The following is a 72,089-nucleotide window of genomic DNA, read 5'->3' on the forward strand; positions in this document are numbered from 1 at the left end:
GGCCATGAAGGCGCAGGAGATAAGGGAGATCTGAGGCCAACTGGACAGGGTCTTATAGGAGAAAGCTCGGCTGCAAGGTTAGGGGCTGGTGATGGGCAGGGGTGCTGCTGCCATTAATGAGGGCGGTGGGGTAGAGTTAGCCTGTCTCAGCTCTGATTGCAGCTTACATGGATTCTTTCTGTTCCTGTAATTCATTCATTCAGCGAACATGTTTTGAGCATCCACTATGGGCCCAGCACTGTGCCAGGCACTGCAGGTAAAGGAGTGAACACGACATCATCTCTGTTTTCCAAAAGCTTATGCAGGGATACCAAATTCAAATGCCTTATGGAGGCTGTGTTGGGGTCACATTAGCTGCTGTTAAAAATAAACCCCAACATTTCAGTGGTTTTCATATAGTAAGAATGTTTTATTCTCTAATGAAACAGTCCCACGTGGCTGTTCCTGGTGGGCAGCAGGTAGATGGGGAAGTTTCTACCCAATCTTTCAGAAACCTATAGGCTTATGGGGGCTTTTCCATCTTTAACATGTGCCTTCCAGGATTTCCCTGGCCATCAATATTCAGCTGACAGATGAGGGAAGAGAGAGAGGACCTTGCATGGAAGTCTTTTATGGGCCAGGACCAGAAGTGATCCTCATTACGTGTTATCAGAATTCATTGGCTAGAACTCAGTCACATGGCCACTCCTAGCTGCAAGGAAGGCTGCAAAATGTAATATAGCTCTGAGCTCAGGGAGAAGAGGAGAAAGGTTTGGTGATGGAATATTAGTCGCTGCCGTAGGAGTGTAATGGAAGGAGTGAGGCAGAGTAGATCAGGAATGTGGCAGGCAGGACAACTGAACTCTCTCTACGAGCAGATGTGTCTCAGCTCAGAGGGTCATTGCCATGTGGGAAATGTTGCCAAATCTTTGGCTTTTTCAAGAGAAGCCAAAAATAATGGATTTTTAAAGTGAAATTTCCCAGTTCTTATACATTGGCAGTTAATTCAAAAATTTAAAGGCATGGTATGGGCAATATTTTGCAGGACAAACTAATCAAACTGCGCACCAAATGTAGCCCAGGGGTTGCCAGTTTTTGGCCTCAGGCTCATGGTAACTGGAGAGATCTGAATAAGTAATTACAATTCAGTGCGATCAGAGCTGGCGCTCTGCCCAGTTATTTGTTTAGTCGCGTGATATTTACTGAGCATCTGCTGTGCTCCAGGTTCTCTTCCAGGTGCTAGAGAGAATGGTGTGAACAAGACAGTCCTTACCTTCAAGGAGCTTACAGTCTCCTGGGGAAAGCAGATATTGAACCAAAACATACAAAAGAGAAGAACAGGTGCTATGGGTATAAATGATAAGGAAACCCAGTCAGGGGAACCAAGGAAGGCTTCCTAAAGGATGAGAAGTTTAAGGTGACATATAAGGTGTGAGGAGAAGCTGTCCAGGTGAAGGGTACTGAGGGGAAGTATGACCCAGGTGAGGGAGCTGCACGTGCAAAGGCCCTGAGGTAAGGAAGGACAGTGCACTTGAGGAACTCAAGGAATTCCATTGAGATTGGAGGTGTAAAGCAGCCCCGATGGCAAAATTTTCAGGACCCAAGGGAGGCCAGTGTAACTTATGCCTATATATTTTCAATTATTTATTTATTAAATTTAACAAGTAAAATATGAATTATAATGAATATCAAAATCAAAATGATTTAAATAAAACAAATCAGTGCTTTAAGAACTTAAATTCAAATCCATTAACTAATTTTAACATTCAAAATTTAGCTAGTTGTCAATGTAAAGATTAGATATCATGCTTTTTGCTTGTCATGAATAGACTCTAGACCTACATATATATAAACCAGAGTAATATAAATCATTTAACATTGCAGAATATTTCTCAGCTACCATGTCCAGCCATTGCAAATACTGTGCTAATCTGTGAGTACCTCTGGACTCATGAATTGAAACATGAAGGGAAGCAAGAAAATGGTTGCTTGGCATTACTAGGAAACACTGCTTCATTTTGTAAGAATGTGTCCCATTTGTGCTATCTGAGAGGAAGGATGTGACAAGTTAATTAATTCCCATTTTCTCTTACCTAAGTGTTTTCAGTGCTGAAATCTCTGCCTTCCAAGGCATCATTTGTTTCCAAAATCAGCAAGGGGCATCAGAGACAATCCTTCATGGCATTTGAAAGCAGTTGCCTTTTGTTTTAAAGATACAGAGCAAAGGATGCAGAGAAACATTTCCCTGGGGCTTGAATGGTGTTAGTCATGAGAGTGGATGTTTAGGGTATAGGTCCCACTGTGCTGGCATTGAATGCCAGATCTCAAGTGATTTTAAGGGTTGCCCTAGTGTTCTTTAATAATTTATTTTTCTGTGTTTGTGGTATGTGGGCTGTGTACATTGTGAGGGCCTAGTATGAGGACCCCTCTTTTTCCAGATCCAAGGGTGGTACTTACTTATAAAGAAGCACCAGAGAATTTGCAAGAAGTAGGCAGGGACTCAATCATGTAGAACCTCACAGGCCATGTTAAGGGGTTCGGAATTTATCTTAAGTGCAATGGGAGGTCATTGAAAGGTTTGAAGCAGAAGAATGACATAATCAGGTTTGGACTTTTAAAAAACATCATTCTGAAAGTTGCGTGGAAGAGCGATCTGACTGAGGCAATGGTAGATGTAAATTCTCAATCAATAGAGAATTGAATGAGAAATTAGGAGGCCATCACCACAGTTTCTTGCATCCAAGATTCTGCTTTTCTGTAGATGCATCAGCTTTGATCAGAGTTCCATACATGGGAGGACATGTTAACATTCATTCTGGATTTGTTTTCATTTGGGAACTAGGCTTAGCAAATACGGTAGTTTTATGTGCTTAGAGAAAAGCCCTTCCTTAATATTCAAATATTTGGTCCAAAGGATTCTTCAACTTCAGAGGAGATAGGGAGTTGAGGTGGGAGGAATTGCCTTATGCCTTGAGAAGGATGGCCAATTCCATGAGAGGAAATGAAAGTAAAGATGGTGAGATGAGAAAAGTGTGTGTGGATATCAGATGAGTAATAGCATGGCAGGTGGAGCAGGGCATGGCTAGGCCTAGGCCTCTCTGGAGGGTAGGGGATGTTGCAGGCTCTCTTGGCCACGTCTTCCCCATGGACAAGGGGTATTTTATTTGGGGGTTGTTGCCTCTGATCTCACTTATCTTCCTTCTGGAAATTACTGCAAGCATTAGGGAGAAGGGCATGAAGGAAGAGGATGCCCTGTGGTTGAACAGGTCAGTATCTTTCTCAAACTCTTGGGAATTCAACCCTAAGCATTTTATTTTGATAAAGACAATGAGTCTCTTGACCATGCTTAACAGTGGTCAACTTTAAATTTCAGAATGACCTGTAACATTGCCTTTGCCTCCCCATCCAAAGAAACACCCAGGCTGGCAGATTCTACTCCTGTGGAGTCTCCTCCATTTATCTCCTTTCTCGTTTCTTATGCTGCTCTCTTAGTTCAGGATTTTCTCATCTTGTGTGCCATATTGGAAAACGGGCTTGGGTTCTGCTACTATACCAGACAGGATCTGAGTCTCAGCTCTCTTTGGGGAATTGATATCACCTCTACAAACCACACTTTACTCCTTTATGTAGTGAGAACAATGACAGAGCCTATTTGAGGAAGAATTGAGATCACGTGGTTCAAGCACCCAGCATGGTTAGTTCCCTTCCTTCCTGTACTACGATAATGGCTGGCGATAGATCAGAACTAGCACTTAGGTGCCCAGACGCTAGCAGAGGGCTCATTCCCTGACTTAGAGCCTCCCTTCTCTCAGACAATGACTACTCTCTCTTGACAGACGTGTTTCTCATTTCATGAGCCTCAGGGGTCTGTGGAAGAATTCTACTCTTGCAGTCCAGCCGTGGCTTACACCATTGGTCTCCCATCCAAGAGCTGTCTCCCTCTTCCTTGATAATAAAACCTGTGGCCCTGTGCTCTGGGAAAGTGAACCGTATCCCTTGCCCCTGGGGATGAACCATAATTGGCCCAGCTCTGTCCCTTACCACATGGATGACCTTGTGCAAGTTGCTTTGAGTCTCAGTGCTGAATCTGGAGAGTGGGGAGATGGACAGATGAGAAAAATATGTGGAAGGTCCTTGGCATGCCAGGGGCCCTTGATAAATGGTAGCTGTCCTGATTCCTTCATAAGTGTATGACAGCTTTGCCTTTAATTAAATTTAGAGTTATATGTTTCCAGCTATGTACATGGGTTCAGAGGCTGTGATTCCCCCCAAACCATGCTTCTCACACTGCAATGTGCGCAGGAATCACCTGGGATCTTGTTAAAATGCAGACTTTGATTCAGCAAGTCTGGGATTGGGCCTGAGATTCTGCATTTCTAACAAGTTCCCAGGTGAACTTCCACTGATGGTCCATGGACCAGGCTTTGAACAACCAAAGTCTATGAGGACAACAAGTGGTAATCCCATTGACAGAAGAGGGAAGAAGACGCATGAGACTCAATCTGTCTTCTCCTGACATTTTGCTTCTCATTCTGGCTTCTCTGGCTCCTAGCCCCAGTGGATGGGGTCTCTGTTGAGTTAATGGAAATGTTGTTAGACTCTGAATCTTGGAGGCCCCATGCCTCAAGGTCATCCAAGCTAAGTAGAGCAACACAGGAGCCACGGGTGATGGCCTTGATTCTTCAAGCCCGGTCACTGCCTTTCTGAGTGATGGCTCCTCAAGAGTGGCAAATTGTTCTCTGAATTTGGGTTTCCATTCAACTGCTTCAGGCAAACCTAACATTTCAAACTCAAGCAGTGTCTGTGTGGGTGTCCCGAGGCACTCAGGGCCCTGGGAGGAGGTTACTCCAATTAAGGGGGTTGCATTTAAGATGCCACTTCTGATTGGTCCCTCCAAATAACATCTCTGCCAAAATGGATGTGGAGGATGTGGCTGGAAATTCAATCTTGTTATGACTTGAGGGAGGTGTGAGCCATCTGATGTCCCTGAGTGAAGTCACCTGGGCTGTACTCGCAGACTTGCTGAAAAATGGCTGTAGGGGTTAGGGCTGCTGGGCCTTGTGTTGGCAGGGGCTGCCTCCTCCATCTACCTGTCTGGGGCTCTCCTCTCCACGGTGTCTAACACATGCTTGGCAAAGAGTGTGTTCCAAGGTTTATGTCTGGGCCTTTTGATGTGCTATCCACCCCGACACCCCTGCCCAATTTGGGGAATATTCTCTGTTCTGATCTTGTGTTCCTCCCTACCTTCACAACCCATCTTAGAAGTCCCTTCTCCCTGGAATCTGCCTCCTCGTCCTCCTTCCTCATCACTGGTATCATCAACAACATTATCGTAGCTGCCATTCTAGTTATTGTTGTTATTAGTATGATTAACACCACTGATTGCCATTCCACCAGGCCCTGTGCACTGAGATGAGGCTGTAACATTTGCCTCTCTCCACAATTTATTGTTTCCTCCATCTTACTGGGTCTCAGAAGGACTAAGTCACTTGCCTGAGATCACAGAGTTAGAAAGTGTTGGAACTGGGATTTGGGGTTAAGTTTCTCTCTCCCCAGAGCTCTTGCTCTTAACCCTCATGTTATCAGCTTCCCAATCTTAGAAAGAAAAAGTGAGGTCCTGGTGCCAATTCCGAGGACTGTTCCTTCACTCTGTATCCCATCCACACACCAGATAGTACACTACTTAAAAACTTAGCCGGTGCAGCCAGACATCTGGAGTTTAAATGTTGGCTTTGCTACTTCCTGGATATGTGACTGGGAGCAAACATCTGAACCTTTCTGGCCTTGGCTTGTTCATCTGTAAAATGGGGACAATGCGTCTCTTAAGGTTGTCTGGGGATTAGATGAGTTTAATTCTAAAGCAGTTTTGGCACATGCCAGCTATTATTGTTACCTAGTTTTGCTATTTCAATTGGACTTTACTGAGAAGGTATCTATTTTGTTCATTCAATCAATTCAACACATATGTATTAAACACCTACTCCGTGTCAGATATGTAGTTGGTGCTATAAATAGTCTTTAATCATTTCTCACTAACTGTGACCCAAAACAATTTGTTGCAACCCTTGTAGCCTCAGTTTCCTCCTCTGTCAAATGGAAGTACTGAGGCCTGTCTCACAGGATGATTTGAACAATTTGGTGCACAGAATATGAATGAAAGTCCTTAGTAAAGCCTTATAATCCTATAAATGACATTCTGGTTCAAGAAATATATTATTATTATTATTACTGAAACAAATCAAATCAATCTCCAAGGCTCATCTGCTTGGTTGATGGAGTTCGGTCTTTCTTCCTTGAGGTTGCTTTTGTGGTTTTCCTAGCTGAGTGTTGGTCCTTCAACCTCTGGGGGAGTTCCTGCTCAGGAATTAGCCATGCTCTTTCCAGGGCTAACCTGGCCTGTCCAGTCTTGCCCAAACAAAGGCCCTGGAAGTTGTTTTTGCTGAGTGCGGTCTTGACTCCTTGGGGCGGGGTGACAACAAGGCCCAGGACTCTTCTCCTGATGAGATCGCCCTGCCCCTTGGGTGCTTCCAGTCCTAGGGTACCTCCCTCTCTGCTCCTGCTGCTACATTCGCTCTCCTTCCACCCCCTCTAAGGTCACTTCAGCTTGATTCCTTGATGGGGCAGCGTTTTTTCCAACAAGACCCCTTTATTCCAGCATGGATGGGGCCAGGGAAATTACCTTTTTTTTCCTTTGCTACGACAGAGTGAAGAACATGATAAATCAACATGCGAAACCCCGGTCCATTGTAAACATAACACAAATGGTAGCTTTGACCTCTCTGTGTATCTTATTTTCTCTCCTAGAAAATCAGCTCCTACTTGTGGGCAGAGAAGGGTTCTAACATTGTTCTTAACTAGGTACCAGATATTTTTCAGGCATTACCTCATTCAATCCTCAAAATCGTGCTGCCAGGTAGGGACGCCTTTCATTTTCCTGATGAGGTTAGATAACCTGCCCAAGGTCACACGTTTAAAAAGTGGTAGAGCTGGGCTTTAAATCCAAGCCCGTCTCTCCATGTCCACACTCTGGTCACTACATTTCCTCATCTTCCATGTCTTCTATTTCTTTTGGGACCCCTACAGCACCTAGTGTAGTAGCTTATAATAAATGCTGATGGAGAGAAGCACTTCACAAGCAAAGGATGTTCAAAACTCACCTGTGTTGAAGTCTTGTATTCCTCAAAGCAAACAGGCTGTGAAACACCCTCTTTTACAGACCCCTTAAACACAGCTCATGTGTTTCTCAACTTTCTCTCCAGTGACCTAACGCCTAAGTCATGGGGGCATTTTCAATAAGGGAATAACATTGAGATTGGACTTTGTGGTGCATCCCAGGGGGTCTGTGCACGGCCCACTCATCTGCCGTTGTGGATGGTGAAGTGCCAATTGTGCCAGGGCAACTTAGCACCTCCAGCTGGCCCAGGCCTGGACTTTGGACCTTTATCCCTATTTCTCAAGTGTTTTAAAAGCTGTTTTTGTTCCTTTTTTCCCCTAAATACACATTACATCGTAGTTATTCATACTTCTTTGGGAGAGGGGCAGGGCTTTAAAATTGAAGAAAATACTTTTCATAAGAATATCAAAAATGGAAAAAAAGTTACTTTTTAACAAATTTGCTATACAAACCAAATGGCAACTGTTGAAAATCTCATTAAAATGAGAATAAAATGCAAAAAACAAAACTATTTTAAAATTATTTGTTACTCTTTGGGAGCCTATCAATTGGGAGCCCTAAACTCAGTGCTAAAACTCTTTGTATCTTCTCAAACTATTCTTCTCTGGGAAGTAGTATTGTTATTATTCCCAGCACATAGATTATGAAACTTAAGTTCAGAGAAGTTAAGAAATATGCTCAGGTTTACTCAGCTAGAAAGTGACAGTGATGGGATGTATACCCAGGTCTATCTGAACCCAAAAGCTGAGTTCTTAATTACTTTGTTATGCTAACCCTAAGGGCTGGATGAAAAGAAAGTTTTATGGTCCCATCCAGCTTGAAAATATCCATCTCACCTCAAATTTCCGATATTTGGTGGTGCAGCCTAGAAATCCCTCCACTCACTTGGGATCCAAACATGAGGAAGTCAGGGGTTTTGAACTTGTGGGATATTTTTCTATAGAGACTCCATTATAAAATGTGTAATATAAGGTCTCAGACTAGCAGACTATTGCTGGACACTTGGAATATAGGGGAAATGGCTTCTGTGATGGTTAATTTTATGTGTCAGCTTGACTGAGCCATGGGGGTGCCCAGACATTTGGTTAAACATTTCTGGGTGTGTCTTTGAAGGTGTTTCTGGATGAGATTGCATTTGAATCAGAAAACTGTAAAGCAGATTGCCCTCCCCAGAGTGGGTGGGTCTCATCTGATCTGTTGAAAGCCTGAATAGGAAAGAATCCATTCTCTCTACTTGACTGTCTTTGAGCTGGGACATCAGTCTTCTCCTGCCTCTGGCCTCAGACTCAGACTGAAAATTATACCATCAACACTCAGACTTGGACCGGAACTTACATCTCTGATTCTTCTGGATCTCCAGTTTGCCAACTGTTTATCTTAAAATTTTCAGCCTTCGTAATCATGTGAGCCAATTCTTTATCATTAATATCTATACCCATATCTATCTCCTATTGGTTCTATTTCTCTGAGAACCCAGACTAATACAGCTACCTCCATGTTTGCAGTATGCATTTCACATCCTGGCCCTCATAGTTGCTATGGTGAGTCCTCATCTGCATGTACATTTAAGGAAACATCCCAGTTTATCACAAGTTATTTAGAAGAACTTTGGCCATGGTGTCTGTTTGCAGTTAATATTGGGCAAGATGGGAAATGGCTTCGTTCTGAGTGGTTTCTAATCAGTGACAACAGATGTTCACAGATGGCAAAATTTTCTTTGAATTGGTGTTTTGATAATAACATTAAACACAGATCCTCAGGTAGAAAGAGGAGCTTTAGTTTGGCCCATAAGTGTTTTTGCAGAGAGATTCTGGGTAAATTGGTGATGGAGTGTTCTACGGTATCTGAAGAATTAGAGCTGGCTACCCTAAGGTCACTGGAGTTGTCTCCTGCTTCTCCCTGAGCTCTGGGGATTAGAGGAAGGACATTTTCTGAGATTATGAGAGACATACTTTTATTTAATAAAATACCAAAAATAAAGGGGATGGGCTTCCCTGGTGGCGCAGTGGTTGAGAATCTGCCTGCCAATGCAGGGGACACGGGTTCGATCCCTGGTCTGGGAAGATCCCACATGCCGCGGAGCAACTAGGCCCGTGAGCCACAATTACTGAGCCTGCGCGTCTGGAGCCTGTGCTCCGCAAGAGGAGAGGTCATGATAGTGAGAGGCCCGCGCACCGCGATGAAGAGTGGCCCCCGCTTGCCACGACTGGAAAAAGCCCTCGCACAGAAACGAAGACCCAACACAGCCATAAATAAAAATAAATAAATAAATAATTAAAAAATAAATAAATAAAGGGGATTAAAAAATCCCTTTCCTCTTATAATACCTTTCTCTGCAAGGGTTCTTCTCTTCTTCCTTTAGAGGATGCAGTGGTGTGATAAAGCCAGGTCTGACTGGCTTATGAGAACACACTGTTAAATATTTGGGAATTTTGGAAGCAGCTATTAAACTGTTGGTAGCTTGAAATTAGCCATGGTCGGATTATTTACATCAATGACATCTTCAAATGTTACAAATCAGGGTCTGTTTGTTTTCTTGAGAGCCAGTTTACCTGCATACTGGTTCATAACAATTACAATTGATATTTGTGGGCTTTGCCTGTCCACCATCAGTTCCTTTGCCTCCTCCAGTAACAGCAGATTTCCTTTGAGGAAATACTCCCCGCTCACCTCAGGCCAGTGGTTTGACCATATTCCCCAGGTCCAAGAGTGAGCATGTGATCTAGTTTGGCCAATCAGAACACTCCATTCCCCTTGCCACAAAGATTGGTTCATAAATGAGCATGTGACTCACTTAAAACCAATCAGAGCTAATTATGGAGTTTTGGTGGCACTTCCGGGGAAGAGAATCTTGTTGCCATGAAGGCTAGAGGTTGTAGGAGCTTAGAGCATAGGAGAAGGAAAAGCTTGGAGAGGACTCAGTAGAACAAGATGCCAAGAGATGGATAGATAACCAGGGCCTGATGACATGGGTTGAACTCCTGAAAGCTACGCTGGAAGCCAAATATCCGTGAACTTTGAAATTGCTGCGCTAGTAATTCTGAGTCCACTTTCGTCTTTGTTTGGCTTAAACCTGGGTATGTTGGGTTTTCCATCCCTTATAAGTTACAAGTTGTAACAGAAAAAGTCCCATTTGTTTCGGGATCCTTACAGCTTTCATGCTCTGGATCAAATTCCGGGGGAGCTGGCAAGAAAATCTAATGGAGGGTAGGGTAGAGGGAAAGGAAGAAGAGCTTTTGTCTCCAATTCTACTTTGGCTTAATGAAACATGCCATGGTTTTCAGCCCCCCTCTCCTCCACACATACACAAACTTTTCTTCAAATACCAGTTTTAACATTTTCTAGCTTTGTGACCTTCGGCAATTGCTAAACTTCTTTGAACGTCAGTTCCTTCATTTGAAAAGCCAATATATTGACGTCAAATTCTCATGGTTGATGTGAAAATTAAATGAGACAATTCCTAAAAATGCACAGTGTTTACAGAATAAATAATATATTACTGTAATTATTAATTAAATAAATTTATGTGTGGGTAGCCTGGGGCCTTATATTTTATGTTTTATAATGGATCTTCTAAGGAAAAATATCTTTCAAGTTACAAGACCCTGACTTTCTCATGTTTGGACCACAAATAGAGGAATCCTAGATTGTGCAACTGAAAATTGGAGATTTGAGGTGACATGGACATTTTAGAGATAGAAGGGATCATGAAGTTCCTCTTGGTCCAGCCCTGAGTGTGGGTTCTATGCCATTTCCTTCACCCCTGTATCCCCGGTGCCAGTCATATTGTGGAGTTCCAGAGCTGTTTGTCAAATGAACAACCCTCCTTATTTTATCACTGGGAAAACAGACTAAGAGAAGATGAACTTTTGTGCTATAGTGTCTTCGCTTTATAGTGTATGAAGGGGATGTAGATATTAAACATCATCTTAAAACTTGGCATTGGAATTTCTCCTGAGGAAACAACTGCCATTGGTGAGCTCAGTGGTTTAGATAAATGCTGTCCAGTAGAAATACAATGTGAGCTACATACGAAGTTTTAAATTTTCTAGTAACCACATTAAAAGTTGGAAAGAAGCAAGTGAAATAATTTAATTTAATATATCCGAATATTATCATATTACAATTACTAATAAGATTTTTACATTCTTTTTGTGTACAAAGTTTTTGAAACTCAGTGCTTATTTTACGTTTATGGCAAATCGCCATTTGGACTAGCCACATTTCAAGTGCTCAATAGCTATATGTGGCTACTGGCTACCATATTGGTTGAGGGATTTGCTAAGCTGTTTTGCAGGAGATAAGGAAGGGGAGTGTGAAGGGCATCTAAATGGAGAATGTTCCAGTAAAATGGCAGAAGGATATGTGCTTCTCCACAACATCTTGAGATACCTCTCTGAGAACCTCCAAACATTATAGGAAAGTCAAACAATCCCCTTTGTATCAGTGAGAGTGGTTTTCTAATGTGACAGTTGGAGAAGAGCTTGAGTTTTCCCATTGGGCACAATGTGGTCTGCCAGAGGAACCCGTGAAGTTCCTCTATTGCCCTGGAATTCACAGAGCCTTTGAAAGGGCTTTGGGCAAGAGTGGAAATCATTGGGAAATGGTGGCTCAATGCAATCTTATTTAGCTCTCACGGCTGGTGATGGGAGCATGCAAAAAACAACATGTGTTGAATTCATGAATATGGAGATTGCAAGAACAAGGGAGAGTTCCTTGAGTCTGAGATGTTTAGGATGAGTTTTGGAGAATAGAAGGGTATAGAGAGGAGGTAGGTCTTGGAGAACAGAAGGATATGGAGAGGAGGGGACAATGTGTGTGAAGGGTCAGAGGCCAGAGAGAGCAGGGAGCACTCTAGAAATTTCAAGGACTTCTCTGTGGTGGGAATGTGAGTTTGAGACGATGGTGGCCAGAGAGGAGGTCAGGAGGGCAGAGAGAAGATCTTGAAGGGCTGGTGGGTCATGGTGAAGAGTTTGGATTCTATCCCAAGGCTACGAAACAGAACGTATATGTTTAAAAGATCACTTAGGTTGTGGGGAATGGTCAGAGGAACTGGGATGGAGGCAAAGTAGTCAATCAGGAAATTGAAGTCATCCACTTGGGAAGTGATGGTGGCCCCATCTCCTGTGGGAGTAATAGAGATGGACAAAGAGGTTCCAGAGATGATTTGGAGGAAGAATGGACAAAACTTGGTGACTGGTTTGTGAATGCATGTGCCTCAGTGGGAAAGTGTGTGGGGTATGGATTAGAGAGGCATGAGACACAGAGAAGAACCCAGGATAATTTCCGAATTTCTAGATTGGACAATGGTGTAGAAGGTGACGCCATTTAGCTAGTAGAGCAAATATCTAACCTGGAATGAACTCTGAGGGACACCAACAATGAGGGCATTTTTCCAGATCCCTAAATCAAGACGCCAGATTTCTGAGGAGGGGAAAGAATAACTGAAATCAAGTTTATCCTAGAAATTCCAGACAGGCCACTGGCTTGCAGAGTTGGAAAAACTGCATTTCCTCTCTCGGTCTCAATTTTTTTTTTCCATTTGCAAAATGAAAATAATAACTCACTTTTATAAGGGTGCTGACAGAATAAAATGCAATGGTAGATGTAAAGGCCTTTTGAAAGTAAAGCATTCAATTATTATTATTGTTATGCTTATTGGAAAGGGTTGGAAAGTCCTCACCACTTGATTATCGAAAATCAAGCTGGAAGTCCTGGACCAGTGGATTATATAGATAATTATTCCAAGAGAAATTTGCATCAGAGACAAAAACCCTGAGCTCTGGAAGCTTAAAACAGTCCCAGACATTCAACCCATTCTTTCATATATTTGTTCTTTCACTCAGTTGTTCAGCATTTCTTGAGCACCTACTGTGTGCCAGTCATTGTGTTGGGTACTGGGGGACTAACAAAGCAAACTCTGCTTCCTGTTAACAAGAAGAATAAAGGTCATGTCCCCAAATAACTCTATTTACATACATTTAAAAGTTTATTACCATCTACAGAATATTTTTATACACTATACAATGCTTAAAAAAAAATCCTCTGCGGTGACCTTCATTATCCCCATGTTGTTGACATAAAGACTAAGGCTTGGACAGATGAGCTGCCCTGGCCGAGGCTGCCACCCGGGAGACCCAGACTCAAACCAGGAACTTCTTCATCCCAGTTCAGTGCTAATGGCGGTTGGCTTGAAATTATAATACCAGCTAGGGTTCTTTGACTGTTGTCTTTGTGCAAGGTGCTGTCCTGACTGGAAATATGTTATTTTAGTCAATTCTCTTGGTACCAAAGGAGTTAATGTTATCTCTGTTTTAGGCAGGTACTCAGCAAATCTGTGCATGCATATACGCACATGCATACACCCAACTGATTGAGCATTTACTATCTGCCAAGTCAAACACTTTACATGTATCACATTGTTTGATCTTTATGACAACCCAAGGGAGTTGGCACTATTATTATCTCTATACTGTGGATGGAACCACTGATGCTCAGAGAGGTTAAGTAACTTGCCTGAGTTCACACAGTGAGAGATACAAATGAAGTGCAATGAGAGTTCAAAAGACAACCATTTAATGGTTGGCTTAAAAAGGTAGGGGAAGGCTTCCAAAACCACAGACGTGAATATGCTTCTGGTGGACACTGGTAATAGACAAATATAATATCTACATCAAGCATGAGACACAGGGCAGGGCTGACCTGGGGTAAATATTTCAAAGTATGAACATTGGTTTTTCCCCGCCATCTGGAAATGGCAGCATTCTCTTCTTTCTGTACTCAGGGACCTGGGGACCCTCCTGTTCCCTGTTGGCTCCCAGAGAACCCCAGGGCACACCTATTCCTCCCCCTTCTCTGGACAAAATGGAACCATCACTGTCTCATGATACAGACCCAGTTCTCTGCTGTGAAAAAGAGAAAATGTTCCTTAATTTCTGTGATGCTCAGTTCCCTCCACTGTAAAATGGGCTTAATAGTATTTATTGCATATGGTTATTATGAGAAGTATCTGAGATAAGGGCTGTGCAACACTTAACACAGTGCCTGGCACAAAGCAAGCTCTCAGAAATGTTGGGTATTATTATGGGCAGTACCTCCTAGGTTAATTCCCCATGAGCTTTTCCTTTATGGCAGTTTTGAAGTTAAGATAATTTATATTTGCTGGTGGAATATCTAGCTCTCAAATCCCTGGAGCAGCCAAGTTCATTTTATTCATTTGGTCCACTTTATAGTGGGAACTTGGAGCGGGATTCTCCAGATGCTGAAACAAACCCCTAAATCCAGTAGCTTAACATTACAAAAGTATATTTCTTGCTTATGTACTAGTCCAACGTAGGTATTCCTGGTCACCGGGGTGGTTGTTCACGGGATGATTCCTGGGCTGAGGTTCTTTCCATCTTCTGGCTCTTCTCCCCCATCTAGGACCTTGGACTCTTCTGCATCCACCCAGGGGATGGGGGAGAGAACATGGAGGAACAGTGAAGGAGGTCTTCAAGGGCAAGGCATCACTTCTGTCCACATCCTTTGCTTGGAGTTCAGTCACCTGGCCACATATAACTTAAAGAGAGGCTGGGAAGTGTGGTCCAATCATGCACCCAAGAAGAAGAGGAAACAGGTGTGGTGACCAACTAGCCAGTCTCTGCCTCAGTGATCATGTCAAAGGATCTTTAAATTTGGTCAAGAAGCCCTAGAGAAATTTATCATTCCTCTTCTGATTAGCCTGGGAAGACTCTCTGGAGAAGAGATTATAGGAACTGCTGGAAAGAATGGAATTCACCTACTTGAGGACCTACTGTGTGCAGTGTGCCTGATACTGTACTTCTGTTACTTTGTTTAATCCTCCTAGCAATGACTTGAAGGCAGTTTTATTATCCCCATGGAGCAAACCCTGGTAAATGTCTAGCTACTATTTATTGAGGGCCTACTGTGTGCTAGGTACCTTGCTTTACATGTGTGATCTTGATTTAGCCTCACAAAATCCTGCCAGGTAGGCATCAGTTTGCACCATTTTATGTTGAGAAAAATGAGGCCTAGATGCGTAAAGTGACTTGCCCAAGGGCACACAGCCAGTATGTGGCTGAACTGAGGCTGGAATTGAGCTGTGTTTTGACCCTGGAGTTCTAGTTCTTTCCACTGGGGTTTGGCTGATACCTTTAAACACAGGATTGATTTCATCTTGGACTCCCTATCCCCTGCCTGCCTCCCCTAAAGTGGGGGCAGCTCTGGAGCAAGCAGAGATCTCCACTGACCAGGGAACGGTCATGGAACGGTTGAGGCCTTTCCCAACAAGCCTCTGCTTCTGGGTTCAGCTCCTCTCCTAATCTGACCTCTGCTACATGCCAAGCAGTGACTAAGCCATTGACTCACTTCTATTATGGCCTGAGAAGTCCAGTTCCGATGAAATGTGCAGCACCTGGAAGTCAGCCATCTGCCAGCATCTGGGCCCAATGTCGGGGTACACCTTTGGGTGTTTGAGGTGGGGATACCCAGGAGCACCATTTGGGGTGATTTTCCATGCCTTGTACGATCAACATTCATTGGTGCCCTTTACAGGTCATTGCATTGGCAGGTTTTTTGTTTGTTTGTTTTTTTCTTATTTCAAACGTCTGTTTAGTCTTTAAACAGTTACTTTAGGTAACAGAAATTCTTATAGTTTTTTCTTTTTCTTTTTTTCAATTTTTGCTGTTAGCCTTATACTACTAATTCTAACAATAATACCACAATAGTCAATGTTTATTAAGTACTTATTATATGTCAGGGTCTTATGCTAGTCATTATTCTGTTTCATCTGTACAACTCTCTGAGGTGGATACTAATATTATCCCCATTTTGAAGAAGAGGAGCCTGAGTCTCAGAGAGTTTATAATATATTCAAGGTCATGCAGTTAGAGTTGGGTTACAGACCTGAACAGACTGGCTCAGATCCCATTCTTGACTGGAAGGTCTAAACTGAGGGACATTCAGGGTTTTAGTGTTGTGTCCTTTTATTGTCTGCTTCTTGAAAAAGATTCATGAGGAAGCTGAGGGTCAGGGAGCCTCAGAGACAGGCTTGACTTGAAGAATAGTCACTAGATGTATTGGTTATCTATTGCTGTGTAACAAGTTACCCCAAAACTTTGCAGCTTAAAACAACAAACATTTATCATCTCACAGTTTCAGTGTGTCAGGAATTGGGGGTCACCTAGTTGGTGGTTCTGGCTCAGGGTCTCTTGTGGTGCTGGGGGCTGCACTCAGCTGGAGGCTTAAGGGGGGAGGCTTTGCTCCCCTGCTCACTCCTGTGGTTGTTGGCAGGCTCAGTTCCCGGCTGGCTGTTGAATGGGGGCCTCACTCCTTTGCCATGTGGGCCTCTCTATAGGGTGCCCAAGTGTCCTCACAATACGGCATCCAGACTCCTCCAGAGTGAGTGACCCAAGAGAAAGAGTAAGCCCAGACAAAAGCCATGGTATGTTTTACAATCTAATCTTGGAAGTGATTAGGTTACCATCACTTACCATCACTTCTATCATTATTCTGTCATTATATAGGTTGCACTGGTACGGTATCAGAGGGGACTGCAGAAGGGTGTGAATACCAGGAGGTGGGGATCATTGGGTGCCATCTTGGAAGTTAGCTACCACCCCAGGAATTGAACTCCTACCATGTGCCAGACACTTTGTGCCAGATACTTTACCAAATGTATTTTCCTTGAAGGTCAGAAGAAAATGGTTTAGGTTCTGAGTCCCTCACTCTGGGTGAGTCATGGCTCATTCTTGGCTCTCTGTAGGGTAGTTCCCAGGGGTGTTGTGGGGATTAAATGAGGTAACGTGGAAAAGATAGTGGATGAAAAGAACATGCTTGTCACAGAGCTTAACATATGAAGGTGTCCATTATAAGTTTAAGCTGTTACATTTTAAATAAGAGTGTTGAACTCAGATCTCTCTGGCCATAACCTGAACCTCATGGTCACCCAGAATTGCTCCATCACTAAAATCATAAATGTGAACACTTTGCACTCAGGTCACACCCTCCTGTCCTTCAAACTTTTCACTCAGTTACTCCCACTAAAGCTGGTCATTGCCTCTTCAATTTTCTTTATGCCAGTCAGCTTCCACATGTCTTCACACCCTCCACTGCCAAGTCTATGAATAATAGTCCATCATTTGAGCTACTTTCTTAGGAATGTCTTCAACTTCCTTGTTTCACTGTCCCACTCTTGTACCACTAGTGAATTCCCCATCTTTCTCACTACCTGCACTTACGTCTGTTCTGGTGAGCTCTCCTGGACTAAATCCTACAGTGCTCTTTGTTGGCACCACTGTAATTCAAGGGATCCATTCTCAATGTAGCCTAGAATTCCTTTTGTGTTACCATAGCCAACACTCTTATTTCCAACTTTCTTAACTTGCCTTAAACCTCCTCCCGTACCATCCTTTCTTTCCTTTTGTCCTTTTTTTCACCAAATACTTATGGAGCATCTAGTATGTGGCAGATATATTTACAGGCATTGAAGAATCAGCAGTGACTAAAACAACAGAGGGTATGGCTCCTGCCCTCTGGAAGCTTCACAGAGAAAATGTAAGCCATCAGATGGGGACTATCTTTACTTACTGTTTTAATGGGAAGTTGTGGTTATACCCACCTTCAGATTTATCATCCTCTTCATCCTCTTCCTTCTCCTCTTCTTCATCATCAATGTCATCTTCACAATCTCTTTTATTAATGCTGATTATGTGCCAGGGACTGTTCTAAGCAATTTACCTACATTAACCCATTTAAGACATTACATATATTAACTCACCGGAACCCTAGGGGGTATGTATTCTTATCATCTCCTTTTTGTACAGGAGGAAATAAAGCCCAGAGAGAGGTTAGGTAACTTGAACAAGTCACACTACATTTAGTATAAATTTCATCCTCTACTCTTACAATGGAAGACATGTTATGTCCCCTGTTGAAGGTTAATTTGTCCATACTTGTGGATCAATGGTTGCCTGATTTAGCAAATAAAAATATAGAATGCCCATTTAAACTTGAATTTCGGATGTCCCATGTAAAATTTGGGACATTATGTATTGCTTATTTGAAATTCAAATTTACCTGGGGTATATTTTATCTGGAAACCCTATCTGGACCCCAGGACCTCTCCTCAAGGGACTTCACTCCATTAATTACTTGTCACTCCCACCCCCTTGGGAGTGTCTTGTTTGCTTTGCACCTCCGTGCAAAGTGGATGATAGTGCTTTTGAAGTGACATGATGGGACCTGAACAAAACCCTCTGAGGCTGCCCTTTGGGGCAGTGCCCCTGAAGAGGGAAGAGTTTAGAGGCAAAGAGATCAGGTATGGTAATGATCTGGGTATCTGGTGTTCCTGTTTTACAGAATCAAGGTTTGCCTACCCAGCAGGACCCCTGGAGCCGGAGGAGAGAGGAGCCTGGAGTCTTCCTTATCAGTAAGGTACAAACAAGCCCTTCCATCTCCTCTGTAGTGCTCCTGGGCAGAAAGCTGTACCTCCAATGAGAAATGAGGTCAGCAGGGTGGAGGGAAGAACTTCCTGGCTCTTTATCGAATCCAATCATTTACATCTCATTGAACCCAATCAAATTAGCCACTTATTACATTAAAATGGCAAAAGAGGGATTGTGTCAAGCATGCTAATTCAATAGGAAAGAGGGGTTGACTGAGAGTGTAGTGTCATAAGACTCTGATATGCACTTTCAAGAGGTAGAAGTCTTATGGCCTCCTCTGCCCACAGCAGTCATGATGACCTTCCTCAGACAGCTTTGCTGGATTCCAGGCATTGGTAAAGGAGAGGAAAATGGAAGTCCTGAGCCCTGCAGAGGCACAGGCTGGGAAGGGTGGGACAGAAGGGGAATGGTGAGATGGTACTTAAGGGAGAAGTAATTTCAAGACAGGGTGTTGCCTGAAATTTGGAGTCAGACTCCAGACCTTACCAACTCTGTGACTTTGGGCCAGTTACTTGACTTTTCTGATGCTTAGTTTCCTTATGCATTAAATGGAGGTTGATAATATTTGCCAAGGCAATGTTTCCCACAAATGGTATTTCAGGGGAAGTCATTCCCTTTTCGAATCTCTTTGAATCCTTTTCATTACATTGAGGAGAAAGACTCAGTTGGGTGCTAGGCTGGCATTAACGCCTTTTTAATACTTGCAACAACTCTCTGATCCTTTCTTCCGAGCTAGGTGTTAGGGTATGGTTGAAACTTAGAATCATCCAGGCTTGCATTTGAATCCCCCTGCCATCCTTAATAGTTGTGTGATCTTGGATAAAGAGGTTTAATCACTCTGTGCATCAATTTCCTCATATGTAAAACAGGAGTAATCATACCCACCTAATAAGTTTGTTATTGAGTATAAATGAGTTCATGAATATAAAATGCTTAGTATAGAGCCTGGCTCATAGGAAACCATGCATGCTGGTGATTATCCTCTTCCTTCTCCTTTTCTTCTTCTCTTCTTCTCCTCCCCCTTCTCCTCCCCCTCCTCCCCCTCCTCCCCCTCCTCCTCCTCCTTCTCTTCTTCATTTCAGTCTCTTCTCTGCCACTTCCTCTCGCAGACCTTAATGCTCTCTGTACTCTACCCATTGCGGCAATTTGTACTTCCCGACTATGCCATGCTTTCTCTTGCCTCAGGGCCTTTGCACATGCTTTCTTTCTGACTGGAACATTCTTCACGCAGGCTCTTTACTGGACAACTCTTACTCAGCTGATACGTTTCTTCTTCCAAGAAGCCTGCACTGCCTTATATTCTCCCTTCCCTGTGGTTCTTTCCTATTGTAATATTTTAGAATTTGCTTCTTTTCTCTCCTGGGAAGCCTGAAAGCCTCGTGAGGGCAGGGTTCAAGACCCTGGTCTGTCTTGTGTTCTCTTGTACTCCCAGCATCTAGCACAGAATCTGACATCTACTAATGTTTGCCTGAGAGAGCTGGCCAGGCATCTAATATAGTTCTATGTACTTTACATGTATCAACTTGTTTAATTCTCACAACATTCTGAGATAAGTTTTACTTTATTCTTAACAGCTTTATTGAAATATAATTGACATTCAATAAAGTACACATATTTAGAGTGTACACTTTGATAAATTTTGACATGTACACACCTGTGAGAAAAAAACCACAATCAAGATAATGAACATGTCCATCAACCCCAAACTTTCCTTGTCCCCCTTGATAATCCTTCCCTCCCACCTCTCCTGATTATCCCCCCTCACTAGGCAAATGCTGTATGCTCTCTGCCACTATAGATATGTCTGCATTTTCTAAAATTTTATGTAAATGGAATCATACAATATGAACTCTTTTTTGGTCTGGCTAATTTACAGAGCATAATTATTTTGAGCTTTATCCATTGTGTTGCATATATCAATGTTTATTCCTTTTTATTACTGAGTAGTATTCCACTGTATGGATACACCACAATTTACCCGCTTACCTGTTGATGGGCATTTGGTTGTTTCTGGTTTTGAGCTATTTCAAAGAAAGCTGCTATGGACAGGTTTTATTTTGTCCCATTTTTACAGATGAGGAAGCTGAGGCGGGAGTATATCAATTGCTTAAGTCCACAAAGCTAATAAATGGGGGAGCCATATGCAGACAGAGGTACTGTAGGTCCAGAGCCCACCTCTGTATTAAGGAGAGTTTCAAACATAAACAAAAGTAGAGAGAATAGAATAACGCACAACCATGGATCCATCACTCAACTCCAGCAATTAAGTCATGGCCATATTATTTAATCCTTCTTCCTACATTTAAAATCTTTTTGTTGGAATATTTTAAAGTGAATCCCAGACATAACGTTATCTCACAAATACATCAGTTTGTATCTCTGACTTATGCGAACATATTAAAAAACTTCCTTGTGGAGATTTTAAACCTAGGCAAAAGTAGAGACCATAATATAACAACTTCCCTTGTACACATCACCAGCTTCGACAGTTATTCTTGGTTGGTCTTGTTGCATTGCGCCCTTATCTATATTCCCCTTTATCTCCCCTGCCAATTATTGTGAAGCAAATCTTGGGCATTTTATTATTTTATCTGTAAACATTTCAGCATGTATCTATAAGAGATAAGGACTCTTGAAAAAACATAGCCATGATACCATTATCACACCTAAACATTTTACAATCATTTCCTTTATACCGTCAAACATTCAGTTGACATTCACATTTCTCGGATCATCTCATACTGTTTTATTGTTTTTCTCCTCTCTCCTTCTCTTTCTTCCTCCTTCTCTCCCTCTCTCTTTGCCTTTTTTCTTTTTACAGTCTGTCTGAGTCAGGTAGCAACAAGAACTGTATGTCACAGTTGGTTGAGATGTCTCTGAAGTGTTTTGTTTTTTTTTTTTTTTAACATTTATCCTCCTACAGTTTCTTTTTTTTTTTTAATTTTTATTTATTTATTTATATTTTTGGCTGTGTTGGGTCTTCGTTTCTGTGCGAGGGCCTTCTCTACTTGCGGCAAGCGGGGGCCACTCTTCATCGCGGTGCGCGGGCCTCTCACTATCGCGGCCTCTCCTGTTGCGGAGCACAGGCTCCAGATGCGCAAGCTCAGCAGTTGCGGCTCACAGGCATAGTTGCTCCGCGGCATGTGAGATCCCCCTGGACCAGGGCCCGAACCCGTGCCCCCTGCATCGGCAGGCGGACTCTCAACCACTGCGCCACCAGGGAAGCCCTCTAAAGTGTTTTAACCTATGGATTCTCCCTTTCTCTCTTTTTCTTCCTTGCAATTTATTTGTTATAGAAACCAGGCCATCAAGGCTATGTTTTACATATCCTTCATGCCATTATCACTTTCACAAAATTAACAATAATCCTGGACTTCCCTGTTGGCACAGTGGTTAAGAATCCTCCTGCCGATGCAGGGGACATGGGTTCAATCCCTGGTCAGGGAAGATCCCACATGCCTCAGAGCAGCTAAGCCCACACTCCACAACTACTGAGCCTGTGCTCTAGAGCCCGCGAGCCCAACTATTGAAGCCCGTGTGCCACAACTACTGAAGTCCACGCACCTAGAGCCCATGCTCCGCAACAAGAGAATCCACCGCAATGAGAAGCCCGCGCACCGCAACGAAGAGTAGCCCCCGCTCACCACAGCTAGAGAAAAGCCTGCGCGCAACAATGAAGACCCAACGCAGACAAAATAAATAAATAAATAAATAAATTTATTAAAAAAAGAAAAGACCTTATAACTATGAGAATTTGGTAAAAAATAAATAAATAATCCGCAATATCATCTAATACCCATCTGTATTCACATTTCCTGATCATCTTGAACATGACTTTGAGTTTTTTCAAATCAAGATCCATTCAAGTCTCCCATTGCATTTGGTGGGGATGGTTCTAAGATCTCTGCCTCAAGACAGAGCCTCTTCCCATTTGTCAGGCTGTTGCTGTGTCCTGCAGAATGTTCCATGCTGGGAGACCCTGGGCTGTGCTCCCTTTCCTGGTAAATACTCTGTGAAAATTGTGGAACGAATGAATGGAAAACTGAATGAATGAGTATCTAGGGAGAAGCAGCTAAGAGCAAGGGGTCCTAACGCTTCTGGAACATTGTCTGAAGTAGTTTCTTCTCTTCTAGACTAGATCAATGATTTGCACGTGTGTTCTTGTGTGAGTGCACATGTGCGTGTGCATACGTGTGCCTTTGAGTGTGTACACACAGATGCAACGAAATGGAATCTCACACAGAAAGCTGCACAAATAAAGACGATGAAGACTGAGCGTTTAAGAGCCTGAGCCCTGACCCCATGCTGCCTGGGTCAGAGTCCTGGCCTTGCTGCTTACAAGCTGGGTGACCTTGGGCCCAGCTTATTACCTAACCTCTCTGAGCCTTGGTTCCCTTTTCTATGGAAGCGGATTTATGATAGCACCCACCCCTGGGAGCTCTTGGAGGATGTAATGCCTCAGCCTGTGCAGTGTCTAGAATTGTGCTCGGCAGAGAGTGAGTCCTTGATAAATGTTGGCCCCGACAATTAATGCTATTAAAAGGGAGGCTGGGGGCCCTGACAGGGCCTGTGGACCCCCTTCCAGAGCTCTGCGAAGTACAGTTTGACAGCCTCTGCTCTTAATGACACCCGAAGTCTTCTCCCTCAGTTCTTACTATATTCGGGGCTCACTGCAGCCGCCAGAGCCCTCCCCCTCCCATCCTGTGGTCTGTGTCTAGGTCACTAGGTGGGCAGGACGCAGAGGGGTCACACTCCTAGGCACGTCCTAATTAAGCCAGAAAATACCGTTCCCCACCTCCCACCCCCAGCCCTGCTCATATCACTCCCAGAGACCGTCTTGCAAACGTGAAACAACCCGGTGCCAATGTCGTGTTTTGAAACGCGAACCCTGAAACTAATCTCCTGCAACTTGGCTGGCAAACCAAGTACATCTGCTTTAAAGCAATTAAGAAATTGCAGCCCAGCGAAGGAAAACATGCTGTTGGAACAGGCTTCTGTGTTTCATTAAATATTCACGGCCCACTGATGGGGTGTGACAACAGACCCGGAGGGAAGTTTGGTAGTGAGTCTAGGGACACAGAGCCATCAATACCCCCAGGCCTTGTTATTAGTAATGACGTGGCTGTAGCCAACCTCTGTTGAGGTCCTACTGTACGCCTGGCACCGTGCTAAGCTGAAGTTGGCTTTCCCTTATTTGATCTCCACAGCTCCTCTAGGAGGTAGAATATAATTGTTCCCATTTTACAGATGAGGAAAATGAAGGCAAAGCGAGGTTAAGTCATTTGTGCAAGATTTCCACAGAGGCAGGATTGGGATTTGAACCCACTTCTGTTTAGAGCTTTCAGCCACGCCACTAAACTTCCTCTTGGCCAGGAAATACGTCAGTTGATAGGATGCCTTATGCATCAAGCTCAGAATTCTTGGTCAGCTGTGGTTAGAGGACATTATTTTTCTTTCTGTGATAGGACATGCCTGTGTCTATCAAAATGCTTTAGTTCCAAAGATAAATTCAATATACTGCAAAAGAGCATTGCAAATCTATAGGGGGAGAAACCTAACTTAATGGTTAATGGGTTAATGTCTAAAGATGTTTCCCTAGAGACAAGTGTTTAATGTATGTGTGTGTGTGTGTGTGTGTGTGTGTGTGTATGTGAGTGTGTGTACACTAGTAGATTTGAGATAGATGTTTTTGTTTGAAATTCCTCTTTCTCAGTACCCAACTGCTTGTTAATTTGCTATCTTAGATCCATAGGTCTAACTTCTCTCATCCCAGCTCTGCTTTTCTTTCTACTTCTTTCTTACTCCCCAGTTTTCTCCTGATTTCAGCATACTCTGAAAAACAGTGTATATTAAAGACTCACAGGCACACATCCACACACACTCCTAGTCGGTAGCACTGGTGTGAGTTAACAGATCTTTGACTAATTGGCTGACAGTATTTAAGCAGTGTATTGGAATTTTGCCTGGGACAGTAAGCCAGAAAAATACGTTTTTACTTGAACTTGGCTCTCAGGAAAATAACGTCTTTGTGTGTCTGGGGCAGGGGCTGGACAAGCAGTGAGAGAAGATCTTATTAGTGGTCTGAAAATACAGAGGGCATCTTTTAGGGAGGAGGTGCACTATTTTTACCTGCAGAGATCCTTTGGGGTTTTAAAGTTATAAACAAATTGGCTTCAAGCTGGCCTTGTTAAAGAAAAAGAAAATATATAACAGGAAAGAAAAATTCCTCTTAAGGCTGCAGGCATGGCCAACTTAGAGGTGACTTGAGCTGCATTCTGTCTCACTTGGAAGTTTTAAAGTTTGGAGGACTCGCTCAGGCCACACCTGGGAGTTGTCTGGATGCTTCTCTTTCTCTTACATCCCACATCAGTTTTGTCACTTCTACCTTTGTGAGGAAGGAAGGTAAATATATCCACCTCCACTGCCACCACCTGGGTTCAGACCACAGCAGCTCCTACTGGATTATTGCGACAGCCTCCTAACTGGTTTCCTGGCTTCCTTGTTGGCTGTCTCTGCTGCACCACAGCCAGAGAGATGCTGTGAAGACATAAGTCAGGTCATGTCACTCTTCTACTGGCTCTGGCCTCACCCACAGTAAAGGTCAAAGTCTTCACCTTGGCCATCAAGGCCCTACAGGACTGGCTCAGGGCTCTCTCACCTCCACTGCTCTGCCTCACCTCTACTCCCCCCAACCCCTGGCCTTCTCACTGTGCCTTGAGCACCCTGTAGTCAGGCTCCTACCTCAGGGCCTTTGCACGTGCTGTTCCTTCTGCCTGGAATGTTATCCCTCAGATAGTGACATACTACTTCACTTCCTTTTGTACTTTATTCAAATGACTCTTCCATGGACCTCCTCCTGCCCAATCTAAAATTTTAACTCCTTGCCTTCAACGTTTTATATTCATCTTCCCTTTTAATTTTTTTCCCCAAAGAGCTCATCATTATCTAATACATCATATATTTACTTGTCTTTCCTGTTTTCTGCCTGTCTCACTGCTCCATGCTGCCTCCAGCATTTTATCCGTTAACTACTCTACTGCCCATGCCTAAAACAGTTCTTAACAGATATTTCTCACATGATCAAATGAGCACCTTAGCCCATTTGGGCTTCTATAACAGAACACTATAAACAGGTAGCTTATAAACAGCAGAAATTTATTTCTCACATTTCTGGAGGCTGGGAAGTCCAAGATCAAGGTGCTGGCAGTTTCAGTGTCTGGTGAGGGCCCACTTCCTGGTTCACAGATTGCCTTCTTGCTGTGCCTCGCATGGAAGAGGGATGAAAGAGCTCTCTGGGATCTCTTTTATAAGGGCACTCATCCCATTCATGAGAGCTCCACCCTCATGACCTAATCACCTCCCAAAGGGCTCACCTCCTTATACTATCACATTGGGGATTAGGTTTCAACATATGAGTTTGTATTTTTCTGATAGTCATAAAAACCCACATTATCTACACTAATTGGTACAAGTTTTATGATGAGGCTTTGTTTGTTTGTCATGATAACTTGACTCCCTTGCATGGGACCGCAGTAGACAGTTTGGCTCTTGAATTCTATTTTGTGGTTAGTGCATGGGCACTGACTTTAAAATCAGGTGGCTCACTAAGAGATAACTGCAGAAGGGAGATACTTAGATGAAACTAGAGAGATAGTCACCTTCATTAGATACTATGGCTACAGGACAGGGGAAGACTCAAGTGCTCCCAGACGCTGGTGAGGCAAGATGGTGTCCAGTTGAAGAGCACAGGCTTCTGCTTTAAACCATCTAGGTTCAAATCCTGGCTCTACCTCTTACCAGTAGGGTGATGAAATTAATGCCTCCAAACCTTAGTTTCTCCATCAGAAAAATGAGGATGAAGACAATAGTGCCCACCACAGGAGGCGTCAAGTATTCAGAAAACAAGACACGTACGATGGGTAGCAGGGTGACGGGCCTGCAGTGAGGACTCTGTAAATGTGCACTGTGGTTGTTAGCTGAAGGAAGAGGGATCAGTAACTGATGTCACTGAGACAAGAGGCCAGGTAGGCTTGTAGAGGACTTAGGGTGTGACCTTTTGAGCTCCACATATTGGGAACTGCAGAAAGGGGTCCATTATGATTCCAGAATGCAAAGCCTCCAGAGTTTGGATCATCATCCAGTTCTCAACTCTGACTCTAGGCAGAGGGTGTCTTTTTGGGGGTGTTGGCTCAGGCAGGTCTCCCTTTCCTTGAGACTTGTTTTCTCTGTTCAGTGGGGAGGCCCTGTGGGCAGGTGTGTATTGCATGATCCTGCCCTTAGGCTAAAGCTGATTATGCTTGACTCAGATTGGAACAATCAGACCAAAGCTTCTGGAAATTTAGAATTGGGACTCCATACCTACTGCACTTGAGCTGGGAGGATGTATGAACTCAGGGACTGTTGGACAGCCATGTTGGGCTGTGTGTACCGAGAAAGTGTAAAGGGGGAGAGAGATATGGGGGCATCTGGCATTTGGAGGGCCGTCTGTTGTCTCACCCTCCTCCCCATGTTTGGGGAATTTCCCTTTCTGTCAGCTTGGTGGGAGCAAAGAAGCCCATTACAGAAGCCCCCGAATCCAAGTCCTTGATTCCTCGACCTCCTGGTTGCTGGTGCAGGGGCAAGTGGTGCTCAGCCAGATGGGAACAGCAGCTCGGGGCTGGAGTCTGGAGCCAGGGTTACCAGGAAGCGGGGACACACTAGAAGGAACTAAGGCTCCTTTGAGAAATGACTGATTCCTGGTCGGGGGCAGGAAATGTACATGGTGAATCTGGAATATTTCTTCATATCAGGAAGCAAGGAAGCTGCCCAAAACTGGAGTCCGCCAAAGGACTCAGGAGCCAACTTGAAGGGGTTCCCACCGGCCAGAGTTGGAACAATTGAGCATCAGAAGGAATATAACTGATATATATTCTTTTCAGCAAGAGACTGAAAACATTTCTATTATGTTTTATTTCATGAATTCAAGATTATACCAATCACAACAAAACTCACAGGTTTCCTTTGGAAGATGCTGCTTTCCGAATGCATTATTTTGAAAACTGATAGATAAAGGAAACAAATCAAGCATTCTACTTTTCCTTTACAAACTGTCAACGTAACCCTACAATTGAAAGGCAAGTTTATCTTTATAAGTATTCCAGCTAATAAATGAAGAAGGAATGATAGAAGTTCACTATTGTTAATACCTAATGAAATAAAGGATTTAGGAAGTGATTGCCAATGACTGCTGGTATCCAACAAAAGAGGCAAACGGGCATCATGGCCTCCTGATGGAAGTATGCTCCATGACCATGAGACAGGGAATAATAGAGCCTGAATTGGATCAAACCTCTAGATCTAACTACTAATTTCCAGGACATACAGGAGACAGAGGAGAATGGTGAGTTAAACCATTGGGAAATAATCAGTAAAATTCAGACTGTGGGAAACTCTACAGGACCTGATGTCTTAGACAAATAAGTTGCAAAGGGAAAAAAAGAGAAGGGGGAAATGGAAGCCTATTATTTAAAGAGGCTTGTGAGACATATTAATCAATTGCAAGCTATGGGCCTTATTGCAATCTAGAATTTAACAAATAAATATTGTAAAAATATTTATGAAACAATCAGACAACTTTGAAGTCTGACTTGACATTTAATGATATTGAGGAATTATTTTAACATTTTAAAGTGTGATAAGTTTTGTGGATATACATATATATTTCTCAATCAGGGGCAATTTTGCTCTCTAGGAGACATTAGGCAATGTCTAGAGACATATTTGGGGGTGAGGAGGGTACTGGTACCTAGTGTATAGAGACCAGGGATAATACTCAACATCCTATTACACAGAGGACAGGCCCGACAACAAAGAATGATCTGGTCGAGGATGTTGATAATGCCGAGGTTGTAAAACCCTCTTCTAGAGATACATGTTGACATAGTTATACTTTGATCCTATAAAGTTATAGGATCAAGGTATTTGCTTCAAGATACTATTAGGAGGAGAGGGTAGGGAGACGTATGTAGGGTGCAGATGAAACAAGATGGGCTACGAGTTGAGAATTATTTAAGTTGGTGAAGGGAATTCATTATATTAGTCTCTACTTGGGAGTATGTCTCTATTTATCTATCTATCTATCTATCATCTATCTATCTATCTATCTCCTATCTATCTATCTATCTATCTATCCATCTATCTATCTCCTATCTATTTATCTATCTATCCATCTATCTATCTCCTATCTATCATCTATTTATGTGCATGTGTATACTACAGATATATATATAGTATGTATATATATGTATGTGTGAGTGTGTGTATATGTATTTTCATAACAAAAGCTTATACACACGATGCAGGCATAGTGGAGATGGTACTCTGGCAGCTGTGCCCCAGCAGTACGCAGCACCCGGGCCAGTGGGGGAGGGGCGCCAGCTGAGACACTTGGTTTTCCGAAATGGCAGCAGTGATGTCATCACCCGACTTGGGCTGTAGCATGATTTTGGCTGGGTCTGGCTGTCTAGCCTTTCCTTGTTCTTGCTTTTCTTTTTGTCTCGTTCTTTGGGCTTCCTGGAGATTCTGAGTCTTCTGATATCCTTTCAATACATCTCTTTCTGTTTAAATCGGCCAGAGTCGGTTTCTGTGCAGCCAGAATTTCTGACTGATACGAGAAAAGAACAAAGCCGATGCAGAGAAGCTGAGGCAACAGACCATGGGAGGAAAGAGACAGAGAGACAGAGAGTGGGAGAGAGAAATTATATATATATAATATTTCCTGTTCTTAATTTCTATATCTCTTGAGACCAAAGTTTAATTCCTGTCACTGGATTCCATGAGACGCCTGTATTATTTTTTGGGGGGTGGGGAATAAATGGTTCTTTCCATTTAAGCAAATACAAATGGTCTCTGTCACCTACAACCCAAAGAATCTCAGTGTCAGTTCATTGATTACATGCTCACCAAACCACCTTTTTGCTATGTCTGCTTCTTGTACCTGGGTGGGCAATGTGACTGCTTTGACTAATAGAGTATGGCAGAAGTGACACTATGTGACATGAGTTAGGTCAATAAAACGCAAAGCTTCTGCCTTGTCATCTTGGGGTGCTTACTCTGGGGGAAGCCAGCTGCCATGTAAGAAATCTAACTGCCCTGAGACTGCCATGCTGGAGAGGCCATGGTAGATATGCCTGGGGATAGCCCCAGCTGAGCTTCTAGCTGCCAGCCAGCATCAGCTGCCAGCCACATGTGCATAATCTGGGAACTGGATCTCCAGCCCCAGTTGAGCCTTCAGATGATTGCAGCCCAGCCAACAACTGATGGCAACCACTTGTGAGACTAGAATTCCTGGCTGGCAAAGTCATGAGAAAAACAAACTGGTTGCTGTGTTAGGTCGTTAAGCTTGGGGGTGGTTTATTTCACAACAAACTACCCAGAGCCAATATCCTGGTTTGGTCTATTTGATAGTCATAGAACTTGCAGTGAGTACACAAGAAGAAGATGTGAGTTCTCCCTTTTCTAATAGCTACAGTGAGAACTAGAGATCAGAGTGCAGTATGGGTTCATTTATTCATTCATCCAGCAAGTATTTATTGAGTATCTACTATGTGCCATGCATTTGGTAAGTGCTGGAATTTTGGCAGTGAAAAAAGTAGACCTAGATCTTTGCCCCCAGGAGTTTACATTCCCCATGAGGAAAGATGATAACAACAAATAAGGAAACATATATTTTATATTAGGTGTGATAAGGGCTGTGGAGAAAAACCAAGCAGGGGAGGGAAACGAGAGGGCTGAGGCACAGATGGGTGTCCTAGGACTCTTACTGGTGGCTACTGGAGTATTTTAAGTATATTCAAGTGTAATAACAACAACAGCAACAATATCAGCCATTGGTTGAGTGTCTACCACACATTGCCTGTCATATGTATACCTCCATTTAAATTTCACAACAATCCTGAGTGGTAGGCAGATTATACCCATTTACAGATGAGGAAGCTGTGGTTTGGAAAGGTTAACATCTCACCAGAAGATGCGTTGCTGGAGAGTTGGTGGAGCGGGGATGGGCACCAGCTGCTTCTCCTACCTTCTGCTTTCCTTGAACATCTTCTTCTCTCTTCTCCACTGTTGGTGTGCTGAATCAGAAATCAAACTGGTGATCTCTGACTCTTCCATGCAGTGCCAGATGAGAAAGAAAAAAAGAAAGAAAAGAGAAAATGATTCCATTCAGAGGATAGTCAGGAAATGAAGGGACACTCTTGAATGATTATGAATTTAATGTTTATGCCACTTCCTCTTGTTTCTCAAGTGCAATTTAGCATCCGACTGTTGAAGCTGACAATTTATGAGAATCTTGCAAAAGACCTGTATGCAGAAAACTATAAGACACTGATGAAAGAAATCAAAGACAATACAAACAGATGGAGAGATATACCATGTTCTTGGATTGGAAGAATCAACATTGTGAAAATGACTATACTACCCAAAGCAATCTACAGATTCAATGCAATCCCTATCAAATTACCAATGGCATTTTTTACAGAAATAGAACAAAAAATTTCACAATTTGTATTGAAACACAAAAGACCCTGAATAGCCAAAGCAATCTTGAGAAAGAAAAACGGAACTGGAGGAATCAGGCTCCTGGACTTCAGACTATACTACAAAGCTGCAGTGATCAAGACAGTATGGTACTGGTGCAAAAACAGAGATACAGATCAATGGAACAGGATAGAAAGCTCAGAGATAGAGAGCCGTACACATATGGTCACTTTATCTTTGACAAAGGAGGCAAGATTATACAATGGAGAAAAGACAGCTACTTCAATAAGTTGTGCTGGGAAAACTGGACAGCCACATGTGAAAGAATGAAATTAGAACACTTCCTAACACCATACACAAAAATAAACTCAAAATGGATTAAAGACCTAAATGTAAGCCCAGACACTATAAAACTCTTAGAGGAAAACATAAGTAGAACACTCTATGACGTAAATCACAGCAAGATCCTTTTTGACCCACCTCCTAGAGTAATGGAAATAAAAACAAAAATAAACAAATGAGACCTAATGTAACTTAAAAGCTTTTGCACAGCAAAGGAAACCATAAACAAGATGAAAAGACAACCCTCAGAATGGGAGAAAGTATTTGCAAATGAAGCAGCTGACAAAGGATTAATCTCCAAAATATACAAGCAGCTCATGCAGCTGAATATCAAAAAAGCAAACAACCCAATCCAAAAATGGGCAGAAGACCTAAATAGACATTTCTCCAAAGAAGACATACAGATGGCCAACAAACACATGAAAAGATGCTCAATATTGCTAATCATCAGAGAAATGCAAATCAAAACCACAGTGAGGTATCACCTCACACTGGTCAGAATGGCCATCATCAAAAAATGTAGAAACAGTAAATGCTGGAGAAGGTTTGGAAAAAAGGGAATTCTTCTGCACTGTTGGTGGGAATGTAAATTGATACAACCACTATGGAGAACGGTATGGAGGTTCCTTAAAAAACTAAAAATAGAACTACCATACGACCCAGCAATCCCACTACTGGGCATATACCCTGAGAAAACCATAATTCAAAAAGAGTCATGTACCACAATGTTCATTACAGCACTATTTACAATAGCCAGGACATGGAAGCAACCTGAATGTCCAGTGACAAATGAATGGATAAAGAAGATGTGGCACATATATACAATGGAATATTACTCAGCCATAAAAAGGAACGAAATTGAGTTATTTGTAATGAGGTGGATGGACCTAGAGTCTGTCATACAGAGTGAAGTAAGTCAGAAAGAGAAAAACAAATACCATATGCTAACTCATATATGTGGAATCTAAGAAAATGGTACTGATGAACCTAGTGACAGGGCAGGAATAAAGATGCAGATGTAGAGAATGGACTTGAGGACACAGCGGGGGAAGGGGAAGCTGTGAAGAAGTGAGAGAGTAGCACGGACATATATACACTACTAAATATAAAATAGTTGGCTAGTGGGAAGCTGCTGCATAGCACAGGGAGATCAGCTCGATGCTTTGTGACCTAGAGGGGCAGGATAGGGAGGGTGAGAGGGGGGCTCAAGAGGGAGGGGATATGGGGATATATATATATATACCTATATATATATGGTATATATAATACCTATAGCTGATTGACTTTGTTGTACAGCAGAAACTAACACAACATTGTAAAGCAATTATACTCCAATAAAGATATACATATAAAAAAAAGAATAAATTGAGTGCAATAAGTTGAAAAAAAAAAACCAATAGAGAGTCTTGGGCAAGTAACTGCTCAAAACCTCCCTGCGGCTCTAGTCACGGCAGGCAATTTATCCAGAAGACTGTTGAGCTTTTAGGGTAAAATACTTCTCTAATATTTTTCCCCTTCTGCTCATGCTTTTCTCAAAGCAAGACAAATGCTAGTAGTTTGACAAGAAATCACTGTCTATGGTCTTGAATGAGACTGCTCGTACGTATCAAGTCATTCTCGAAGAGAAAGGGATGTGATCAGTCCCCTGTTGCCCATCCCCCAGCTTGAGCCTGAGTCTCTAGCGCTCCAGGGACCAGCCCGAAGTTCTCTCCTCCCGGGCTCTCTGTCCCTCCCTCTCCCTTCTCCCTTGGCCACAGGAGAGAAAAAAGTACCACTTTTCTTTGTTTCATGTTAGGTTTTCATCAGTGTTAGGTTTTCTGGGGGAAAATGACTTCAGTTGAGGTAAGGATGGTGCGAGAAGCTTCCTTGGAAAAGTGCGTAATTGCCTAAGGGGATATTGGCAAGGAATAGACTCCTCCCACCATAGCTGGGTGCGATAGCTAATGGCTGCCAGGCCCTGTTCTGGGCATTCTCCCATCTTGTCTTCCTTAATCGTCCTGCCACTTGTGAGGCAGGCATCATTATTAGCTCACTGTAGTGAGGTGTCAGTTGAATTTCAGAGAGGGGAGGTGACTTGCCAAAGGCCACAGTGCTAAGTTGGTATGTTGAGGAAAGGACAGTTCAGGAAACAGCATGAGTAAAAGTGAGGAAGTGAGGACCAGCCTGTGATTGCTGCCAGGAACTGGGCGTGGCTGGAGAGCTGGCTGTGGGTGAGGGAAGGCAGGAGATGAGTTTGGGAAGGACTTTGGATGCTCTGACCCGAAAGACAGTGGGAGCCCCTGAGGGATAGTTAAGCTGAGAGTGACATCATTTAATTTGCACTAATTAATTAATTGCATAAATTAATTAATTTCAGAGGTCATTGCAGAGGGTAAGCTGGAGGAGTCCAGTGCAGACAGAGTGACCACAGAGGAGGATCTTGTCCCAGGGACGCTGATAAGGTCTGGGTCCTCAAGGAAGACACTGCCCAGTGGGGAAGAGGGGCCTACACAGGAGGGAAGATGGTGTGGCACGTGCCATGCCTCATCTGCACGGAGCATCCAGCTGGAGCACCTGGGCACCAAGCATTCGGTGCCAACTCTCACACTGCATGGAGCAGTGATTCATATTAGATCCACAGATCCTTCCAATTCTGCCTTGGTCAACAGCACCACACAAGTTTGCTTCCTAAATTCCTGCTTCATTCATACTGCTCTCTTTTTCCCAAGGAGTGCATGCACGTGTGTGTGCATGTGCGTGTTTGAACAGAACCAGGGAAGAAACCTTGTGTTTATATGTGAGATGCTATCCCCCTCCGATCCCAGCCAGATCCCATCAGCTCTCATAAATCATCTCAGCACAGTCTTCGTCATTAGGCAGATCTGAACTCAAGTTGGAGCCCTGCCACTTCATTGTGTGACCTTGAGCAAACACCTTATCTCTGTGTACCTCAGTTTCCTTATCTGTAAAGTGGGGATTATTATGCTATCTTCTTCCTAGGGTTGTTGTAAGGATGAGAGAATGCATATTTATACATTTGTCTTAGAACACAGCATGGAGCAAGTGCATAATGAGCATTAACCATTGTTTCTTGCCTTGTTTTCTGTAGCCTTATTCCCAGGTATGACAGCTTTGGTTCACATCTTGACATAATTCCAAAGTCTTGAGAGCCATTTGTTTTCTACACAGATCTCAACGAATACAAGAAAGTCCAAGAATATGACCAAACAGACTTGAACTGTCCTCAGTGGTCCAGAGCATTTGATTCCCAAGCATTGTCCAAGGACCCCCTACCCTGTGGGGGTCAGGCCAAGTGGAACCAGCTCAGAAGCCTTGTGGGACTCAGCACCTGATACATAACTCTTCTCATCATCAGAAGCCCACAGCAGAATTTCCCAGCAGGGGTCATCAATCGCGCCAGCCACTGATACCACAAACAATATGGCTGATGCTACTTGCCTGGCATCTAGGACAAATACGGTTCACAGTTCTTGCCTTGGTTCCAACCCACTGGGGGAAAAGGAGAAGCAAACTCCTGCCTTTCTATGGAGCAGTCATTGGTAGAGGCAGACCATGAGTTACCTTCAAAACTCGATTAATTCAGAAGCTCAGTCCTTCCTTGTTTCCATCCACCCTATCCTTCTGCCAAATAGTAGCAAATGCTGACCTGCCGGAAAGTGTTTGATGAGGCTGAGCGGGGGGAAAGGCATATTTCCCACTTCCTCTCACATAGTCACCATCGGTTAATTCCAGGTTTCACCGAATGTTCACAACCACCCTACGGCATAGGTACCATCATTCCCATTCTCACTTTAATTTTAAGTGAAGAAACTAAAGCTCAGTAAGGGAAAGTTAAGTGTCCCAAGACACACAGCTAGTAAGAGACTCAAAGAGACTCAAATGCTGCTATATTGTACTTCTTCCTATTGGTTGTCACAATTGTCCCACAATTCCATTTTAACAGATGGGGAAACTGAGGCTAGAGGTTGTTAGGTAATTTACTCAAGGACCCACAACAAAAAAGTGGTAGAGATGGGTTTTGAATTTAGGTCTGTGATCCTAAGCCTTAGGCTATTTCCACGGTATAATCTACATCCTTGCTACTCAAAGTGTGATCTGTGAACCGCCAGCATCAGCAACCATGTGAAACGTGTTAAAAATGTGGCCTCTTACGAACTGCTTAGCTTTACTGAATCAGAGTCTGCAGGGGATTGTGGGAATCCTGAAGTTTGAGAAGCAATGGTCTGCGTAGCCCATCTTTGCTGTGGAAAGACCCTCTCTAAGGGCAGCTAGTCTCCAAAGATGTCTCCAAGAATCCATCCCCTCCCTCAGTGCACAAGCCACTCCTTCCATCAAGGGGTGGAACTTGTTTCCCTCGAAACTGTGCTGTTCTTACGACTGGCTTTAGCCACTAGAATGCACCAGACATGATGTTCTGGGATTTCCAAGCAGCTTCTACTTCTTGCCTCTTGGAACCTAGCTTGAGCTACATGGAGCTACATGGAGAAGACACATGGGTAAGAATTGAGGCTGTGATTCATAGCCTCATCTGAGCATCTAGCTGACCCCAACTGCCAGCCAAATGAGTAAACCAGCCTGGAGGTCCCATCCCAGTTGAGACAAGTGTATCCCCAGCCAACACACACAGAGCAGAAGAATTGCCTAGCTGAACCCACAGGATCAGGAAAGATAGTAAAACGGTTGTCGATTTAAGTCACTAAATCTCAGGTAGTTATGCAGCAGTACGTAACTGAAAGAGAAGTGGTACCCAGAAGTAGGGCCCTGCTGAACCATAAACCTAAAGCATGTGGTGATGGCCTTGAAACCAGGCAGCAGGTGGAAGCCTGAAGCACCTTGAGGGGACTGTTAATAGAGGCTGGAAGGGCAGTGAGAAAACTACTGGAGGCGGGAGAAAATGAGACTCAAATAATGAACTTCCAGAACAATGAGCGCGATGTTGCCTGCAGTAACACGTAGACAGAAATGGTACCTAACGAAACTGCCGATGTGGCTAAGGAAATTTCCAGGTAGAATGCTGGAAGTGCCAACTGACTTTTATGAGTTCAGAGCTAATTATCTTTATTAATTAAAATTCAATAAAATTAAGAATCCAGCTCCTCAATGCACTAGGTGCATTTCAAGCGCTCACAAGCCACATGTGGCTACCCCGCTGGAGAGTGCAGAATATTATAGAACGTTTCCACGACCGCAGAAACTTCTATTGAACTGACCTCATCAAGTATTGGTAGGGAGCTTTTAGGAAGTAGAGGACACGCCCAAGGCATTAACCAAGAGACTGCCACTCAAAGCACGTTCCCCGGACGACCAGTACATGCATCCCCTGAGAGCTTGTTAGAAATGAAACTTCTCAGCCTTCGCCCCAGACCTACTGAAGCAGACTCTCGGGATGGGAATGGGGGTGGGGAGGATGGGCAAAAATCTGTGTTTTAACAAGCCCTGCAGGGGACTCTTATGCACATTAAACTTTAATAAGTACTAAAAAGAGTTTAATAAAGGAACTAGAGCAACAGAGTTGAGGGCAGGCTTAAGAGAAGCAGCAAAGGACAGTGAAACAGCAGGAATTAGCAGAGGGGAAACCGAACAGTATTCATGGGCCCCAAGGAGCCCTAAGAGAGCCCCCATAGGCCCTCAGGCACCGAGGGACACAGCTGGTCCAGAGCTGGGGCAAGGCCACAGGGGTCAGGGGAAGGGCAGCAAATATCCTCACCCCTCTCTCCTCTGCCCTCTATATTTTAACTGAAGTGCCTGTTGGCCCCAACCAACCCAAAGCCAGAGGACAAAGGAGACTCCTTTGCACAGAGCAGGGCAGAGGCGGGGGGAGAATGGATCCGGGCAAATGAAATTGAACCAGCACATACAGTTTTAATGTGTTAGTTATATTTCAAAAAATACACATTTGATCTATGAAGGCATAACCATTAACGCTAAGAAGACCTTAGTACCCTTGAAGATCATCTTATTTACAACATCTTGGGGGAAATTGTGCTGTTAGCAGTGAGGTCTCTCCTTAACAGTTTTAAGAAGGGAAATAACTACTGCAAATATTTCCTTCCACTTTATTTTTCCCTCCCGGCCCCTCTTATCCCCTCTCCTCCTCTCTCCTCTCTTGCTCCTGGTCTTTCTTTCCTCTCCCCTCCCCCATCCATCTTTATATTATGTAACAGTATTATAGTAAATGAAGTGTCCTGTCTTGTCTTTTTCATTTAAAGTTACATTTTGAGAATTTCCTTGTGCCATTAAGGATTCTCTGAAAACATGTTTTTTTGTTTCTCTGCAGATGGTTTAAAGATGATTGTTATTGTAAAGCTGTCTCAAATCCTTTTGGGAAGTAGGTGGTGTATAATGCATAAATTATAAATGAAAAGCAAGTTGTTCTTAATTTTACCCTGACCTCTAAAGTGCAGTAGCTCTTTGTGGATCTGCTTCTCCAAAGCCACAGAGACTGAAGGGTTAATGACAATAATCAAAAAAGGAGCCATGAGGTGGAAGAGTGTTGAAATGGGGGTTCATGCCCAGGGTCTGTTCAGTTTCTGCCTGTGCAGCCCTGGAGAAATCTCATCTTGGAATCAGGGCTCTTGGACCAGCCATGATGTCAATCTCTCTGTCACTCATCTTTCCATTCCCTCAGGCCACCTCCTAAAGACACCTCCCTGTATCTCCTCCAGCTCTTTGCCTGAGTTCTAATTCTCCTCTTTCTCATCCATGCCCCACCCAGTGGTCTGTGATTCCCTCTGCACCTCACAGACTACAGCAACAACGACTTTTCCTGTTTCCACAGCATTTAATGGCTTATGATGCATTCTACTGCATACCATCTCCTTATTTCCAGTTCCTGGAGGTAGGCGCTAATGTCTTCATTTAGTCATTTGCTCAAGTTGCACAATTTATTGAGCACCCACCCTGATGGGGACTTGGGGAGAGTGATGAACAGGCAGAGATAGTTCCTGCTGTCATCCGTCTCAAAATCCAGCAGGGGAGACAGACAGGAGACACAAAATAGATGAATATTTCCTAAAATTACAATGATCCTAACTGCTATGAAGGGGAAACAGGTACCACTTCTTGAGTACCTCGCATCTTAACAGAGTTAGTCTCACTTTATCCTCACATCAACCCTCTGATGTGAGGGGTATATATGTCTATATCATATGTATATACGATATACATAGAGACATATGGCTTTATACATATCATGTGTATGTATATACATATATAGACATGTACAGTTGTCCTTCGGTATCCTTGAGGGATTGGTTCCAGGACCCCTGCGGATACCAAAATCTATGGATACTTAAGTCCTTTAGTCAGCCCTCTGTACCTGCATCTGCAGACACAGAGGGCCGACTGTATACATATATAAATATACAATTTATATATAATATAAATATTATACATAGTATACTGTATATGTATTATATAATATGTCATATATAAAATATTTGTATATTTATATCTATTATTTCTATATTTCTATACTGATGAGGGTGCGAAAGCTGCACCCCAGGATAATGGGGTAGTTTGCCCAAGGTCTTGTCGCCCGTATGTGAACGAATTGGGGATTAGCGTTCAGGTTTCTGACTCCAGAGATGGTGCTGCTTTTATTCTACTGCAGCTGCGTCCAGCCCTGGCACCCCTAGCCCCTGCCCTCATGTCCAGAAGAGGAGAAAATCCTTCCTAGGATTAATGGGAGAAGAGCTGCCCTGCTCTCTCACCAGGCACCGAAGTGCACACGCTGTCCCAGTGTTACAAGCATTAATTTGTTAATTGAGAAAAACCTGACCCCAGAGCACCTGACCCTCCGGTTGGCATTATTGCGCCCATCACTCAACACACCGTACAGCGCTTGCCTCCTCCCAGATCCCTGCCTGAATGCTGGGCAGGGGGAGGAAGCTCCAGCTGCCCAGTCTGTGCCAACCCCCGCTATTATCTGTGTCTGGTCGGGTCCATGCTCAGCTCTGCTGTCTTCCGTCCACACTGTGGGCTGAGCATGGCATCTCCCTCAGGTCAGAGTGATAGGAATTGCCGGCAGAGTCGATTATTCTGGACTCCACGGAGCCTCCATCAGAAGGCTGTGCTGTGCTGAGGGTGGAATTCAGAACCCGACTGCCAGGCTGGGAACCAGAGAGGAAGGGGCTGGTGTTTTGAGAGTCTACTGTGAATCAGGAAGTAAGAAGGAGCATTGAGCCCAATGAGTCAAGGTGGTAGAAAACATACTTTGATTTTCATACACTCCTCCAAGCACCTAGACATTGGAGGGTGGATTATGTGATTTTATCTTATATTACATACGTATACTATATACACATTTTACTTTTCTTTACACACACATATATAGAGATGTATACATACACGTTTTTTCTAGGGTGATTAAGTTATTAAAGTAAGGTGCACTGAATATGCATAAAGGGCAATGGATAAACTGGCAAGATGATTTAGAGTTTGAAGACCAGTCATAGAATTCTGGCTCTGCCACCTACTCTCTATAGTCAAGACGTTTTAGTGTTGTGGGCCTCTGTTTTCCCTTCTACAAAGTGGGAATTACACAAGCTGTATAATACAGCAACACAAGCTGTTGCTCTTTGGGATGTGTAATTAGATGCAAAGGTTTCTGAGTAACTGGGTCCTCACCCTCACCTCTGCTTTCCTGCATGTGGTCATCATACAGTGTGCCTTTCCACACGCTGAATAAAAGCCAGTTGGGAGGGAGAGAGGTGGGTGGGAGTGGGTCACAGAACACGGCATGGAAGGGAATAGTGGACCTATCTTCCACAGTGGGTGCAGGAACGCTGGCTTTGACTTTGTCTGTTGGCTGTCCACATGGAGGCACAGGGAAAAAGAAAATCAAAAAGGAATAGGAAATGTCTGTGCTTCCCTCCACTGAGGCTAGCATGTAATCCAGCCTACCCTGAGAAGTCAGACCCTTCATCCGCCTTGCAGAGGGAGCAGAAGAAAATGCAAAGAAAGCATCACTAGGACCAGCCGTGCTGCGGCTGTCACACACAGTGGAAGAAAGAGGGTTTTCCATTCAGTGTTGTGATCTGCAGCAAAGCTTGTCCCAGTGAAGGTTAGGTTAGCGATTTCTCCACCCTGTGGGATTGGGTGACAGGCAGATAATGGGATAAAGGACAGGAATTCTCTTCTCCCTTGAGGAAAAGTCTAGAAATGTGAGTAGAGAGGAGGAAACACATCTTCTCTGAAACATTTTCCAGGTTTGGTCTTCTGTACCCTTGGCTGAAAAGGCTTAGCCAATGGTCAACCAGAGTAGAGTTTTCGTCCTTGGGGGAGGAGAAGAAGCCTAAGTAGGCAATTCTGCTTCTACTTTCTGGAGAATTCCCTCCTAACACAACCCGGGCTGTTCTCCTGGAACCTGGGGGACAGATGGTTCAGCTCTTGCCTACGAGAATTCTTTGACATGGATCATAGCAACTCATTCATTAAGTGAGGCCTCCTTGTACCACCAAGGATGAAAATTCACTCTGTGTTCCAATGACCATCTCAGATTATACCCAGTGATGTTGTCCAACACAGCTTCCGAGTGATCATGCCTTGTCCCAAATGGAAACCATATAACTCCTCTCCAGTTAACTCCCCTTCTCCTTCTAAATTAGAGTTCAAAGAAGTTAAAGTCTGCAATTATCCTCTTCCCAATTTTTACTCTGATTTGTCTTAGTCTGAGTAGTTTCATTCAACAGTGTAAATAATGGTAATGATAACAGTAGTAGTAGTCATAGGAATAGTAATCATTACTATCATGTGTTGATCACTTACTATGAGTCAAGAACTGTTCTAAGCACTTGCAATATTAATTTGATACTCACAACCACCCTATGAGGTTAGTGCTCTTATTACCTTACCCACATTATATAGATGAGGAAATTGAGGCACAGAGGGGTGAAGTGATTTAGCCAAGGTCACGTGGCAGGTGTTTCCTGAGTCCACACTCTTGATCACTAAGTTACATGTATCTGTACCTTTGGGGGTCAGTTAAAATCTTAGTGTTATCTGGGGAAGGTGGAGACACAGAAAATCGGAGGAAAAAGAAGACAACTTCCATAGCTTCTGCTTCAATGGGATGCTAGTCACTTGATACCAGTTGTGTGGAATTTAAGAACCATGAATTTAAATGCAGCTGGGAAAAAAATCTCCCATGTAGAAGTTGTGTCCCTCTGCTTCCCTTTTTCCAGGGGAGAATCCACCTCTGTGTTGTAGCCCACCTCCTCTTTCAGAGCGTGGGACTCGTCTAATTCACGCTGGTCTTCCTGCCACATCTGGATGGATTCTGAGGTGGCATCTGGTCTCCAGGTTTTGCTTGAGGATTTCTTTTTCCCTTAAGAATTCTTCCTAAATATTTAAAGCCTCCGATGTCCATTGCCCTTTGGGTCTATTGAGGGCAAATCCCCCCAGTGGCTCTCAGTCACGGGTACCTCATATTGAACAACTCTCTAAACGGTGCTTGATGCCTTGTTCTCTCCAAGGGCCCAACTGCCTGCACTTGTCTCTATTTTTCTATCTTCAGCTGTACCTCAAGGATTTAGGTAAATTCAAGGAAAGTCAACTGCTGAGTGGGAAATTTCAAAAACTGGCATTCAGGGAATTGGCTGTTTTGGAATTGGTGTTTAGTGTACTGGTTTGTCTGTGTATTGGCCTGAGTCATATCTTATAGTTCTTTAACCCTTGGTCTTTCTTCCATGGAAGGAAGGAAAGAAATAGAGAAAGAAAGAAAGAATGGAGGGAGGGAGAGAGGGAGGGAAAAAGGTAGAAAGGAAGGAAGGAAGAACCATCAGTCCTAAAGTAAAACTAACTAACTAATTAACTGACTTATTGAGTAACAAACTCCTAGCTCCAATTTAAAAATAAAAGGGTGTAGTATGAACACATCTCGTTCCCTGACACACCAAAATCCTCAGCTCTGTGCTCAGGAAGACCTTCTCTCTCAGTTCCTTCTTTCTCCTTTGCTTTGCTATCCTCCATATTCAACCGCAAGGCCAAAATCTTCTTGTAAAAGTGATCCTCGAGTTTCTGAGCAAAATTGGTCCCTGACACATGTCCTTAGATCCTAGAACTTTCCCTTCACCACAACCCAAGAAACTCAAGTGTCTATAAGCTGCTTTGCAAAGAAGTGGACACTGTAAAGCCTCGATGATTATGATGAAGACAATAGCGATGACATTAAATTCTATTAAACAACTATTTATTGAACTCCTGTGCTGGGCTATATACTCAGCTCTGTGGATGCAGAATTGAATGATAATAACTACAGTTCATTTTTATTGAGTACTTAGTACATGCCAAACACTGCTGTACATGCTTTCCATGGCTTAACTCACTCAATGTCACAAGCACCCTGTGAGGAGACACTATGAGTGTCACTCCACCTGCCTGTGGTCACACGGCTAGCAAGTGGGAGAGTGGCTTTCCCCACGGGTCTCTGCCACCCCTCCCCAGCTCCTCCAGAGCCCGTGATCTAGCCCAGTGTAGCAGTAGTGGGGAGCAGGGCTGAGTAGTGAGGGGTGTGTGAAGCCACAGCAAAGGGGGACTGTCCACATCTTCTTCTCCGAATCACACGTCTGAGAAAGTTCTTGAGACATCACTAAACTGAATTGTGCCTCCCCAGGTTCCTTGTTCAGCCTCCATCAAAAATTTTACAACCCAAACAGCCAAGCCAGGAAGGGGGTGGCTTGTTTTTACTGCTGCACCATCTGTTTTTCTCCATTAGGCTTAATGTGTCTTCCTGGGAAACTCGAGAAGGACCTGTCCCCCTGCCCACTCTCTGGGCAAGGCTGAAAACTGGGCCCTGGAAACCTCATCCAATGGTCGCTGGTGACACTGACAGTCCCACCGACACATCAAAGCCATGCCTCACTATGCACCTTTACCTGCATGGTTGCCATGATGCTGTCTCTGCTTCCCTGTGCCTTCTCCATCCTTCAATGCAGAATGCCAAGTGTTCAGTACGCTGCCTCTTTAAATAACCCCAGGTGAAATACCCTGCAGGCACTTAGGCCCCAGGATTCCTGCAGACCACCGCTTGCTCATCCTTTCTGAATAATCCTCATCCCTTGTTCTTTATCTAGCCCTGTTTCCAGCCTTGACCTGATCCAACTCAGTTTATGTATCTCTAGAGGGTGAGGAGACCCATTCATTCTCCTTCCTCCACCCTCTAGGTCCCTCCCCGGTGTCAGGAGAGATACTTCGCTCTCCTGCAGTTCTTTCTCTCTCTCTCTCTCTCTCCCCCTCTTTCTCCCCTTGGTTAAAGACAGCTCCCTCCTTGTGGATGTTTAGACCAAACACCTCGGCGCTCTCCTGTTAACTCACATTCGATCTGTCAGCAAGTCCTATCGGCTTCCCCTTCAAACACATCCAGAATCAGACTGCTTCTCATCCTCTCTGTTGTCATCTCCTGGTTCAAGCCATTATGAATCCCCGGACTGTTACAACAGCCTTCTAAAGTGTCTCTCTGCTTCCACCCTCGCTCCTCAAAGGCAGAGTGAGACTTTTTAAAAAAATGGCACATTCTATCATTCCTCTACTCACTGCGCCTGGGGCTCCTCATCTATGCAAAGGACAATCCGAGGACCCCACCTTGATTTACAAGGCTGTGCATCATCTGACTCCTGACACCTTCAGACCACAGCTCCCACTGCATCCCCTCACTCCTCCAAGGTCAATGCCTTCTGGGTAGGGCCTTGAATTTAGTAGGACCTTTCCTACCTCAAGGCCTGGATGCTGTCACCGTTTCCTGGGATAATCTTCTCCTATCTGCTCTCAAGGCTTCATTACATCTCTGCTGAAATATTACCTTATCCAAGAGACCCCAGTGTCCAGCGCATTCTTATGGGGCTTTGTCAATGTTTTCTTTTATTATTTTTGAATTCCAGCCTCACCATGGGCGAGTGAGTTGGGGAAAATCACTTTAACTTCTTTGGGCTGCAGTTTTCTTACTCGTTTAAGCCCCAAGTCCTTGAAATGGCTAAAAACTTCTTGTGTGATCTACCCCTACTTCATCTCACACCACTCTCACCTTCACTCTTGAAGTTCCAGCTACACCAGCCTTACAGTTTCTAGGCTGCACCATGCATCTCCCACCTCAGGAACTCTGCACGCACAGGTTCCTCTGCCTCTGGCCCCTGCTAATCACTGACATTTCTTCAAGGAGACTTCCCTGATTCCTAGACTATGTCGAGTCCCTTTGCTTAAGCCCTCCTCTATGGTCTGAATAATTGACATGATGAATCCTAAATACCCAGTGAGGTGGGGCTTTGGGAGGTGATTAGGTCATGAGGATGGAGCCCTCTTAAATGGGATTAGTGCCCTTATAAAAGAGACTCCACAGAGCTCCCTAGTCTCTTCCACTGTGTGCTGATACAACCCAGAATATGGCCCTCGCCCAACCATGGTGGCACCCTGGTCTTAGATATCCAGTCTCTAGAACTGTGAGACATAAATTTCTGTTGATAAGCCACCCCATCTGTGGTATTTTGTTATAGCAGCCCAAAATGGATTAAGACACCCTCCTCAAGTTTGCCTTTCTCCCTCATAGCACTTATTATGCCGTATCATGCTGGACAATACTGATTACTGTATTGTGGGCTTAGTTGTTGAGGATTTCTGACTTCCCATCTGGACTACAAGTCTCACAAGGCCAGTGCCCTTCTCTGGGTCCCCTACAACTATATATCCCTTATGGCTGGCACAGTGCTTGCCATGGAGTAGATACTGAATAAACATATAGTGAATGAATGTTGAAGGCAGGTAAGGCTAGGCTCAATTATTTAAAATTCCTTTTCACTGCTAAAATGCTCTGTTTAGGAACAGTTGGGGAGGAATTCAAATCATCTTCTCACTCAGATGGTGGCAGATTGTTGAGGGCAGTGAAAACAAGCCACTGGCATCACTGGTTGTTGGAGAAATTTGCTTTCCACTTGGGAATTCTGCATCCTTCCTGGGGATGGGTGATTTTCCTTAAGTGGGTCACATTTGAAACCACTCAGTGCCACTTGAAGCCCACTGCCACGTCTTCCTTCACTCTGGCCCTAACAATCATCTCCCTAGGCTCAGGCAGCAGTTAATTTAAGGTAGCAATGAAATGGAACCAAATTGCTCTTTGAATACCGTAAACCATTGAATAGAATAGCTTTTGTCTGGCAAACAGAATTAATCCTCAAAGTTGGAAAAATGCTCCAAGTGCATATATGTGTGCTTGTGTGCACTTTTTCCCTTCTGAAAATAAATGGAAAGATTTTATGTTAACCTTTTTTTTTTTTTTCAATAAAAACTTTCCAGCACACTTGGTAGTGGAGAGAACCATCCAAGGAACTCCCATGCACCCAACAACTATAAGCAGTTTGCCCAGCTTGTTTCATCTCAATCCCCAAATTCCTTTCATATTTTCCTGGCTGGAGTTTGCCAAGGTAAATCCCAGATATGATATCATTCTATCGCAAACATTGAAGACAAAGACCTTTCTTTCTCTACTGTGCTACAGGGCTATCAGCACACCCAGGAGACCAACAACCCTTCTCCAATAGCTTTCAGTACCCAGTCCATAATCATTCCTCTGCAGTGGGAAGTTATGAAGACCTGGTGTGGGTTTACATGCGTACGCTCTGGAGAGAGGAGCAGCCTCTTCCAATCACCCTCAGGGATGGAGAGGATTTGTCAAGGATGCCTGTGGCCCAGCCTGGGAGGGAGATGAAATGACTGCCTCGTGAGCCAGATGTGCAAGATCAACAGTCAATTATTCCAGCAGCAGAAGCTATTGTCAGAGCACTTGAATTACCGTTTGTGTCAGTCTGTTTAGGTCTGTCTGTCTGCCTGACTCTCGAATTCATCCATCTGTCACTCTATTTGTCTACCCATCATACTGATCTATCCAGGCGTTCACCCATCTAGCTAGGGCTCGCACTATCTTAAATCTGATTTAAGTGATTGCTCTAAGCTGCCCATTGGTGCATGTAATTCATCCCATTGCCAATAATAACTCAAAGTTGATTGGTTTTTGCCCTACCTGCTCATGCAGAATCTCGGCCTCCTGAAATTCTCCCTATCTTCAAACATACTCTACAATGTACTTCCCTAATTTATTGCCTCATTCTCTCTTGAATGTAAACTCCACGAGGGCAGGAATTTTGGTCTATTTTGTTCACTGTTGTATCCCACCACCTTGCCCAAGGCCTGGAATAGAGAAGGTGTTCAATTCATATTTGATGAATGAATGAATGAATAATTCATTATCATCCCCATTTTACAGATGAATTATTGAAGCTCAAGGAGGTTAAAGAGTTTGCTCAAAGTAACACACCCAGAAAAGGGAAAAGCTGAGCTTTGAAAACAGATTTGTCTAATTCATAAGCTTCATGCTCTTAGCAGATTGTCATATTGTCTCCAGCAAATTAAATATTCCATAGCAGAAGATATACTCTGGTTGCATTCTGCCATCTTTTCTGGAAGTTCATGTTATTGTCAAACCTAAAATCCTCTGAGCTGGTTTTTATTCTGTCACATAGAGGATATGATTTTTAAAACTTGGATTATTGATACACCCATCTTTTTCCTTTTGATTCGTGCACTGTTGTATGTCTTGGTTAGAAGCAGGAAAGTTGATTTGGGTGTGATGTAAACATGGAAAAATGCAACAAAAATAACCTGGAACTTTCTTTTAGAAGTAAAAGAATTTGGGGATATATGTTTGGAGAATGGGGTGATCTATTTGCCAAAAGTCCTGATCATTTGCTTATTTTAGCAGATATTTCTTGAGCACTTACTATATTTCCAGCACTCTACTGGCTATTGGAAATGTACCCGTGAACAAGACATAAAGGCTTATCTCTGTGGTTGTGAGATGACTTTCAGCAAAATATTGGGCCACCTTGAGCATGTATGTATATACATACACTAATTTAGTTAAAATCTTTTGCATACTTGACTCATCATTTTAACCAATTACTTAATTATGATTTAACTAATTTTAATGTATTTAATTAAATTATTTAATTATTTAACTAATGATTTGTGCTTGTCGATTAAGTTTTTCTAATTTTTTTAAAGAAATACTCATCTTACTTCGTAGTAACTGTCCAGAATGTTGAGGTAGGTGTGAAATTATCCAATTTTACTTTCTGAGCTGTATATAATTGCCATTTTGTTGGTAAAAATAAATGAGTGTTGGCAACTTCACATGGTTCAGTTTATTAATTTTATCTAACTGTAAACTAAACTACTGGACTGTCCTGTTTAATCCTGGGGATCATATACTGGAAATAATACCATAGTCTAGTATTGAAGCTATTAGTGAAGCATGTCCTTAAAACTTGATCATTGTGGTAGGGTTGTCTTTTGGAGGCTACTGTGGGTAAGACATATAACCTCATAAAGGGTCAGAAAAGTGATGTAAAAAATCACCTCAGAAAGACTGAGTAGGTATTAGGCCTGTAGAATGTTAATGTAACCTGACTGAATGAATTAACAGAGCCAAATACAGAAAGTGTCAATCAAAAAGAGATGGGCAGGTGACTGAGCAGCCATGGAGACAAGAGAAGGGAGAGAAATTACTGTCACACTCAGCCCAGCACTGCCCAGCTTGAAGGAAATCTTAACCAATGGAATTTTTCTTTTTCTTTGTGGTACAGTTTACATATGCTAAAATGTTCAGTGTTCAATTAAATGAATTTTTACAAGTATACACAACCACCAAAAACAAGATATAGTACATTTCCTTCATTCAGTTTGGTGCCTTTAACAAACCACAGTATCTATTTAGATTTTAATGGTATTGCCTTATTTTATTTATATTTATTTTGCTTTCTATTTCTGGCAAGTGATACAGATTTTCCACTTATTTATATCTTTAAAATAATCATAGAATAGAAATATAACGCTTTATTTTAAAAATAAGTGTATTTAAGTAATATAAAAGAGAGTTGACCTTTAAAAAGTGGTGTAAATGTATCAGTTTGATTAAGAACTAACTTTCTGGTACCAAACGAGGAGTTAGAAGGGGAGGTGGTTCTTCTCCCACCAAATGAATGGGGCTTTGCATGGGGAATGCAGATAGGCAAGGTGTAGATTTAATAGATGTGAACTTCGATGATAGTCCAACTTCCCTAAACCCAGTAAGGAAGAAAGTGTGGTCTTTAGTCAAAGAGGAGAGGAGGGGCTTCCCTGGTGGCCCAGGGGTTGAAAATCCATCACGCAATGCAGGGGATGTGGGTTCGACCCCTGGTCGGGGAACTAAGATCCCACATGCCTCAGGGCAGCTAAGCCCGTGTGCCACAACTGGAGAGCCCAAGCGCCACAACTAGAGAAAAGCCCACATGTTGCAACTGGAGAGAAGCCCATGCACTGCAAGGAAGAGCCTGCGTGCTGCAACTAAGACCCGATGTGGCCAAATAAATAAATAAATATTTAAAAAGAGGGGCGTAAAGAGCTACAATTTTTTAATCTTCAGACTCCAACAACTTGTGAGTTGCTAAGGAAACTTGTGTTTTATCTGTACCCAGTCAGTTAAGATCAGAATTTCTACCAGTGGTTCTCAGCAAAACAAGAGTAGTGAAATGAACTGGGTGGGAATCCCACTGTTTCTGGCTGTCCTGGAGTGCTGGTCATCTAAGCAGACCTCACCTTATTAATGGTGGCAAGATTTCCAGAGTGGGACTGCCCAGGCATATTAAAAACACCAATCCTTAAAATTCCATAATTCTGAAAAGCAAGACATTCTTACATTTCGAGATACAACTGTTATCTCCTGTCAGTCACCATTTGATTAAAAAAAAAAAAATTGCAAAACCAGTTTTACATTTAAGGAAGAACTATAGGCTTTAACTATATTAGGAACTATCTGGTAACAAGAGAGAAAAACTCTTGATATAAAGAAATATTTGTTTGAGGGCTCCTAGCCCCACCCAACAAAGGGATTGTCCAGGAGCTCCTTATAAGATAGTAGATAATAGTACCAGTAGATAATAGTACCAGTAGATACAGCAAAAAGTCATGTAGGTGGTACCGGAATGCCTGAAGTTTAAGAACTATGGGGCAAGGCCATCTGTTACTGTGAGATGAACGCATCAGTTCATCTTATCCTGATGCCGCTGAACTTTTGATTCATCCAGCTCCTCTAGCTCTGAGTGTCTAATCATCGGATGACCTTTGCATATTACTTGGCTGTTGACAGGGAGAGAAAATACTGGTCACATGGAGTTAGAGGAATCCAATCTGTGTGATAATGATTTTGCATTGAAAACTATTCAATTAAGTTGTTGGTTTTAAACATTAATATTGAGAACTTGCATAATGTGAATGTGCAACTGAAAACAGATTCATTGTTGGTGTGTTGGCAAAATCGGGGATTCAATCTGCAAAGCTGAGGTTTACACGTGGGACTGCAGGATGAGCACTGAGGCGATGACTGCCTTCCCATGCGCTGAGGGCACTGGCTGAGACTGAGGTGTGGTCACAAGCTCTCTGAAGGACCAGCTGGATCCTGGTCCGATGTAGACAGTCATTCTGTGCTGGTCAATGCACCTTTCAAGTAAGAGCTAATGTGCCCTAGTCCCTCTCTCTAAAGTAACAAATAATGAACTCACTATAAGGAATTATGAAATATTTGATGGTTGAGAATAATTACATGATTTTGGCAAACTGAAAAAGCATGATTTGGTTCCACTTGGGTGGAAATGGATTTATCTGGTTTTCTTCAATTCTAGATAATTTTCTACCTATAACATTACATGTTGCACTTAAACAACTTTCAAGGCTTTCCTCCCATCCCCTCTCCTCCCCTCCCCTCTCCTCTCCTCCCCTCCCCTCTTCTCTTTCCCTCTTCTTCTCTCTCTTCCTTCCACACATATTTACTGAGTACCTGCTTTGGGTTATATCCCGTGCTGGGGACAAAGTATAAACAGTGCAGGTAACCACTATTCTCTTGCACCTTACAACCCAGAGGGGAAGGGGGAGGGAGATTCAGATTAATAGTCATACTAACCATTGCTAGTGCTTAGTGAACTAGTTCTGTGTACCAGGCACTATTCCTAAAGCAGTACAAGTGTTGATTCATTTAGCCCTCACAACAACACTATGAGAAAAGTGTTAGTATTATTCACTGCACAGATGGGGAAACTGAAGTACAGAGAGGTTAAGTAACATGCCTGACATCACACAGCTAGTAAATGGAAAATGTGGGTTCGAACTCAGGCAGTCTGGTTCTTGAATCCATAATCTTCAATACTAACCATGTACAGCCTGAGAAGGACCATAAGAGGGGAAATACAAGGGCAGCACAGGACTTAGAAGAGAGGCTATAATGGAGGTGACAGTGATGTGTTTGGAGGAAGGAATGCCAGACGTCACGGGTAAAGGATACAAGATCTTACTGAACAAGAAAACAACTGCACAGAACATGTAGCTTCCAAGTCCCCATGACGACACCCAGCTACCAATAATACTGCCTGAGAGGGGAGAGGATCTCTTCTGATTCTCAGAGTCACTTCCTTTGGCCGTCATCATGGACACCCAGTTCCTTCCTGACAGTTTGCGTGACGCTGACCCTTGCCTGCCTGCCCACCAAGGGTGAGTCTCCAGTGACAGCCAGCACATTCCTGTGTGTGTACAGTAGGGTGAGGGGAATTGAAGGGCAGTTTCCCAGGAGTGTCATCCCCTGTAGGACCAAGCCTCGTGTCTGTGTGGATATTCCACCTGCAGCCCCTAATCCAGTCTTCCTGACTGATGGGGAGGTAGGAGAGGGTTCCGGAGAGGGTGATCTCTGAAGGGTGTATGGGAATTTGTATGTGACAGCAGTGGTGGGGAAAAGAAGAGAGAGGGGGACATCTGGGAGACTGTAGGCAGTTGAACAGGGATGGGGAGCAGATGGGGCCAGAAGCAAGAGGCGAGGGTGGAGGGATAATCAGAGGCCAGAGTGTGCAGGGCCTTGCAAGTATGATCGAGTATGAGCTGTGTCCTGTGAGCAACAGAATATTCTGGACACCTTTAGAAAGGTCCTACATAATAATTCTAACTTCGATTGCTAAGCATTTCCTATATACCAGGGGCTGCACTAACTACATGCTTATTTATTCCTCACAACAACTAATAGTATGTGTTCTATCATTCACCCCATTTTACAGATGAGAAAACTGAGGAACAGTGAGATTAAGAAACTTGCTCAAGGATACTCATCTAGCAAGTGGGGGAGCTGGGTTTGAACCTAGTGATTGCAACTCCAGAGTCTGCATGTCTACTCATAATGCCATGTCCCTGTATGGGTCAGGGTGGCTTTTGGCAGTTCGAAGCCCCTGTCTTCCAGTGGGCAGATTTCTGCATGTTTGTCCAGGTCTCCCTCACCTTCGTCTTGAACCAGCTGAGCAGCTGAAAATTCCATTCCCTGCAATTCGGTTTCAGCGCGCGTCTGACTGAGCCGAGATGAATTCGAGTTTAATCTTGCATGCCTAACGAACTCGCCAAGGTATCTCAGAAATTTTCCTGCTTCTATTAGTGAGATAGTGTGTGAGGCTTATTTCCAGTGACAGGCAGTTTTATCATTATTTTTAAAGCAGGGGCTTGTCTCGAATAGTTCAGATGGTGTCAAAAGGAGAGATAACAAACCTCCTAGAATAAAATGTCAGTGCAGGAAAGGAGCTAAACGTCAGCTGGTCCAACCCCCTCAATATACAGAGAGGACTGGGATTGTCCTGCGGTCCCTTCCGCTACACCCTCTGCTGGCTCTGGCAGTTGCCCTGCTGGCTGCCCGGAGAGCAGTGTGAGAAGACGAGGGGGCTTTGGTTGGGGACAATGGGGGGCGGGCTGAGTTTGAATTCTGGTTCTACCGAAGTTTTGCTAGTTGCGGGACAAGTCACTTCACCTTCCTGGAATTCAGAATCCCCATTTGTAAAACGGAGTAAGAGAAATGCTTTTCCAGGGTGGTTGTGAAGATTAAGTGCTCATTGCAATGCCTGGGGCAGAGTAGGCACCCAAAACATAGTGGTTTCCTGCCCCCAGTGCAGCTGAAGGATAGGAAGGAGAATAGGACCCGACCTTGGGGAACTGACTGTCTAGCAAGGGAGACAGATCTGCAAACTAATGTACTCCTTGCTGGGACAGAGGGACATAGAGAGTGAGTGCTGTGGGAGCAGAGAGGAGGGAGAGTCTAGCTGTTCTAGGGAAGTGAGGGAAAGCTCTGAATAGATAACATTTATCTGGGGCTTTAAAGGATGAGTAGGAGTTCACCATGTCAGTGTCAGAGAAACGATTTCCAAGAAGACGAGGCAGGATGACGACCATGACGATGACGATGACAATAATGAAGAAGAAAAGGAAGAGTTGCAAACTCCTCAGCAGATTCGATCCTGTCCACAGATGAGCTTTCTTTGACTAGTTTAAAAGTTTAAATTTGAATGCATATAGTCTCTCCAGTTCCCCACAAGCCCAGCGCTCCTTGATTCTTAAACCTGCCCGGGTTCCCTTCTTCCTTCTTTCCTTCCTTCATACCTTCCGGCCAATGTCTCAGGCATTTGCATTTGGAACCCTTAAGAACTTAGTGGTGACGAGCACAGACTATGGGGCAAAAGAGATCTAGGTTTGAGTTCCGACTCCTCCGTGTAGCTGTGTAAGATCCATAAAACAATGAGCGTGTTTGTACCTACTTAATTTTGTGGTTGTGAGAGTGAAGTGACCCCATGGCGCCTGGCCATGAAGGAAGCCCCTCCCTTGCTGGATTTTGCAGCAAATGATTTTGTGCTTTGGGGTGGTTTTGGTGAATCCCAGGTCTTTTAGGACAATTTTGTGTTTCATTCCAAGTTCTCATCATGGCATATGTGTCAGTTCTGATCTTCTGAGAACTAGATCCAAAGATGAGATAAGAGATGCAAGATTTATTTGGGGAAATGCCTGTGAAGGAGAAAGGGTGGGAGCAGGAGTCCAGAGGGAGAGAGTTCAGCATGATTCAGGTCTGACATCTGTGAAAGGAGAGAGGAAAAGATGAACCTCAGGTCACGGTGCAGCCCTGGGTGAGTCTTGGTCGGCTGCTGGGGAGACTCAGAGCCAAAGCTTCCCGTTAGAGCAGCCCTGCCACAGCAATGGCTGGGATCTAGTGCCCCTGCCATCTTCCCTCCCTGGCTGGGAGCAGCCCAGGGAACATGGTCTGGCAGGGATGCTGTGGCAGGTACAAAGGTGCTAAGTTTGAAGGATGTCAAACAGCCAGCAGGTCCTCTTGAAGGAAGATCTGACAAGGGCACCTCCATGGTTGCTACAGGAAGCCTCAGTAGTGAGTTCTTGTTCAGTATAATCGAATTGTCTCTGTAAGTAGAAGGTCAAGACTCTGATGCTTCAGTAAAATAAGCATTTATCAACATTGTTATGGGTGGCATTGTGTGCCCTCAAAATTCATACGTTGAAATCTTAACCCCCAGTACTTCAAAGTGGGATCGTATTTGGAGATAGGGTCTTAAGTGACATAAATAAGTTAAAATGAGGCCATGCGGGTGGGTCGTAATCCAATATGATGGGTATCTTTATAAGAAGAGGAAATTTGGGCACAGATACATGCAAAAGATGACGTGAAGACACAGGGAGAAGTCAGCCATCTGACTTAAATCCACGGTTAAATGATTTATTCATGTGCTATAAAACAATGAGATTAATAATAAAGAGAAAAACAGCAACAACAATATAAAACTAATAGGTACTCAGGACACTGGCAGGTGCAAATGACAGAAAATCCAACTCAGTTTAATAAGGAAAGGAAGATGTATTCGCTCATGTAACTAAAAAAGTTCAGGAGAAGAGTTAACAGTTCGTAATTGAGTTTTGTAAGTACCAGGACATGGAAGAATTGGACAGCGATCGATTCAAGTAATTTTAGAAAAGTGGTGAACATACAGTTATGGCTGGATCCAGGGGCTTAAATGGTGAGATCAGCATTTAGTTTCTCTCTCTCTCCTCATCTCAAATCTTCTGTCTTCAATGTGGTCTGCGTTTTCTGACAAGCTCTTCCCTCATGGTGATAAGAAGGTTACGAGCAATTCTAGGCTTATGTCTCATCCTATCAGCAGCTGCAACTTCTCAGTGGTTTGATGGATTACATTTTACTGATTTTTAAAAACTGAGCTTCTAAAATGCTTTGGTCTAGGGTAATGGCATCTTTCAGCTTGTGGCCAACGCCTCAGAAGGCGTGGAGGACCTTGCTCTCAGGTTATCCGGGTATGAGTTAGGATTCTCTCCATCTCTCTAGCGCATGTCTTTTTCCACATTGCAAAGCCCTGAGTTTTTGGTAGGTCCCTGTAAAGCAGTGATTCAGAGCTATGGAGTCAGATATATTCAGTTTGTACTTTCACATTGTGCTAGCTGTGTGACTTTGGGCAAGCTGTTTGAGATTCAGTTTCCTTATCTGAAAAAAAGGGGAATTATAATAGCACTGCCTTTTAGGATTATTACAGAAGGAAAATGGGATATCCACAGGGGAGATAAACACACAGGCTCAAGCTTTAATACTTCAGACTAATCATGGTAAAGATAATTTGGAAATATCTAAATTACAGACTTCAAGAGAGGTTCAGGGAGCCACCCTTCCACTAGCTCTTGTGTGTTCTGTCCAGCAGATACTGTACACAAGCATCACTAGCCAAATGAGAAATGATGCTTTGATTATATAAAACACTCTGCCCATCACCTCCCCCAAATTCAGGGCTCTCAGGTAAAAACTGGAATGAGAACACAAACTGGGGGCCCCTAGTTCCTTAATCCCTAACTTGAAGGCAGCGAGTTGGTCAAGGCAAGGTTGGTCAGACTCACCGCCCAGACACGTGCATGCAGGCAAGGAGCACAAAGAAATTCTGGCTGGTGGGGACGGGTGTTTCCTACTTGCAGATAGACAAGGAGAGACGGGTCTGCAGTGCTGAAGTGCTGATATTCGAAAAACAAACAAAGAGGGAAAGAGGCAAAGAGGGTGGGCCGTGCATTGTGCGTTGGCAGCAGCTGCTAACGCTGTTTCCCTGCCCACTAGGGAAACCGGCTCTCGCTCATCTGAGGAGCGAGTCTGGGAACTGAGGAGGGACCAGAAGATCTCTACCCAGAACTTCCTTGCAACGGGTGAAGGAGAGAAGGGGAAACAACTCTCTCTTTAAGAAACGTTTTCTTTCAAAGCAGTTTTATGACCTTTGAAAGCCAAACTCAAATTAACATAGTGTTGCTAAGTAGAGACTTTCCTGCTGGGTCTTCTGTAATGAATAAACACCATTCATTTGTAATTAGCAACACGCAGCTGCATAAGGGCAATTAATATGCTAACACGGATTAAAACAGTAGGTCTTCTTAAGAAGGCAAAACATCAAGGCTTTCTTGGTTTACTCCGGTTATGTGATTCTGAAATAGCAGGAGCTTTTTCCTCGGCTCTTTTGTGATCTTGTGTGCACCCGTGTGTGGAATATCAAAGTTTCCTTAATGCAGGGGCATTGCCTGGGAATGCCGTGCCGCTGGCCACCTTCCCTTCTGCCCCCTCGGGTTTTTATTCTCTATCCGGAGGCGCTATTGGCTCACGTAATTGGAAAGTCCAGGAGAAGATTTATCTCACTGCAAATTTTACTTTGGTTTCATTAACCATTTGTGATTTGTTCTTGCCTCTTTGCAGAAAGGGTTCTAAGGAATCTATTATGTGGGAAAGCTCGGATTCCCAAAAGTCTTTTATAGCCCTTGCTGGGAATGCTTTGAGAAGCTAACCTCCCCCAGGGCAGCAGAGAAAAAAGCAGGCTGGGAGTTAGCTTTGCCATCCTTCCAAGGAGGACCGGGGGTTTGGGGTTTGTCAGCATCTTTTATCTGTGGGGTAGAGCCAGACCAGCCTCACCAGCTTCTGATGTCAGCAGCTTAGAGGTCATTAATCAACTACTGAAGCTGGGCCCCTGAAGTCCTTTCCCAATAGTTCTGTGGGACTGTTTCTTTAAAAAGATGCAATTTTCAGATGTATGAGCTTTTGTAAGAACACATGCCTTGCATATGTAAACAAGAGCCTACAATCTTATTTCCACCCCTCATTTCCTGGGCCAATCCTTTTTTATCGCATGCAGGGAAACTTCAATTTTGGTCAAAGTATCAAGAATTCTGAATTACAGGAAAAGCATCCAACTCCACGAGCCACTATGGGACAGCCACGAAGTGGCCAGTGAGGTGATGGCGGGAATTTCATCAGTGTGGGAGGCTTTTAGCCTCTGCAGCTTGATGTCATCGGGAAAGAACAAACACGGTGGAGACTGCAGATTCAGTCCTACCTCTGTCACTTAGGAGCTGTGCGCACATGGGCAAGAAATTTAGCTCCTCCAGCCTCAGTTTCCTGAGGATGACATGCCCTGCGCAAAGGATGCCATGTCAGTTGTACTTTGCCTGGGACATAAACGAAAGCTCAACAAATAGTTCTAATTACTACAAGAGGTAGCCAGGAACAGTGGAGTGAGCTTTTGGAGTCAAACTGACCTGGATTTAAAGCCCAATTGCTCTTATTAGCACTGTGACCTTCAGTGCTTGATTTAACCTCTCTGAGAGTCAATTTCTTCATGTGCTATTTGGGGATGATATGTCAGACTTCAGAGGGCTGTTGGGGGGATAATTGAAACTGTATATTCATAAACATCAAGCTTGGTTCCTGAAACATTAATAGGTGCTTAATAAACCTTGGTTTTCTTTGAATACTGGTTTTGGAGAAGTAAAGTAGTAGAGCAGAGCAGAAAGACAAGGCTTGGAATCTTGACTACATCCCTGACGAGCTGTTGAATCCAGGGCCAGTTACTTAGCCTCGATGAGCCCTAGTTTCCTCCTCTGTAAGCAGGAGAATAGAGTATCATTTATGACAGGGTTACATGGGAAAATATGGTTAGTATGTGGCACAAAGCAAGAACTGCTCACGCTCATTGAGTGCTTACTCTGTGCCAGAGTCTGTTCTAAGTAATTTACATATATTAATTCATTAAACCTGCATAAAGATCTTGGGGCTGTTATTAGGCCCATTTTACAAATAAGGAAATTAGAGCTCGGAGAGTTATGTCCAAGGTCATTTGCTAGTGAGTATTGGGGATTGGATTTAAAGGCAATCTGGGCTCCCGGCGCTCGGCTAGCCCGGGCAGGTCAGAGTCTGCCAGCCCCGGACCAGTGTCCTGCACCCTGACCGTCCCAGCCAACCTGGATGTAGACGTTAAGGAAGGGGACGCAGAGACTCGGATGGCTACACATCTGACATAGGCGTGTGGCTCACAGGGTCTTGGTGCTCCGGCCGGGTGTCAGGCCTGTGCCTCTGAGGTGGGAGAGCCGAGTTCAGGACATTGGTCCACCAGAGACCTCCCGGCTCCACATAATATCAAACAGCAAAAGCTCTCCCAGAGATCTCCATCTCAATGCTAAGACCCAGCTCCACTCAATGACCAGCAAGCTACAGTGCTGGACACCCTATGCCAAACAACTAGCAAGACAGGAACACAACCCCACCCATTAGCAGAGAGGCTGCCTAAAATCACAATAAGGTCACAGACACCCCAAAACACACCACTGGACGTGGTCCTGCCCACCAGAAAGACAAGATCCAGCCTCATCCACCAGAACATAGGCACCAGTCCCCTCCACCAGGAAGCCTACACAACCCACTGAACCAACCTTAGCCACTGGGGGCAGACACCAAAAACAACGGGAACTACGAACCTGCAGCCTGTGAAAGGGAGACCCCAAACACAGTAAGTTAAACAAAATGAGAAGACAGAGAAACACACAGCAGATGAAAGAGCAAGGTAAAAATCCACCAGATCAAACAAATGAAGAGGAAATAGGCAGTCTACCTGAAAAAGAATTCAGAGTAATGATAGTAAAGATGATCCAAAATCTTGGAAATAGAATGGAGAAAATACAAGAAACATTTAACAAGGAACTAGAAGAACTAAAGATCAAACAAACAATGATGAACAACACAATAAATGAAATTAAAAATTCTTTAGAAGGAATCAATAGCAGAATAACTGAGGCAGAAGAACAGATAAGTGACCTGGAAGATAAAATAGTGGAAATAACTACTGCAGAGCTGAATAAAGAAAAAAGAATGAAAAGAATTGAAGACAGTCTCAGAGACCTCTGGGACAACATTAAACGCACCAACATTCGAATTATAGGGGTCCCAGAAGAAGAAGAGAAAAAGAAAGGGACTGAGAAAACATTTGAAGAGATTATAGTTGAAAACTTCCCTAATATGGGAAAAGAAGTAGTCAATCAAGTCCAGGAAGCACAGAGGGTCCCATACAGGATAAGTCCAAGGAGAAACATGCCAAGACATATATTAATCAAACTATCAAAAATTAAATACAAAGAAAAAACATTAAAAGCAGCAAGGGAAAAACAACAAATAACACACAAGGGAATCCCCATATGGTTAACAGCTGATCTTTCAGCAGAAACTCTGCAAGGCAGAAGGGAGTGGCAGGACATATTTAAAGTGATGAAAGGGAAAAACCTACAGCCAAGATTACTCTACCCAGCAAGGATCTCATTCAGATTCTACGGAGAAATTAAAACCTTTACAGACAAGCAAAAGCTAAGAGAATCAGGATGTGGAAGCAACCTAAGTGTCCTTCGACAGATGAATGGATAAAGAAGATGTGGCACATATATACAGTGGAATATTACTCAGCCATAAAAAGAAACGAAATTGAGTTATTTGTAGTGAGGTGGATGGACCTAGAGTCTGTCATACAGAGTGAAGTAAGTCAGAAAGAGAAAAATAAATACCATATGCTAACATATACATATGGAATCTAAAAAGAAAAAATTGGTTCTGAAGAACATAGGGGCAGGACAGGAATAAAGATGCAGACGTAGAGAATGGACTTGAGGACACAGGGAGGGGGAAGGGGTAAGCTGGGACGAAGTGAGAGAGTGGCATGGACATACATTTACCAAATGTAAAATAGATAGCTAGTGGGAAGCAGCCACATAGCACAGGGAGATCAGGTCAGTGCTCTGTGACCACCTAGAGGGGTGGGATAGGGAGGATGGGAGGGAGACGCAAGAGGGAGGAGATATGGGGATATATGTATATGTATAGCTGATTCACTTTGTTATAAAGCAGAAACTAAAACACAATTGTAAAGCAATTGTACCCCAATAAAGACGTTAAAAAAAAAAGGCAATCTGGCTCCAGATCCTAAATCCTTAACCATTGGGTTATATGAGTTTGTTCCCATCTTGCAATTTTTAAATGTTTGTAAATGGATTCAGAAGGGAATTGACAAAAAAGAGCTCTCTGGCCATATTGAATCACTGTGTCAAGGGCTGGATGCAGGCATGGCCTTCCTGGTGTGACCAGGGCACCTTTTAAGGGCCAGTGTCGGAGATTGGGCTCTGAGTGGTCAGGGGAAAAGAGGCTTCCTATCTAAGGTCACACAGGGTGCAGAATCTCTAGGTTTGGAAGACAGGTAAATGGCAGGGAGACCAAGATGAGGGAGTAAGTCCCACGGGTCAGAGTAGGACCAAAGTTGGGACAGTGGGGGGCAAGAATTCAGAGTCATGTTGCCCAGGCTTTCAAAGAGCGGGATCCAGATTCCCTCAGAGGTTCCAGAAAGCAGGAACTACAGGGCACTCTCTTCAGGGAACCTCCGCTGGATGAATCTGAACTAAGGCTTTTCTATTTCTCTCCATCCTGAGAGAGTCCCAATGGCTTGGATTAAATGGGAGGAACAGCCTGCGATGATTGGCATTTGCACCGTAATAATCAGGAAAGGCTAGCTGTGCTACAGTAACAATGCCTTAACATCACTCCCACCCCCAAATCTCAGTTTCTTAAACAATAAAGGCTTATATCTTACTCATATCACAGCCTGGGTAAAAACTGGGCAGCTCTCCTGGTGGTTCTCTTCTAAGCAGTGACTCGGGGATCCTGCCCCCCCTCCATCACGTGACCCTGCCATCTTCAACACAAAGCCTTAATGGTTGCCATAGAAGGGGAAAAGAGAATGTGGGTGGCCACTTGGGTTTTGGGGGGCCATACCTGGAGGTGGCATTCATCACTGCTGTGTACCTCCCACTGACAGATCATGAAGGGCTGAGGAGATCCTATAAGGAGATAGGCTTTACTGCAAGAGCGGTAGGGGGCTATGGGAGGATTCAGGAATGGGGCAGCATGATCAGATTTGCAGTTCAGAGCCTTTGGCTCCAGTGAGTTGCACAAGGGGGAGGGTGGGAGGAAGCTGACAAAAATCTCGCCTTTCCTTGTCCTAACTGAGTGATGCTGGATGAGCACAGGTGATCTAAAGTGGGATATGAATCCTTCTTTGAGTGCATGACTTCTAGCAAGCCTGACATCACAACCTAGGGGCACATGTCCAGTATCTGGCTCATAGACATGCCCTGTTTGGCCTACAGAAAGATCTTTTAAGTTTATTTTTAAATTTTGAAACAGTGGACAGCATTTATGAATTAGGAGATTTCACACAAAAATCCAGATGTCCAGATATATTAGTTTGCTTGGACTGCCATAACAAAATACCACAGACTGAGGGGTTTAAACAATAGAAATTTATTTTCTGGCAGTTCTAGAGGCTGTAAGTCCAAGATCAAGGTGCCAGCAGGGTTGGTTTCTGATGAGGCCTCTCTCCTTTGCCTTTGCAGGAGGCTGCCTTCTTGCTGTGTCCTCATGTGGCCTTTTCTCTGTACATGTGTGTTCCTGGTGTCTCTTCCTCTTCTTATAGGGACACCAGTCCTTTTGGATTAGGGTCACCCTTATGACCTCATTAAACTTTTACTGCCTCATTTAACTACTGCCTTAAATAGCCCTGTATCCAAATATGGTCACATTGGGGGTTAGGGCCTCAACATATGAATTTCACCATAATTTCAGTTCATAACAGATTTCAGTTATCCATTGAACAAATGTTTATTGAGCACTTATTACCTGCAAGGCATGGTTCCAGGTGCCTAGGATATAGCAGTAAATAAAGTAAAACCTGCCTTTTGGGATAATATAGGTGAGAGGTGATAAATGCTATACGGAAGAATAAAAAGCAGAGTAAGGAAGAAGGTCCTGGAGGGCTGGGGTGTGGGGAGGGCAGGTGGCAGAGGGCAGTTAGTTGGAGTGAATCTCATTGAGAGAGTGTAGATTAGAGCAAAGACCTGAAGGTGGTGAGGGAATGAGCCATGGGGATGTCTGGGGCAAGAGCTTGCCGGGCAGCATGTGCAAAGGCCCTGAGACGAGAGGGTGGCTGGTATGTTTCAGGATCAGCAGGGAAGCCAGAGTGGCTGGGGCAGACCAAGCCGGGTGGGAGTGATAGGAAATGAGGACACAGAAATGGCGGCAGTGGGGGAGGAGGGGCAGATCATGACGGGCTGACAAGCTTTTGTCAGGACTTCAGCTTTTACTCAGAGTGAAATGGGAAGACTGCTCTCCTAAAAAAATCAGAAGACTAGGCTACACTGGACCCAGTTCCTCCAGGGCAGGAGGCGGCTGGAGCTCAGAAGCAGCTTTCTCCTTGGCATTTCCCCCTCCTGTTTGCCGCAGTCTCTGCTACTCCCTGCTGCACCCACCCTGGCTGGCGTGCTTCACTCACAGATGTTTCCCATATGGTCCCTAAAGGTATTTAAAGATGCAATTCCTATTTTGTAGATTAATGTGTCTCAGGCAATGGCATTCTTGGGAATTCCTCTGAGCGAAAACTTGGTCCTGGTTTGCAGAGAAAACACATGCATCACGGGGGCCCCTGCTAGTCTGGATTGATGCTGGCTGTATCACAAGTCGTTAGAGGCATACTGAATCTGGTGTGGAAAGATCCATCATGACCCCCCCTTGTCAACTTGCCTCACACTTCAGAGACGCCTCCCACACTCTGTCTTGGAAGCACTTGGCACTGATGTGGGGCTTAATTAAAAGAACCAGCTTCCCTCCACTGAGAATGGATGGGCTGGGCTGGGCTGGGAAGAGGACACGGGATTCTCTGGTCTCCTCAGCCAGGCTGGTTGAATTGGAATGTTGCCAGGGCTGGGGCTGCATCGGGCACTTGGAAAGCTGCACGTCTTAGGAGAGTAAGCTTACAAGTGGACATGCCTTCACATGGGGTGGCTTTGCTGTAATCTCCATGGGGGCAGAGGACCCTGCAGGACTTTTCAGTGCTATGATCCTGGCCCTGAGCCCAGCCCTGGGTGTTGGAATGAAGGTTAGGGAGGGGACATGATCATAGAAGAGATGAACCTGAGCTACAAATATTGGTCAGATCCCTAGTCCTCAGCAATGGCGTGAGGTAGAGATTTTTGTCACCGTCCTCAGAGTAATGACATACCGGTGATGATTTAAATGAGATAATGGGATATTTTCAAGACTTGAGCCAGTGGTTCTCAGCTGTGGCTGCTTTTTAGAATCACTTCAAGAGCTTAAGAAAATTGATGCATTGGCCCTATCTCAGGCCCATCAAACCAGAGTCTGTGGTGGAACAGCCTGGACATTAGGATTTTTTAACTCCCAGATGATTCTAAAGTGCAGCCACGATGGAAAACCAGCACTTTGGTCACTTGGGCACCATTTTTGTGGTTTTTGTCATATCCGACCCCAGTACAGAAACAAAAACAAGATAATGTTCTCAGTGCTAGCTATTTACCATTGCCCGCCGAAGACTGTGGGCTGGGGGTCACTCTGTTAGAGAGGAAGATTAGCAAGCATCGGAGGGCACCAAACTGACACTCCCTTTCAACGCAAACACGAACGAACACATTTAAAGGGGGACACCCTTCTTACTACCAGCTTTGGCGTTATTTAATCCCATGGCCAGGCACCCCTCATGTCATCTCCGTGTGTGCCCATCACCGACGCGTGAGCCCTACACTCAGGGGAAACGCTGAGAGAACGCGTGTGCCTGGCGCCCCGGCCAGAGTCAGGTCTTTCTTTCCCTTTTCCCTTTCCCTCCTTTCTTCTTCTCTTTGCTTTTCTTTACCTTGCTCTCCTTTTCTTTTCCTTGGATTTCATCTTTCTCCTCTCTTTTCCCCTTTCTTGCTCAAATTTTACAGAATCGCCTGTAAGTGCCTGCACCCTCCTCTCCAGCCCTCTTCTTGGGGCTCAGCCCCTCCATTGCTCCTCGGCACACATTACCGCCGCAGCCCCCAAAGCACAAATCTGAGCAGGTCTCTCTCCTGTTCTGGGACCTCGGTGGCCTCAGACCTGCTCTTGCTCTCGTGCTTGAGCCCCCTCCTACCAACCTCCTCCTCCAGGACCTTCCCACTGGCTGGTGAGGTCCACTTTCCAAGCCCGCAGGGTACCCTCTGTCTGTTTACTCACGCTGTTTCATCTGCCCGAATGCCCACCCACCTGCATCCCTTTCCATCCAAACCATATGGGATCTGGGAAGCCTTCCAGGGCTCCTTTTGTGCACTGCCTTGAACACTTTATCCCAAAGCCTGACTGGCCGTACTGCTTCGTGTCCTGTGTGGACCGGAGTGGAGGGGTTGAAGGGGGAGACTCGAAGCTCCACCGCCTGGTTTCTATTCCTGCCTCGGCCACTTGCTGACGGTGATCTTGGGCAAGTCACTGAGCTTCTGTATCTCACTTTTTGTGTTTGTGAAAGGGAGACCGTAACTGCACTGACGCCACAGGGCAGTGGTGTAGATGAAATGAACGAACGCCCAGCGCCTAGCACGGTGATTATCAGGTGCGACCGTTGGTGCACATGTCTACCCTCTCTGAGCACTCTTCCTGGGCAGGATCCTGATCGATTCAGCTCCGTGCCACCCATGCTCTGTGCCAGGCCCCGTACAGACGTACACTCCAGAGTGAAACAGCCAAGGAGGAGGAGAGAGACTCAAACCCCGTGACAGTGGCAAAGGCCGACGTGACAGCGAACTCCTCTCGCCATTGTGGACCTGTCCGGGCTGCCTCACTCAGATCCCCTGTCGTGAGGTGACGGAGGTGTCCAGAGGACCTTCGGGCGTTATTTAGATGGCACGGCCAACTAGTAAATTGTCTCACTGGCCCCCCAAAGCCTCCTCTCACATGTCATTTTTCCAGGAATCCCAGCGACCCTTATTTCTCCGTGATGCCAACTGGACGATAGACTGTGGTGTTCCCTGCTTCCCCGGAGCCCTGATGATTCATCCAGGGCCCCAAATCTTCCTTCGTCTGTGCTGCCTAGGGAAGTGATTTCTGTATCTGAGGATGGTCTGCCTAAGGCAGGAGCCGGCCTGCTCTTTCTCCCTTGCTGTTTGGAGATAAATTAAATAACCAGGAGGAAGTTATCCCACAGCCAAGGAGCTGAAGCCAGCAGGTCTTGGAGCCTGGTGGGAAGGAGAGAACTGTAAGCCCCTGGGGGGAGAAGTGGCTGGGGAACCTTTGTCCTAAGGAAGCACCTGTGGACTTCACGGGAGCTGGGGCTGTTGGCTCTCACTGCAAAACCCTAAAGGCCCCGGTAAACGGGAAAGAAAGAGGAATGTTTATGTCCCCCTTCCTATGTGCCCGCCTTCATTTAATTTGATGCTTACAACATAAGTCAGGAAATAGTCTACATTTAAGTAAGTAGAAATGGAAACTAAGAAAGGTAAAGTGACTTGCCCAGGGTCACTCAGCTAGTAAATAGCTGAGTTGACGTTCTAATTCACATCTGTCTAACTCTCTTTTTACCATTTCATGCTGCCAGAAGAGACAAAGAAAAGGAGTTGCCACCTCATGGGGCCAGAAAACTAGGACCTGCTGGGGCTTCCTCCACTGCTACTACTGCCACCTGACATTTAGTGACTACTTATTAGTGACTGCTGTGTGCAGAGCACGCGTTGTTTCATTTCACCCACACGCCACCCTGTGAAGGTGACAGCATTACACCCACTTCACATCGGAGGAAATGAAGCTCACAGTGGCGAGGCAACAAAGCCCGGGGCCATCTGGATTTTTTTTCCCATTGTGTCCCATTTCCCTTAACTGCTTTTCCCCCTGTTGGTTGGAAGCTTCGGGGGATGTAATTTTATCTCTACTTGCGGTAGCCTGGGAGGCCTCTTAGCTCGGGGCCAGGAAGAGCCCTGGAGGGTCCTACAGAACGACAGCTTTCCCACCATGCTTCATGGGGCTCCAGGGGTCCACAGAGCTGTCCTAGGCAGTAAGGAGAAGGGATGAGAGCAGCAGAGCTCCGGGACCATGAGTCAAAACAGCCAGAGCTGCCTCTCCCTCATTTGTTACATGAACTGGGCTCCCACACCCCATGACGGTTGGGGAAAGCTTTCCACAGCACGGCATGGCTTCAAGCAAGAGTCGGACAGCCCTGGTTCAAACTCTTGCTCTCCACTCACTAGCCTGAGCAAGTGACCTTGGGCAAAGTACTTAATCTCTCTGTGTCTCAAGTTTATCAACTGTAAAATGGAGAAGATAATAATAGAACCTGCCTTACAGGTTTCTTTTGAGAGTTAAACGTGCCGGCCACGTGCAACTCTTCTGTCTGGAACATAGTAAATACCAGTAAGTGTTAGCTCCGCTCCTCCCCATGCCTCAATTTACTTAATCCAAAATGTCACTTTGGGCAAACACTCATTTTCCAAAAAGGATGGAAAAGTTCTAAACCATTTATTCTTCCATCCAATCAGCCATCCAACTGGCTTAACTGTTGTTTGTGCACCTACTATGTGCCTACTACTGTGTCAGGGGATCGAGTTACAGGAGTGAAGTGAGGGCAGGGTGCAGAATGTTCTATGCTCTCTGCCCATGAATCTGCTCATCCATTTATCCATCTGTCCACTTGTCCATCCATCCATCCACCCATCCATCCATCCAACCACCCATCAAGTATTCACTAAGTACTGTGTGTCAGGTATACGCGGTGACCTGCTTGGGTATTTCACCGTATCTCGTGCTTGCTTCTAAGTCTGCATCCCTTTCCATACCACTTGGTCTTACAGGTATTCTTCATCTTGGCTCTAGCACCTTATATGTCCTCCTAGTCAGCTGGGTAGCCCCAAACATGCGGTGGGCAGACTGCCAATAGAGAGGGTGAGATGTCAGTTACCCCAGTGGTTATGGGTGCGGAGTATGGGGTGGACCTCTTTTACAGGCACTTCCATGATATTTTATTTTGTTTTACATTGTGTTGTATTGCATAATCCCTGATCTTGTTCTAAATGTCCTTCTGAATATAGGAAAAAAGAATGTGTCCTAAACACAGAACAAGGGGCATCCACAATGAGAGGGGACATATGAAGATTGGGAATCGATCCCCACGTGGCACAGTAGGATGACAGAGTGACAGGTTTTGCAGTCTCTCCTCTCCCTCTGTCTCTGTTTCTCTCCATGTGTACACGCATTTGTATGTGTATGTTAGTGACATAGCCACATTGGTATGTGTGCTTTGTGTGGAGACATATGAACATGTGAATGGATAAGCAAGCATGCATAGGGCTGGAACACGTGCATATCTGAGTGTGTGTGAAAATACATGTAGGCGCATGGGTGTCATGTGCATTCATTGACATGTAAGTGTGTGTTTCTATTTGAGCCAGCATGTTGATGTGTGAGTATGGGTACATGGGCAGCTGTATCCACGAACACCTAGTTTTCCCCACATCTATTACTCTATTCTTCTGTGGTGACAGACTTTTTGCTAGGTATGTGGCTTCTCAGAACAAAGGTGGCTTTCCAGTCTCCCCTGCAGTGAGGCATGGCCATGTGACTGAGTTCTGATCAATAGGGTGTGAGCAGAAGTGATATTAGCAGCTTCCAGGCATGACTCTCGCCATTCCTCTTTTTTCCCCACCCCTGCCCTCCACTGGTCACAATGAAGGTATGAAGATGAGCCCTCTTGGACCACACAGTGAAGGAAAGACCCTATGTGTGGAAGAACGGCAACACAATGGGAGATCCTGGGCCTCAGGCGCCCTGGAGCCTTCTTACTGGCTCTGAACTACTTATGTCCAGATTGTTTCATGAGACAATGATGAGCTTCTTATTTAAGCCACCCTCTTTTGGTTATAGCAGCTACAGAAGCTGTACTAGGCTATATCTAATTACAATGTGTGTATATGCGCATAGTTCTAGTAAAAGTAGTTTCCTCCTTGTAGAGTTTGAATGTCTCGAATTAGCTATCTGCATGTTATCTGGTTAGAAGGCTCTGCCTGGAATCTTGTAAATTGTTTGGCATTCTTGAAAAGGGAAGGACGTGAGGCCCCAGCTCTAGGGCCGTTTGAGAGGCCCAGGAGAGTAAAAAAGGCATCCGCCTTCTAGCTAGAGATCTGACCACTGCCTGTGTGACCGCAAGCAAATCCTCCGTTCTCCCCACCCAGGCTATGGTTTCTTTCTGCTAGAACGAAGGAGTTGGACTATGTCATCTCTATGGATTCTTTCCAGCTCAGCGGTTTTATGACGGCAGCTTTGCCATTATTCGGAATTCTCTTGGCTTCTGGTTCCCAGTAGTTCTCGGTATATTCCTAGGAAGATGTATCTAACTGGAAGGCATATGGGTCCTGATACTTCAGGTCAGAGAGAAGTCCTGCAGCCAGCCACATGCACAGAGGCCCGTGGACCTTCGGCTTCACATGCCCTGAAGACCCACAGCATCTGGCTGTCTTAGCCGAAGATTATTGGCGAAACAGGCATGAATTTGCTCCATTGTGCTGGGGTGCAGAAAACCTCACCTGTCTTCATTTTTCTAAGCCAAATAAAATCGGACTCCGAGGCCCCGCCCACATGACTGATGACATGTGCCGTATCTGTCATCACTAGGCTGCCCCCCCACCCCGCCCCATGGGATTTTATCAAATCCCGCAGTTTATTTTGACGCCAGTAGGGGCTTGGTCCTCACCCATCTGTTCTGGGAGATGCTTTCCATAGTTGAGCTGTGGCTCAGATACAGGGACCTCCCTATAGCCTTTGCAGTCAGGGTTCTTGGCCATCACCCCTAGGATCCAGGAGTCACCCCATCAGAGGGTTGCCTCATTTAGGGCACTGCAGGTCTCTGGCGCTCATGGTCTGCCTCCCTCCACCCTCTGGGTCCTAGGATATCCAGTTCTCCCCAGGGTGACGCTATTCCCTTCTCCATTCACAGCGCCCTTCTCCTCTCGCTCCTCTATGACAACTCTAGCTTAATTCCATGGTCAGTCTGACCTACCCACTAAAGACATGAGTGGAGCTTTCTTCTGAAGGACTCCTGGAATGCAAAGAAGTTCTGGACACTCCTCTTCCCCCCGACTAGCCTAGACCTTCAACTGACATTGTCCCAGAGAAATATAATTTGAGCCACATATATAATTTAAAAATTTTCTAGTGGCCACGTTAAAATAGTAAAGCAAAATGGATGAATTTATTTTAATAATATATTTTATTTAACCCAAGATAGCCAAAACACTACCATTTTGAACACGTAACCAATGTGAAATGATTACTCGGCTATTTGACGTTTGATTTTGGGGCTACGCCGTTGCAACAGTGTGTATCTTACGTTCACAGTGCACCTAATTTGGACTAACCACATGTCAAAAGCACACAACAGTCACATGTGGCTAGTGTCTACCTTAGAACAATAAGTGGAATCTTAGAACAATAAAGCAAAAACAGAAATGTGGCTGTTCTTTCAGGAGGTGGGGAGAAAGAGAAAATTACTTCTCATCTTTCTCTCCTTGAGCAGAGAAACAAGACAAAAATTAATATCTCAATAGATTATCTTGACACATTAGGTTACTGAGAACAGAAATCACTCAAAATAACTTAAGCAAAATGGGAACTTTTTTGGAAGGATACACGAGCATCTCAAGGAACCCAGGAATGGGAAATACAGCATTTCAGGAACAGAAAGGCCAGTGGCACCAAAGGCAGATTCTTTCTATTTCTGTCTCTGTTCCTTTCTCTGGGTGTATAACTTTCTCTGCTGCAGGTTGTCTCTTGTCCCCTCTGTAGTAAGACTTTACTCTTTTCTCTCAGGGATTGCCTTTCTCCATTTTCCACCTCAGAGAGCAAGCTGACTGGCCCTGTGGCCATGAATTCACGTATTGCACAAGTCCAGTACTTGTGGACTTGTGCTAACCGACCCAGTCTCTTCATGAGTGTCAAGTCCAAATTTGTGAGAGGAGAAATTTGATGGGCTGATCTCAGCCAATGGCTTGGCTTCCCCTGGTGAGAGTTTTCCCTTATCCAATCAGATGTGTCCAGGGAAGGGTGGAGTCACTCACAGTGTTGGGATGACATCAGCAGCATCCCAACTGATGGATGAGGAGGCAGTTGTTAGAGAACAGGGATGTGGGTTGGCGAATGCCCACAAAGCATCTACTTCAATGATGAGTAAGGAGTTGAAGCACTAAATGTTCAAGGCTGCTCATTTTCTACCCAGTAAAAATCCAGCAGAAACAAAACAGCCTCCAGACTTTTGTATTGGACAAAAATGGCAGCTTGAATACACCCATGTTCATAGCAGCATTATTCTCAATAGCCAAAAGGTGGAGGCAACCCAAGTGTCTACCAATGGATGAATGGATAAACAAATCTAAGGAAATTCTGACACATGCTACAACACGGATGAACCTTGAGGACATTATGCTGTGTGAGCTAAGCCAGCCACAAAAGGCAAACACTGTATGATTCCACTTATGAGATATCTAGAGTAGTCAATCACAGAGGGAGAAAGTAGAATGCTGGTTGCCAGGGGCTGAGTGGGGGGGAAGGGGAAATGGGGAGTTGCTTAATGACTACAGTTTCAGTTTGGGAAGATGAAAAAATTTTAGAGATGGATAGTGGTGATGGTTATATAACCATATCAATGTACATAATGCCATTTAACTGTACACTTAAAAATGGCAAATTTTATATTATGTGTATTTTACCCAATTTTAAAAACTATTGTCTTGACACCTAGGTTTATTTTAAAGACGTGATCATTGGTTAAGGGAATTAGGAAAAAGCAGATCCGCTTCCTCTGGGATTTTCTCTACTCTCACAAAGAAGGAGTTGTTCCTGGATCACACTTGAGGTAATTAAATCTTTTTTGCTCACATTAAATTATACACAGTTCTCTTCTTCTGTGGCCCAATTCTAGGGGTTACTTATAAACAAACAGGAAGTCCAGGTGATAACATAATCTTTTACACTGTAGGTTTAACTAAAACACAACTGTTCTCAGAATGGGCACTCCCTGAAGGGAGAATTTATGACAGGTTATAAAAGAAAATATATTAAGTTATAAATCTTTGCAATGTGTTTCTGCCTCGGGCCCACCTTGCTTGCTTTCTTTTCTGGTACAGTATCTAGGTGAGGGTAGAAAAGAAAAACTGGCAAAAGCCAGAGAGCTGAGCTTGAAGAGGGGAAGGAAGAAAAGCAGAAAGGCTACCAGGGGTTGATTTATGAGGGAGTTTTAGGGAGGGCGAAAGGAGAGAAGAGAGACAGGCTGGGGAAAGGATTTTTGAGTTTTGCTGTGCACTATGAAGGTCTTTTCCCCTTGGCATTTTTAGCAAAAACTGCAGCAAAGATGTAAATTGCCTTTCAATTACTATTTATTTGAATGTCGTAAGGAGATGAGGTAAGGCACAAGGTGACAAGGCTGCAGCTGGGTCATGTTTGCATCCCCAGGGCCTAGGAAACTGTCTACAGCTGTGCCTGGGTCGGTTGGATTTGACAGAGGGGTGAGTCCTGTGCCCCCTTCATTAGGCTCCTGTCCTCATCGGCTCCCTTCCTCTCCTTACACCACCCAGCATCTTGTGAAAGTCCCTTCTGAAGTGATCAACTGAAAGAAGCAAAAGCAGTCCCCTCTGTGAGGGAAAGACTGCAGCAATTATCACTTTATGTCACCCTGGAGCTCTGTGAAAGAGCTGAAGCGAGGAAAGATAATGGTGGTGACAGAAATTATGTGGAGAATAGCTGTATATCACTTCATTTAGTACAGGGGGAAGTCAGAATGTTCATAAAAGTCGATTTGATCTGAAAGCAAATACCTTAAGTCATTCAGACTCAGTCTTGTTGGACCGTAAAGCCACTGGCAATATTTTGTATAAAGGACTCTATAGAAAAATAAATTATATTTATTGAATTGGACTTCAAGTAATAACCCTGCCACCTACTTTTTTTTTTTCCTGGCCCTCCATGTCCTATGAATTTTAATGAATTACAAAAAGTTCTATGGCAACATAATCACTTAAACAAAAAGCTATCCAGGTAATAATACAAGCACCTTTATTAAGAAAAACTCATTTGCCTTTTAGGTTTGATCATTATTTTCTCACTGCTCCGATTGCCTTTCTCCAAAATCATGTTCAGAATAATACCGTTTTGTTTAAGGCTCCAGGTGTTTCTTGGAACCTACCATTTGATTCTACAGGAAACTCACTCTTGGTTGCTTTTGGTCAGATTCCTTCCACCTCCAAGCTCTGAATCTTGGCTTTTTGTGGTCAAGCCTGAGGCTGTACCTGTCCAAGCCAGTGCCTCCTTCTTACAGAAAAGATGCAGGGAGCTTGGCTGAGGAACATCCCAGAATCATGGCCAACCATAAAACAACACATTCTTGGAATCCCACATAACTGTTTAAGTCTTGCTTTCTTGATCCTGATTTGCCTGCATTGCCCCTTCTGAAGACTCAGCTCAGGTTTCACTTCCTCCAGGAAGCTCTCTCTGCTTTATCCCCAGGCCAGGTTATGTTATGTGCCTTTCCCATAGGCTCTGTGCAGTGAGCGTTTGTTGAAATTTGGATCCTTGGGAT

The sequence above is a fragment of the Balaenoptera ricei genome, chromosome 15 (assembly GCF_028023285.1).
Source record: "Balaenoptera ricei isolate mBalRic1 chromosome 15, mBalRic1.hap2, whole genome shotgun sequence".
NCBI classification, from domain to species: domain Eukaryota; kingdom Metazoa; phylum Chordata; class Mammalia; order Artiodactyla; family Balaenopteridae; genus Balaenoptera; species Balaenoptera ricei.